Genomic DNA, 71329 nt, shown 5'->3' with positions numbered 1-71329 from the left:
AAGCTGTGATGAAATGTGTCCTAAACAACCCCTACCTGGTCTGTGGCACGGAATGGGGGAGCCAGCCCTGGCCACCAGCCCTGCTCCATGCCAGGGTCACTGTGAGCACCTCAGACACACGCAGCAATGAGATTTCAGTGTCACAAATGTCCTGAAATGAATGACGAATGTACCCCAAAGATGGAGAGGCTTGGCTAGTCCTAACCCTCAGGAGCAATTGATTTTGCTCAGACACCTTATTTCCTTTACAGAAGCCAAACACCTTCTTCTCTTCCTCACTACATCTATTTGAAAAAGCAATTTTGCAGTAACTCGAGACTTCAGGTGTATATCCTCCCTTAGGCTTCTCGTTGCAGGATCCCATTTGGCGCTTTGAAATTCTTCCTTCTCCTGCATCTTTGAGAAATAACACGGTGTGCGATGCCAGCGCCCTGGGGCTGCCAGAGGAGAGGTATGGCCAAGCAGCCTTCTGTCACCATCAGTGCTTGCTTTGATCATGGGGACTCACCTTGCTCGAGGGAAGAGGAATATCTCCCTGTGACCCCAAACTTCTTCATTCCTCAGCCTCCCCCAGCAGTAACCAACTGGAGAAGACGAGATGCTGCTAAAAAACCAAAGCACAAACAACTCCCACGAAGCAGCTGTTATAAGTGCCGATCTTCATAAAAGTAACCTCAGTGGTAAGTGACACTTTGCAGATGTAAATCATTTCTGGCTTTCAACGCGTCGCGTGAGAAACACCCTTGTGCTGACACAGAGTCGTGTGAGGGGATGTCACGGCAAGCTAGCAATGGATTTTTGCGGAAAAGCCACAAAGCTGTTGTCTTTATCACAGCAGGATGACAGTAAACAACTGTAAATAATGTATAGGAAACCTAATTTTAGTAGGCGGAGAAAAGAAATTACAATTCCAGCCTCAATTTAAATTGCTGGTAAGAGGATTTTTTCAGGGATTGCAGCTGAAGGTGCAGACATCTCACTGAACGTTAACAAATAGACTGAAGTTTATAATCAGCAACAGGAGAAAACATTGCAAAGGGTATCAGACCTTGGGATTTCTGGGAGTAAGACACTCACTGGCTGTTAAGGATTAGGATCAGATGTTGAGAGGCAGAAGTAGATTATCTCGAGTCTGCCCATGATGGAGCTCTTGGAGCATCTGGTATCCATCACCAGATGAAACGCAGGCGTCAGACTCAACAAGGGCTGGAGTGGAGTCACTCAGGCAGTTTTTAACACCTTTGCCTCTGCAGGGATGCCACTAACTATAGGTGAAAGGTGTGTAGCTCCTTAATATCTAAAGATCTAAAGAAGCAGATTTAAATTAAATTGGTACAAGTTCAGAAGGTGCTTGCTTTCAGATATTGCTTAGGAAGCATAGATAATGAAAAAGTGCTTTTCAATCTAGTTGTCTGATTTCTTTTTTTAAAAAAGAAGCCAAGGATATGAAATGTCTGTGAAAGGGAGCCAGCCTGAGAGTTGGGATTATTCCGATTTCTGAAGCAAACACAGAATGTCAACTGCCTCATATCTGTGGGCTACACAGATTCAATAACCTGAAAAATGATGGACTTTTTTCCCTCTCATTCATCGCTCCGTACAATACGTGGCAGATGTGCACTCGCGTCAATCTCAGCAGTAGCTTTCTTTAGCACAGCTGTTCACGGGGCCGGCAGCGGGCTCTGCCTCCTCCACCAGGAGCTCTGCTAGGGTCACCACGTTGCCCTGCCTGGAGCTCCAAGTGTAGAAGCAGAGCGCTACAGCTTCTGGTGCTGGGTGATCTCAGTCAGATTCAAATGGAAATAAGAGCCAACGCTCACTTAACCCAGCTGGAAAAACCACTTATGCCACTACAAAAGTAGGAAATAAGCAAGGGAATGACTCAGTCATAGCCATCCTACTGACACAGGGGCCAGCGCACACTAACAGACACTAATCCTACTCTTTTTCCCAGCCTACTATTTTTGTCCTTCAAAAGTTTTTTTCTGCCCTGATTCTTGTCACCTTCCAGCTCCTGTCTTTGCCATTCTCTTCTCACTGTCTGTCCTTCCCTAAATTCTTCTGCTTGCTGACCTGCCCTTTCTCATCCATAACTCTCTGTCTCAAGATACTTCAGCTCCCTCCGTCTGCCCCAGGAGAACTGAAAAGCGGGACATCATTTTTGTCCTTGCCCTCCATTTCAAGACTCATTTTTTTCTTTCACTGTACCTACCTCTAGTCACAACTGTGTTAAATATTCCTGAGATCCCTCATCCTCAGCCTCCTTAGGTGCAGGATCCAGTTTTGCTCTCATGCTTGCGGTGCTGAAGGCAGAGCTACACCAAACGCGCCAGCAGCTCGGTCAGCAAACCCCGCAGCACCCCAGGGAGAGCAAGGGAGGTGAGGACTCCAAAACGGGGTGCCACGTCCTCACACAGCGAGCAGGAGGTGGAAGCGGAAGTTGAGGTTTAATCCTAACCCTGACGCGGTCTCACTGCACAGAGCAAGTTCCTTGGATCTAAAATTAACCTCAGATCCTGCTGGACTATTGCAAGACTCAGTTAATAAATATTAGCGAAAGGCAGAGAGCCCTGGATGAAAACTGTAGTGGAGGTGTAGGCTGCCACGTTTCATTAATTTCTTATTATCTTATAAGGGCTTCACTGAAGCCTAGAGGACTGCATGAATAGTGCATGAATCTGAAAAGCTTTCTGTCAGCCTCACCTTCAACATGAAAATGTGACTTGTTGAAATCTGGACCTGATGGATACCTTTGCTGAAGGTGGACAACATGCGCCGGAGCTGACCCCATCCGTAGGGAGAGGGCTGGACTCGCATTTCGTTGAAGTCCAGCACAGTGTATATTAATCACAATTAAGAAGAAAACCCTTCGTGGCAGTGGAACAAGCATGCTAGAGTGATGCAGCAAAGTGATGGACTGTGCAGATAAAGCAGGAAGGGAGAAGGTGGCAGGAGAAAAAGGATGCTGCTTTTTAGAGAGCACTGACCCCAAGAGAAAGCATCCCCCGCCTGCACTCACCCACCTCGCTCCAGCACCAGCCAGAGCCCTCCAGTCCATGCCAGTGACTTTACATCGACTTTGGCACGCTCGGGATGAACTTGATGCAGTTTGCTTTCCCAGCCGACATTGAAATAACTTTGCAGCCAGCAACCCACAGACACCCTGTGCTCCATTTACCTCCCCCGAAAGAGAAAGACTGTGCAAAGCACTTTTCTCCATCCAAACATATCATGGAGATGCAGTAAGCATCTTTGCTTCCTAATTGAAATCATACATCACTTACTTAAGTGATACTAAATCAGACGCAAACACCACTGGCAATTCAAGCATTAATAACCTGTTCCCCGCTCCAGAGACAACAGGTCCTCTGCTTCCCACAAAGCCAACTCCAGCCGTGCTCCTGCCACCGTGCATTGCTGCTGCCGTGTACATCAGTCCACTGACACATCTTTGCTTCAGCTGTTATATTCATTTTAATTTTAGTGTCTCAGTGTAACAGGGAGGTCGCCTTTTGCAGTAATGGGACCATGTTGGACAACAAACAGCACCCATCCTTGTCATCCCCAACCATGTTTTGCCCCACGTCTCTACCTTGGCCGGCAATAGGTGCTGGGAGGTGGCTGCAGGTGAGCCACACCTCTGTGGGACCAGAGAGTGGGGCAATGGCACATCTCTGCTTGCTCTTCCCCAGGGCCAGGAGCCACAAGACCTCCTCCTGTCAGCCCCAGGGCAGAGCAGACCGAGGCCACCTCCATCCATTGTCTCCATTGTCCATTGTAGAGGCAAACCACAACCCACCCGCCACCCCTCACCCAGGGCGCAGAGCCATCCCAGCTCCCTGCACTCACAAACCTCAGCCCCGCAAGCCATGTGGCCTCTGAGGCAATTTTGACTTGCAGGAGCCAGTCAAAGGTATTTTTATCCTGGCCAGTGATGTGACCCACAGCCCTTGGAGGCAACAACTGCCTTAGGTTCATTGTTAAAAAAAAAAACCCAAAGATTTCCCAATTGAAATTTAACCTCACATGTGGCAAAAAATACTCTTTTGTGAGAATCAAAAATAAGCTGTAACTCAGCTTTTAATGTGCTGCTTTCATTCATCTCCTGGATCTCTCCTGTAATTATTCTCCCTCACCGCTGCTTTCGACAGGTACGAGTTCTTACACTGCACAAAAACGTGAAGAAAAGATCATCTCGGTCCCATAAGAAGCTTTTGCATCGCTTTCTCCAATAATTTGACTTCTTATACCCCAGCAACAAGGGAGCCCTGCACATGGTTGTGAAAGTAGCTGAGCTCATATGCTGCAAGTAATTAATGAAACAAACTTGTCCTCTTCCAAGAGGCCCGATCTCCTGCCTGGCCAGCTTGGACCTCAGCTGACATTGCTAGAGAAGCTGCCAGTGGGAAATGAAGGGTTAATATCATCAAGCTCTCTCCTCTCCCTCCCTGTCAAGATCAGCTAATAAAGATACCTATTTAGTTTCCTTGTCCTGTGTGGCTCTCTCTCCTCCGCTCAAGCCCCATGTCAATAATAAAACAGTTATTATGAATAAGCTCTGTCAATTAACTAATTTACAAGACTGTTGAAATGGCGTTAGAAGCCAGAACGTGATTTGCTCCTTACTGAACCCGCTCGCCTGTCCTGCCCCTATGCCAAAGGAAAATCCGCTGCCTAACTTCATCTCTGCTTCGGAAACAAGGTGGTTTTTCCCTTACTTTGATTTTCATTTCCCATTCAGCTATTAGAAGAAACTCATTCATCAAAGCTATAGGTTTTCCCTCTGAAAACCTTCAGCGTTTAAAAGCTTTTGACTGAAATATAATATATTAATGGAAGCCGTGATTGCACAGCCCTCTGCTGACCTTCCATAGGCTGAAATTGCTTATTTTGCTGAATTTATTTGCCACTCATTTATCAATCTAAATCTAAGGTGGTTTTAAAGGTCATAAACCAAACAGCCACTGAAATATGATTAAAGAATATGGAAATAAATTACAAACTCATAATGTTATCCCTTCCTGTGACTTAGTGGCAGAAGCTCAGATGAAGTATGGGAACTTGTTTAAGATCTTACGTATTTGGGGATTCATCTAGCTCCGGAGGGTTGCTCAGGCTCCGTTCATTCACAGTGAGCTGCTTTGTGCCTACTGAAAAGAGGATTATAGGAGGGAAACTCTGGGTCAGAAGCAGACTAAGAAAAGGCTTTAACTTTCCTTAGAGAGAAAAGTTTCCCTTGGTGACCAGATGGAGTTCATTAACAGGAGTTCACATTGTGCTCAGAACTTACTTGCCATTGAATAAGCAGCGCAGTCGTTACCACGCACAGTTCCTAGACTGCCTCCAAAATAATTAATGGAGTGTTAAACTACCTTAACACTGCAGGATTAGCACCAAACCTACCGAAGGTTATGGGAAAACCCAGCAAATCCTTATATTTTCTGTCTGGAGGACAGAAGTAAAGGTGAAGACACATGAGACATTCGCAGAGCGAATGTGGTTATTGTAAGATGATAGGGTTTGAAAACAGTTCAGTGGCGAACACCAGGGAGGAGAAGCTCATGCACGACTGAAGTAAGGGAGAAGCATCATCACCAAACTGCTTGAGGAGCATCAGAGGCAGCATCGAGTCTCAGACAGCGTTTATTTGGGAGCATCAGATACGAGCACAACTGCGGTGGTCACACTCCTCTCCAGCTGCCACCCAGCCGCTATCTATTGGGTGCTCCTACCACCAGCTATGGAAACCGAGGGGATCTGTGCCCAGGTCCTGCCCTGGCACAGGACAGGGCTTCTTCGGAGTCAACTAAGGAGGTCCTCAAGCCCACACACAGACAAAGCCAAAATCTCCCCTCTCCAAGATGTCTTAAAAGTAACTGGTGAATGATACCGTCTGTAAGAACAAGCTGCCTGCACAGAATTAGGCATTAATTCCTACATGTCATCGAAACAATTTTGACTTTATTACCAGAAGCTTCAGTGAAATGACTGTGCAGTCACCGGTGAATTTTAGTTCTTGATGAACCCGTAATTGCTTTGCCCAGCAGACTCCAGGAAGCACACACGCAAAAATCTGCTTCCCTGTAAAAACCAAACACCAGCTCCAGAAACACCATGCTGCCTTTGTTCAGTATCAATCGATTTCCCAGGGAATATTTTTCCACATAACAAAAACCAGACAGACCTCCAGGTATCCCTGGCAGGAGTATTGCCGGTAGTGCTAGCGAATGACGTAGCCCGAGGGGCAAAATACGCACAGCGCAGCTCCCGAACTGTAATCACTTCGAGCTGTTGGTTTTGGTGCTTTTTTTTCTCTAGTTTAAATTGATTAATGAATTATTAATAAAAGAGAGACGCACACAGTGGATAGACACTGTTTTATAAAGACCTCTTTAGAGACAACAGGATGAAGATAAAAATAAGCAAGGCAGTAAAAAGGCAAGATGAAAGCAAGCAGTGGCTTTGTAAGTATATTCTAGGTAACAATAAATGCAAGAGATGAACAGGAAGGCGAGCCGCTGCCTGACACAGCCCCTGCAAGGGGTGCAGATGGATTGGTGAAAAATATATAGGTACCCCATACGCCACTGCACCCAGAAGTATAACGTTGCACATCAGACCAGTAATATTAAATCTGTGCCTACATATAGTCTTTCAGATTGCTTTATCTCCAGATTTACTCCCAGGCAAAGAATCCAAAGATAAATTAGAGAGAGCAAAAGATGTCTTACAGCAATTAAAAAAACAACAGGGCTTGTGGCTGGGTTAAAAATCCAGCTCTTCTCCTCCTTTTCATTTAAACAGGCAGTTCTGCAAGAGCCAGCGCAGCTCCTGCTTGCCTTCAAAATCCCAAGCTTTGGGGAAGATTTCTGTTCCCCTGCAGCATCCCTGCAAGGTGATCCCTCTCCTCTGCCGATTCCCTGGTGCTTAGCAAGGAGTTGAGGTAACCCTTCAGCCTTTCCCATAGTCCGAACCTCTGCAAAGGATTTTCTTTGCTGTCTGTTGTCACTAAATTTGTAGGAATATCATCACTTCAAAGCATCTGTTATTGGAAAATGGGGTTGAAATATGTTAACAGTTCAAAGGTTGCAAGAAGAAAGGCTACATCCTCATGCAAGCATCTGCGCTGGCAGCCTTATAACACAAGAGTCATTTCTTCAGCAAACCAAGCTAAAAATATTACTTGGTCCGTGCTGTGACCTGTGCCACTCCTGTCAACTTTGAACCAGTTTTTAATTCTGTGCTCTGCAAATCCAAACTATACGGAAGCTGTCCTGGGCTTAAGGAATTGGAAGGGGACCAGATGTCAGGCAAGTGATTATACTGACACTGATCCAGAGTAACAGATCAGACCCAACAGTCAAAAGATATTTCAGCAATTTCTGCAATTAGCAACTGGTGTGCAACGCATTGAGAAAGTCTGCAGTTAAGGAGTGTTTTCCTATTAACACTCATTACCTGCAGAGTTTGACGCGTTTTCAGCTTAAAATGAACCGTAAAAAAATTATATTTTAAATAAGGGTCAAGAGAATGAATGAATTGGCGTAAACAGCATTTTATGGTTATCTATAAAAGAACTTCAGCAATAAAAAATAAGAGACTTCGAAGGAATCCACAGCCATTCTGAATTACATGATCACAAAATTATGTCTTGATTGACTCTTTGCCTTAATGCTTGCATTGGCTGGCACAGTTGGATCACAGAATTTCCTTTGAATATATTAACATTTATTAAAAAATGATCAATTTTGAAGTTATGAAATGCCTCTCTAATTCACCACGGTGCAATTTACTGCTGGGAGCCAACCCCTTTTCCAGACAGACACCCTGGGAGTTCATTCTGGCATGTCATTTCTTTCAAGAAAATTATTTGTTTGAGTGTTATAATAACGCTGCTGGGGGGTAACTGGGAGTTGGTGGAAGTTAGGCAGAAAGATCGTAGTGGCTCCAAGGACTGCACTGCTTCTGAACCCCAGCTCTATGATTAAAATTAGAAGACGTTATTCCACTGTGAAAGTTGCATGCAAGGAAGAAATCTGAAAGCAATAATTTAAAGTCATTTTTTAGACCCTTACGTGCAAGCGGTCAGAAGCTAGGGGTAATCCTGACCTCATAGACATACGTGGTGAAAACATCCAAAGTAAGGATGTGATCTTACAGCTAAGCACCTGTAACACTCATGAGTTGAACTGAACACGCACAAAGCACGCTGTGCCTCTGAGTCCTGTCCAGCTTCTCCAAAATAAAATAATAACCCCATCAGTGTCGACCATATCAGCCACCCGAACCTCCTCCCACCATCGAGAGGATGAAGAGTCAGAATCCCATCCAAGACACCACTGGATGAATTAACATCTTACTTAAGATGCATCTCACCAGCTAGCCCATGACAATGCAGGAACATCGATTCCTACCCCATGTGGCAGTGAAGGATGTGAATTAAGCATCGCCATCATGAGCTCTTCCCTCCACCACACGCACTTTGGGCAATAGCTTCCCTCCAGCACCAGAAGACTGGTTTGACTTCTTCAGACTCTGGTTTGAAGAAGCTGTGCCCAAAGCTCAGCCCAAGCCAGTGGTGTCCAACAGTGCTGCTGAACCCAGCTCTTCTCAGCCCAGACCCTGGACACAGGCAGGTAGCTCATCTGCAGAGATCTATGCCTCAAAATATGTGATTGAGGCTCAGCTAAGTGAACGATGACTGTTCGTCAAGATCCACATGGTACGTTTCTTTTGATCCATGCAAGACTGGAATTACAACAATTCATAAGGCTGCTGACTAAAGCTGCAGAGAAGGTGTTTATTTGACAATGCACCTGAAATAACAGCCACATCAATTAAATATACATCCTCAAAAAATACACGTTTCCAAGACAAAGTTCTATTCCACTGCTGAAATTTTCCAGGCTGCCAGGGATCGGATTGCCAAGATCTCAGTAGGAACTGAAAAAAATCAATTATTGACACTATGATCCTGTGCTTACAACAAAGCTGTTCACCTCGCTGGAGATCTGGCAGCCAGAGAAAGCACTCAATGGCTCCGTAAAACATCTGGATGGGGAGCTCTGCTCACAGCATCCTGTGTTCAGCAGTGACTGCCCCGCGAGGCGCTACGCAGCCCATACGGCCTGGGGAGGGATTGGGCAGGTATAAGGGAGACAATGCGAACCACGTGCTTTTGGTTTAATAACAGTAAGCTACTTACAACACATTTGGCTTCCGATTGTATCTATCCCAGCTGTCTCGTTAAACATTTTGTGTAAGTTTGGAGACTCAGTTTTAGTGTACGTTCCTGCTAATTGCCTCACTCCTCAGCTGTGCAGCAAAAAAACCTCCCTGAAATGCAGTTTTCCATTAGCACCAGACAGGGATTATCTAATTAGTCACAAAAATAAGATCTTCTTGTGACAACATTACACAGACAATTAAAACTAAAAAGCTACATCCAAGACGGACAACCTTTTTCTCAGCTAAGCTGCAGCTTTTGGCTTGGTTATTCCCCAGTCACACTGTTTCTTTTCCTCTGCCTCGCCTGAGTCATAACAAACCAATAAAACTGGACGTGCATCTAATTGAGTAACAAGATATTATTTACTCTTATCTTCAAGGATCAAAATAAGAAATTTCCCACTTTGCTTACTTATTAACAAAAGACTAACCTGAAGCCTTAAGGAGTTGCTAAGTGTTCATGTGGTGGGATACCATGCTATTTCTGCACCTTTTGGTTTAACCACATACTCACAGTGTGCAAACTGGCTGGAAGGCAGAGGAGGAGAGGGGATAGAGGCCTTTCCCGAGACGGGCTCCATATCTTGGCTGTTATTGCACAGGACAATAACTCAGGGAGGGAGGCGAGATGAGAAACAGGAAAAAAAAAGCCAAAAGAAGTTAAAAAAAAAAAGAAAAAAGGTGCATGAAGTCAGGAAGAAAGTAAAGGAAGAGAAAAGCAGCAGAAGTGTTTAAACTCTTAAGCTATTGTGCTACCAACCTAGGAACTGGTGTTAGAGTGCAAGCTTGCACAGGTGGAATTCCTATGGCAACACTCAATACGGGCAGCATGGCAGAGCAAGGTTGTGAAAGCCTGATAAAAACATTATTGGTACCAGCAAGGTAGGAACTTCCATCGGATCCTGGCATGTTACAAAGCCTTTCCTGGAGCAGAGCTGTGGGTGAAGGGATCACAAACACCAGCGACCATCACCATTGCCTGCATGACTTTCCCTTTGACCAAGCCTGGAAGTTAAATGCACGATCTTTCTTTCTATCCTAGCAAGCAATGAGCTTGGGTTGCAACAGAACATGCTTACTTAGTTTTACAAAGCGCTAGGTAATAGGAAGATCTCTGTTATTGCAAGCAGAAGCAGAATGAAGCAAGGAGATGATGAGAAAAGCTTTGATCATCTCCTTCACGCAGGGCATGATGTGGTCTGGGCAGGCATGTGCCGTGGAGGAGGTAGCAATCCTGTCCTGGGAGAGGGAGGGATGGTTTGGTGAGGTACGAGGGCATCCCTTCAAAGCTGGGAGTAAAAGGAGCAATTAGAAGCTGAAGAGTTATTTTCTAGCGTAACAGGGACAACTCAGAAGTGAATGAGAGAATTATTGAGTTGGACCACTAAGAAGCATCAGTGAGTCTGTAACTGCCTGACCGCAAAGCCTGAAATCCATGAGCGACCATTCTCAGACTCAGAGTGTTTGGGATTAGGCACAGCCTCTTCGTGTATTCGCTCACATTGTTGAGCTATAAATCTAATTTCACAGACCGCACTAACTCTTGGAAAGGAACTTGCCCATAATTTCTTTACACCAGCTTCTGTGCTGATCCATTTGCAACAGCTTTCGTTTTGTTTCCCAGGTTCACGAGATTCAGAGACTGGAGCCCAGGAAACACGTTAACTCAATTCAAATGGACCAATAAACATCTTCCTAGATAATGGATGGAAATCTTTTTCCATCGTGGAAATAAGATATCAGGACATGTCCACAGACGGGTCTGAGCATCAGGACTCCTTCAAATGAATATAATCAAAGAGTTCTCCTGGCTCACATCAAACTCACCCTTTCGCTGCATTTGATAATACTTGTTCTTTATGCACAGACAGGAGAAGGAGAATGAAAGGTTTCATCTCATTACTGACACTGATCACAGTCCAGGCACTAAATCCTGCCGAAGAGAACATGCATCAAAATATTCATAAATTGATTGCATGAGAAGAAACTATTATCAGTCTGAAATGTTGCCCTGTGACATTCAGGAGAAGAAGACCAGAGCATGCCCTTCAAGTTTTATGACTGAGACCAAAATTTTCCATTTCATTATGATCTTATTAATGTTACAAGATCAGGAGAAGAGTGTGGCAACAGGCATATGGTTATTATTATTATTATTATTATTTCAGCTATGTATCTATAACAAATCAGCTCTATTATGTCCCAGGGCTTTCTCTTTGGCTTTCCTAATCTCATTGCCACTACATAACCTCCAGCTGGCTTTAAATCCGTCTGCCATGTGCCACTTTCCTAATTAAGCCTCCTTGGCTTTTTATCAGCTTCATTTTTTAAGTATATAATTTACATTTGGTTCCCAGTGGCTATAATAAAATGTTCTAGTGAGTTGTTCTTGTTGTCTCGCCACAACATGAGGAAATCCCACATGATGTGATCTCTTCTTCTCTCTGCCTTGAGTTATGGGGGATGGTAAAAGCAGAGTTATCCTGCCTACATCAGAAGTTTCAGTACTTGAGACTTTCGTTGTAAACAGATAGGGGATTGGGGATTGTTGAGGCTTTCTGTCTGTTCAGGTTACGGATACTGGGCATTTTTCCTTTGGAACAAGGCACACGTTTCTCTTGGCTGCTACCCCACCGGAGCGACTTCTTGCCCCAAAGCACGGCCAAAACTTCGGACCTGTCCATGCCCAAATACTGGCACCAACATCTCCTAATTCCTGGACATGAGCAAGTGACTAATCCTTCTCCTTTGCATTCTCTCTGGGTTAAAAAGCAGCAACAACTCTCCTGGTATAAGACACTATTGGTGAGTTATATCTATTTTCCAGCAGTTGTGGGATGAGATTCATTCAGGAAATCCACCCACTTTCTACCTAGATCTCCGTGCTTCAGCTCTTCAGTTCAGCGCCACCACTGCCAAGCAGGGACTGGCCATGCTGGTTTCTTGCTGCCCTTCCAAAAAGCCAGAAATTTGGGAAGCAAACAAGGGAAGTTAAAGGACCCATGAACTGTGTCACCAAGGAGGAAGATGCTGTAATTTATTCTCTGTCCTCCTTGATGTGTTTCCTCTCAGGTGCAAGAAAAATGCCAACCTGAAGCCCTAGAGACTGCAGAACGGGTAAAATTACCTCAATAGCTACGTGCCTTCCCTGTATGATATTTTCAGGGCACTATTCCTAACAGACTCCTTGAAATCTCTGGCACATCTTGAGCAGAAAACCCACCATTTCACATGAGAAAGATGCTAAGACGTCAGACGTACAGGAGACGTTTGAAGACGTCATTTGTGCACCCTGGCTCCCCAGGTGAATGCTGCTGCTTTACAGAGTTATTCAGAAGATGTTTCTGAAGGTAGCGCACTCATGGTTTCCCATCACACTGCAAGCCTTGTCCAGCCCAGCTTTAGACCTGCGTGAGCACACGCTTGAGTCCTGCTCTTCAGGGAAAAGAAACAAACCAGTAAGATATGGTGCAGCTCTGAACTGGAACCAGCAGCAACCCAACAGTCTCTGTAGACAAATGCGTTCCTGAATAGTTCGGGATTTGGTTTTTTTCCCCCCTAGGATTTAATTTTTCATGGCCCTGAGAAGCTGTGCAGCCACTTACATACATGTCAAACACACGCAAGACAGCCGTGAGGACTTGCTCTGTGGCTGCAAAACCTCATGACAAATTCAACCATTTAAATGTTCCCTTGAGAGCTTCCTAATATTCAAATATCTGTCTAACACCTCGGGTTTGTTAAGTTTTCTGGTAGAGTGGCTTTCGAAACTCTATTACTATGTGCTGGGGTATGATTAAAGTGTTTGGCTTTCCATGGTAACACTACCCACCTATAATCTTGTTTCTTAGCAAGACCTGAGCCAACTGTACTAGTAATTTCCTTTAATAATAAGTCTTCAGGAATAACTCTGCCCTTTAAACCTGGAATCTGAGGCAACACGTGATTGACAGATATCACAGCTTTCAGCTAATTAAATATTCTGAATCTTCAGCCATGGGAGAGCTTTTAAAGGGAATAATTATAGGTGCCAGACTCCCTGTAGCAGTGGGCAGCGGAGCTGCTGTCCCTCTGTGCCGAGGGGGCTCGCCAGGCTCCCCCGCATCTAACTGGAGGTAAACGAAACTCCACCCTCAACTACACAAAGCAATTAAGCGTGCTGTGTTAATTAGTTACAGCAATGATGATCTTCGAGACAAGAAATGTGCAATTCCTTGTAAATGATGCTGCCACAGAAGCGTTAGTTTCCTTTTAAGATGCTGCTGCCTGGGTATAAATCAAAGGGGGCAACCACCCCAAAATACAAATTGCCATGCAAAGATCACCGCCAAAGGCAGGGGGAGTGAAGCGTGGCAATATTTTGCACAGACCAGACAGGCTGGTAACATTTGTGACAAAGTAACAGAGATGCACCCTGTCGTGTCATCCTAATTTTGGTTTTGATGCTGTGAATCACAGAATCACAGAATCACAGAATCACAGAATCACCAGGTTGGAAAGGACCCACTGGATCATCGAGTCCAACCATTCCTAACACTCCCTAAACCATGTCCCTAAGCACTTTATCCACCCATTCCTTAAACACCTCCAGGGAAGGCGACTCGACCACCTCCCTGGGCAGCTGTTCCAGTGCCCGATGACTCTTACTGTGAAAGCACAGAATCACTTGGTTGGAAAAGACCTTTGAGAGCGAGTCCAACCGTACCTGTCTACCACTAAACCGCATCCCTGAACAACTCATCAACCTGTATTTTAAATCCCTCCAGGGATGGGGCCACAACCACCTCCCTGAGCACCCGTTCCAGTGCCTGAGAACCCTTTTGGTAAAGGAATTTTTCCTGACATCCAAACTGAACCTCGTGTTCAGCGCATCACAGCTCTGAGCTGGGTTTGGGCCTTTGGAGAGTACTGTAAGAAAATCATTTGCGGGAAATTGTAGAACTGCAAAGGAAAGGCACATCGCCACTTTGCAGCTGTCAGAGAGGATGAACTCTTCAGCAGTTTGTCACAAGTTCAACCCCACTTCTCTGACCGCTGCTCTTCAGGGGACAGCCTGGACGGCAGCACAGGTATTTGAGCACCCGGCTCCAGCAGAGATGATTTGTTGTGATAAATCTCAACCAAATCAAGCGTTTTGCCAACAGCAGTTGGAAAGCATCCACGATTTTATTGCACGCACATCCTCCATATCCCATTGCCATTTTTCAGTAATAGATGTATTCATAGCTCATACCAGTTGCCTACCTCGGATTTAGATAGTGTTACAGCCAGAGAAGACACCTGTGTGAACTGGAAAACACGTACCTAATTTAACAGTCTCTCTCCTCTCTGTAATACCGGATAAGTCAGGTGTTATGCACCATTTTGCTGCAAAACATCTCATCTGCTCAGGGGCCCCCAGGTCAGCCGTAACCCAGGGTCTCCCAGGGCTCTCTAAATCTTTGGGCTCCCTAGAAAGAGAAACAAGCCAAAGGAAAAAAAAAGGGAAAAAAGGGCAAAAACCTGCATTCTCAGAAAAAAACCCCACAACATTTGCAAAAATAAACCCGTTCACTTGGCAATTGAGCCTTGGGAAAGTTTTAGCTGCTCTGCACAGAAGGAAGTGTTTACATCTTTTAGCCACAGGATGCAGGTGGTGATATTCCAGAGAAGATTACAAACAGATTGTAGGCATCTTGCAATTTTATTGCTGTGTTATTGTAAGTAGATCTAGGTACATGACAGCACAGCCGAGCCCAGATGGCCGTCATTAGGCACCAAAGTCAGAAATAACCCCTGAAGGCAGCAGCCCTGCCAGGATTGGGCTGTGGTCCCGGCCCTCGCACCCACCCAGGGACCACGCCAGGCTGCGTTACCCCCAGGGTGAAGATCCCACTGCTTAACGAGGATGCACCAGTCAGTTGCACGGACAAGGGAAGGCTTGTCGTTCGGTTTGGCATCAAGTAAAACACGTGTCACACCACGCTGTTAATAAACACACACATCACTGTCAGGGCTACTGCATAATTTATCACCGCAAATGCTGTCTCTCTCCAGAGTTTTCGTAATTCTCTTATCTTTATTTATAAAGCGTTAATCTGCCTTAAAAAAAAAGGAAAGAGAAAAGTTCACGTGTAAGCCCTAAAGCATAGTGGAAACTGTAACTGGAGAGGAAAGGATTCCACTGTATATACTTGCGACTCTCAAATCCCACATACTCCTGCAATTCCGAGTTTGATGGTGGTTATAGTGAGATGTGGGGTGGGAATCACCCCCCAAACTGCAGCACAGCACGGAACGAGCAGAAAAGGCTCTGCTGTTAGACCGCAACTGAGGCACGCTTTAGCTGGGGTTGCCTCAAGCCAAGTGTTACGTTCCCTACTCTTTGGGTCACTTTGCAGCATTAAAGCCTCAAAAGTCTCTTTGGGATTTTGAATTCGGTGAGGGAAGGGCTCTCATTTTCCTGTATGAAACCTGCAGACTTCCACATTCAACCGGAGTTATCAGGGTATTTATGGCAACTACAGCAACTTTGAAAACTGTTGGCTCTTGCACTTTTCTTTTGAGCTTAAAACTCTGCTCGAAGCCACAGGCTTTTGTGTAACTTCAATAGAGGAAAATACTGAAGCATTTGGCTTTTTCTTTAAGAGGTTTGATTGTAACAGGTGACACAGAATCATAGAATGGTTTGGGTTGGAAGGGAACTTAAAGCCCATCCAGTCCCACCCCCTGCCATGGGCAGGGACACCTCCCACTGGATCAGGGGCTCCAAGCCCCATCCAACCTGGCCTGGAACCCCTCCAGGGATGGGGCAGCCACCACTGCTCTGGGCAACCTGGGCCAGGGCCTCCCAACCCTCAAAGGAAAATATTTCTCTTTAAGATCTCATCCAAATCTCCCCTCTTTCAACTTAAAATCATTCCTCCTCATCCTGTCCCTGCACTCCCTGATCCAGAGCCCCTCCCCAGCTTTCCTGGAGCCCCTTTCAGCGCTGGAAGCTGCTCTAAGGTTTTCCTGCAGCCTTCTCTTCTCCAGGCTGAACAACCCCAACTCTCTCAGCCTGTCCTCATACAGGAGGTTCTCCAGCCCTTGGATCATCTTTGTGGCGTCCTCTGGACTCACTCCAACAGCTCCATGTCCCTCTGGTGCTGAGGACTCTACAACTTGACACAGGGCTCCAGGTGGGTCTCGCAGAGGAGAACAGAGGGGCGGAATGCCCTCCCTCACGCTGGTCCCACTGCTCTGGATGCAGCTCAGGACACGGTTGGTTTCTGGGTCGCAAGCACACATTGCCAGCTCATGTCGAGCTTCTTATCTACCAATTACATATATAATTTTTGTAGTCAAGACCTCTCTCTGGCCAGTGATTTCCACAACAAATGGTAAATGCTTGTATAGCATTTGTATTGCACTCAAATGCAAGAAATTGTGACATTTAAATATTTCCACCCAAAAGCAAAAAGACAGTCTTTAGCAGATCAGAAACGAAACAAGCAGATTGTATCCCCAGAGATAGGAGAATATGTTTGGAAAAGCTTTTAAGTATCTCAGAAACAAACGGTTATTTGAAAACCAACATGTCAGTCAGACGTTTCGACACGAACATGATGGTTCCATCAACACCCCTGTGGTAAATATTTCGAGAGAATCTTGTACTGAAATAGAAAAACTAGCTACTTGGTTTGAGTGCCTTCATTGCTGCTGGGTTCTGCGCAGCAAACTAAAGCTCAGCGTGATGGGGTTTGTCAAGCTGTGTATTCCTGGCGCTGGGAAGAACGCAGCCGGGCTTAGGAGGGTGGTGTCGGCTGGCGGAAGGTTTGCCGGTACAGCATAAGCGCTCTCAAACCCAGTTGCTTATTGGGTGCTCATGCAAGAGCCACCTGCCCATCTCCCGCCCTGGATGCTGATGTGGCTCCACCTTCCCAAGAGGATTCTCTGATTTGAAGGGGAACGCAGCCAGCCTGGGCCAACGAGGCATTTTGCTGCTTTGCAGCAAGCACCATGAATTGAAGAGAAAGGACTGTGGACTTTTAGAGAAGAAGTGTTCTCTCTTTCCTGCTTTCACAGTCACACCACAGCAGCTTCGCCCACGTCCCCAGTGGGGCACCATCCCTTCCCTCGCCTTCTGGAGGTGTCAGCAAAGCTGCAGCCACAAGCCTTGGTGATAGGGGAGGAAACCTCATTCTCCCTGCTCTCAAACCACGGCCAAGCAGCCAAACCACCGCCCGATTTACTGTATTTTCTTTTCTTTTTTTCACACAGACAGAATGTTTCCACTTTGCTCCTCGCCCTCAGTGGATCCTCCTGCAGAAACCGCTGACGTTAATCCCAGAAGTGATTCAGAGAGAGGGGGAAGAGCGCTGTAAACCCAAACAAGACTGAGACCATCTGGCAAAAAGCAGCAAAGCCTGTTAAAAGCCCACTTTGTCCTTCCTGCATCTCCAGCACAAGCTGTCAGTAGCATTTCAACAGGAACTGGTTTCATTTTCAGTGCTGCGCACAGTGCTCAGTTTAATATGGACTTTCTTTTCCCTCTTCATTATTGTTTGTTTTATTGTACCAAAGCTGGTGGGATTGCTTACAAAGTAAGGTATAATCCAAATGAGTAATTGCATCAGAGCCTGGACCATCATCTCTAAAGCCTCAGGTCTCAATTACCTAAGCATCTGCTTGCGATTCAGTGTAGAGAGGGAATTAAACAACACTCAATGCAACAAGAAACTGGACAGAAATATGTAGACTCGTTCAATCTTGCTGTGTTCATGGCACTGAACCCTTCCTGCAGTAGTCACTCACACGCGTGTCCCACCTTTAGAACAGAGCCTGTCTCAGGTAGGTTGTTGGTACCACAGCTAGATCAGCAGGGAGCTTTGGTAGGACCCTTATCATTCCCACCATTAATATCAGCACCTGAGAAGCTTTCCATTACCTTTGAATTATAGAATGGGACCCACAAGGATCAGAGTCCAAGTCCGTGCTCCTCACTACCCAAAACATCACTGAACTTACAGCGAGGAAGAAGCACTGCGTCACTCCTGCGTCCACCACTGCAGGGAAACTAGAGAAGCCTAAATTAGCTACAGCGCTTTTATTAAATGAATAATAGAAATTCATTAAGTTCAGTCCAAAACTTCGACGGATATTCAGCTTACGCAGAGTAGATTCCAATATTTAAGGCAAGCACTAGAATAACCCTGAGTCACCACCCAATATCACTCTGGTGCTGAACCACCGCTTCTTAAACACTGTGTTATCTCCAAACGACCCCAAAGTCTTACTGGCATATTTTTAATCAGAAACCATCTCTGATGGTATCTCCACCTCTGGATCCTGCTTTATGTTCTAGGACTGGCATGTTGCAGAGAAATAAATTGGGAAGTCAGCCGGGAGGTGTGGTGGGTGCCATGATGATGGCTTTCTGTTTCTTCTAATAGTTCCTATTAACCTTTGTTAGGAACGTGTTCACGACTGCACCAATTCAGTGAGTGGTTTAAGTTTTATATTCGGTTTTGGGGTTTGCATGAAGCATAAGGAGGAGTGGTATTAAGGACTGATGTGCTTGAGAGATACATCAGAGTCCTCTGAACATTAGCAGAGCTCTGCTCTCAGCACTCCCTGTTAGGACTTACAATTGATTTTAAGAGAAGTTAACGGCTGCTGCAAACGTGACAATGAACCCCCAGGGCAGGGTTGGCTTCCATCGCTCTGGAACTGGAGTTTTTGAGGATGAGGGATAGGAGACCCTCTCTGTCTCTCAGGTGTTGTACATTGAATAAATCATCTGTGCATCTGCTGCAGCCGTGTGAAGGGTTTGCACCGTCTTTGATGGCTCAATAGTCATTGGAGGACCCATATGGAGCATGCCAAGGTTTGAAGAGGAAAGACAGGCACACGGATACTGTAGAAGATGTACGATTCCCACAGTGATGCTCACTGCTCTGGGATCACATTCAGCCCTGGGCACTGCGTTTCCTTTAGGACTGGGGAAAGGAAAGAGGCCTCTGAGATCACCCAAGACCAAGCAGCTGTTGGATAGCTGAGGAATTTTTACACCTCCCTCAAATAAGAAGCGTTTCTTCCCTGTTCTGAGTCTCTCCCACCTCTTCTAAGACGCTTTCTTGCCCATCGTCACAGCTCCACAGGCATTAGCAATTCCCATATGATGACTGCACACGTGTGTAATTGGAAGGAGAAATGGCTAAGCAAGTAATTAGGCAAGCAAACTATTTACAGATATAAAATAACCACTTTCCAGACACCAGGTTCAACAAAGAAATGGGTATAAGCAGCACGCATGTAATTAATCTATTAACTGGGGTTTCGGTGATGTATTTCTAAACCTGCATTTACTCAAGCACGTAGCAACCATTTGTACATTGCTCTGCAAAAGGTTAGATGCTGTCAGGTAAAATTCATCATATTATAATCCCATAATTAGAAACATTGGGGTTTTTTTTATATATTTCTGTTGCCATGTAGTAACATTCGGGTGTCTTTGCTTTCCAGTGTTTTCTTCTTGCACAATAATAGAAAAGTGTTGGGTGGAGGAAACAGATTGATTTTCTCCAGAGTTAGAGGACATTCTGCCATTTCAAAGTTAGAGGTGGTTTTGCTGAGCCCCACGAGAGCAAAGACTATTCTTATTCATATAAACATTCTATTACAGCTCAGATGGATTAATACATAAGAGTTTAAGATGTTAGAGCCCCACATTTTTCAGGAAAATAAACCAAAAAGGGTCTGGGGATGCGGTGTAAGAAGATAGAATCACATAGGTTGGAAAAGACCTTTAAGATTATTAAATCAAACATGCAAAAGGAAAAAAAAAACTTATTTTTTTTAGGGATTTTTAGTTTTAAAGAATAGAAACAAGTAAGTAAACAGCTGTCAGCATCTCCATGGCCCCCATGCAGAACCACAGGGGACCCAGTGTGGGTCCACACTTTGTCCTTAACCCCGAGGCTCCTCCCGGCTGCGCAGAGCCACACTGCCCCCTGCTGGCTGCTTCTCCGGGAGCGGAGCAGCCTTAGGGAAAAACAGGGGAAAATAACATATTTCAATACCTGAACTGCTGATTGCTTTTCTTCCGGGTATTACGTAGAGAAAAAGTTGTCCTCAGAGACAATGTTGTCAGAGCACCATCAAGGTAAGCCTGATTGCCAGTTAAAATACCTTCCTCTGCTCCACCACCGGGTTCTTTCTGGAGTACAGCTTCCATTTAGCGCTATATCTGCTCTCCCACCCGCGGAATCCCAGGCAGGGAGCTGGCAGTGCTCTGGGCAGGGGCCATGGGATGGTGCAGGATGTCTTGTTCCCACAGCCACCACCCACCCAGCAGCAGAACATCTCTCATTTGGACTGTGATACCCATAATATTCACACCGAAATGAGAAAGGACAAGTGTAGGGCTTTTCTGGGGTGGGGAGATAAAGAAACCACCGGGTCCTTTGTCCTGGCTTTCTCTTAAGAATCCCCTCCTGCAAATCAGTCCACGCGGACTAAGGATGCTGTAGAAAGACCGGTCTGGTCTCTGAGGCTCAGTGCACCAACGTGTGCGTCCACAGGTCACTCAAGGCACCCTCGCACTTCCCAGCTTCACCTCCCCACACACGGCTCACCATCCTGGAACCTCTGACTTGGATGGGCAGAAAACCTCCCGAGTCACCAGAACTCCCCCAAACCCATCACCCCACCATACAGCCGCTAAGAGAGCGCCAACAATGAGAGGCGGGCGAGCGCACCCAACCTCTTGCGATTTCTTCATCTCCAGAGCGAGGAATCAGGCATGGACCTGACAAAAGGAGCAAGTCTGGACTGGATAAGATCACATCCAAGGTGACTGCACTTTCAGCTGTGACACGGTGCAGAAGAGCCTGTCCCACGGGTTTCATCCATGAGCAGCTGGAGCGTGCGGTACGGAGGAATGCAGAGCTGCTCCAGGGCCTTCCACCACTTAGAGCCAGGATGATGTTGGGACTCTCAAATATTTACATCTTGCTACTCTCTGGAAGAATCAATTTCATTTGGCTCCAGCAGGAGAGTTGATCCCAGACAGGCACATCTGCACAGCCCATTGGCTGACAGTCATTCCTGCTGCTGAACATGCAAGCAAGTTTTTTTGGTCAAGGCTAACCACCAACCAAAGACCTCATCACAAACCACACGGCCACGTGAAAGCACCTGAGATGCCACCACCTCCCCCAGAGTCACCGTGCTGCTGTATGTGAGCAGACCACAGCCAACGCTGGATGAAGTTACACATCTCAATTTAAACTAAACATCAAACAAAGAGCCCAAAAGGAGGTTGCCGCTCAAACTGCCCCACTACTGCTAAGACAACACGTGTCACGGAGCCCTTCTGTCATTTTATGGTGTGATCCAGCTCAACTCCCCCATATACAGATGGATCAAGGACCCTTTTCCTTCTCTAGGGAGCAGCCATTCAAATGCAAACATAACGTCACTGCTTGGGAGACCATGGCTTAATTTCTGCACAATTCCACTATGCCCTTTACTTTCACCTTCCTTCCCTTCCTCAAACAGCCCGGAATACAATTCTCCTTTCCTGAACATCTGGCCTTCCAGCTGTTGGGATTCACAGTCAGCACGTATTAGACTAAATTAAATTAAAACCTATTCTGTATTAACTGGTAGAATCTGTCAGCTAATACTGAAAGGACAATGTTTAGACATTGCAGACAGCTTGGCCCTTTGTAGAGGATAATCAGCTGCTCTTTACCCCAGTGACTGCAGCTCAAGAAGTCACCCTGCTACAATTTGATTTGGAAAATTAACACAACTATTAAGAATAAGCATGAGTTAACTTGAAAAGCAAGTCATCATGGCTTGTTGTAATGCAAAAACTATGCTACTTGTGAAAGTTTTATTCAATGTACCCCACTAACAGAGGGGGGACAGTTATGTGAAGAGCATAACCATAAGCATTTTCCCCTCTGAGAGCCAGTGAGTAAATGCAGGGACAAAAAGAACCTCTGTCAGTCATCACACGACGCCAATAGATGAAAGGCAGAAAGGTGCTATCCAAAATACACAACCCAATCCCACTGCTTTGCATAACGAGGATCAGCTTTGTGACCAACAAACACAAGAGCCCCCTAATTCACATAATCTGAATGGGAAATCTTTCAGCATCTTTGGTACATCCGTGACCCTGGAGTTCAGTTCTTCCCCCCCAACCCCCTCAGCTTCCTTAAACGGCTCAATCGCATCCATTTCAACATTGTGCACAGGGCAGTGCAAAGGGACTGACTCTGGTGTCACTTGATCTTTAATGAAACCTCAACGAACGCACCTCAGTAAGAGTAACACGACCTTCATATTTTCGTTTAATAAAGATAGGAAATTGCCAAGATTAGTGATTTCAGTGTAATAACTTAACAAGGCAATAGACCTTGTAATTAAAAATAAGTTTAAGGAGGCTGCTAAATGATTTTGATAATGATTTAAGGACCAATTACAGAAAAGATGTCATCCTTCCCTTTCTAATTAGCTATGTTGGAAACAGCGAAACTGAGGTGTGGTATTAACCAGTTTTTGTTACAATGAGGACATTCGTACGCTCTGTATCAGAGAAGTTTAAGGAAAGGCAGTACAGGGACTCCTCTTCAAAGGGCACTTCATTGTAAAAGCAGTGTAAGAATGATGTTATTAGTTCTGCAGCTTTGTGGGGACTTGGATATACAGCCTTGAAGATTACTGCTCTATCAGCCTCACATGAGGATTTAGCACTCCCGTAAAGCTACTCAGCCTTATAGGAGCACAAAACGCAGCTTCGGTTGGGATTTGGGGCAGGAGAGGGAAGCCGCCTGGCCACGCGGGTGCTGTGGCATTAGGAGACCACGCGCCCATCACCTCTGCGACGGGGCAGCACCACCCCTTAATGCCCCCAGAGTCCGCTCAGGGATTTCCTTCCAAGAAAACAACCACAAAACCAACCCAAACCAAAAGGAACCTCAAACCCTCAGGCCAGGCTGGCCTCTCAGCAGCAAAAAAACCAACTTCCCGTGCAGACTGCAGTGACCAGTCACTCGCTTGGAGTCTGCAAGGTAAAATGCTCTTGTCTCAACATGGTTTACAAAATAGCTTAGTAACGGCTTTGCCATAAACCAAATTAGCAATTTGCTGCTACCAAGGGGGGAATGTTCCCATCTCCATCCTAAAGATTCCCTTCAGTTGCCTTGAGCCAGCGCTGGCACCGGTCTGGCTGCACGGTGAGCCAGCTCCGTGCCCCAAAATGACTGAAAATCATCCCAAGTTAAAGAAAGAGGAATTGTTTTGCTGGGTTAGCAACTTGCTTACTCACCAGAGCAGGGGAGCGTGGCGTGGCGAGGGGGAGCAACAGGCGCCAGGTGCTCTCAGTCACCTCAGTGCCCGCAGGACCCCCACCTGCAGCCCTCACCTCCTGACGGCAGCTCAGGTGGAACAGCTCTGCCTGGAGGACCTGCTCCTTCCCTCTCCGAGCACCAACAGCTGCTGGATCACACCGCCCTGCCCAGCCCAGCCCTCAACACCACTGCTGCCTCCAGATTTCAGCAGAAAATCGAGGCTCACGCGAGTACCTGCTGACAGCCACGTTTCTCTTCGCACAGCACGCCGGTTTGTCACAGACAATACAAGGTAATAAAATCTCACCCACTGTAGCTCAGTGCACGTTTCCTAAACTCACCATGGCTTGGCAAATCCTTGACCAATGCTTTGCCCACTTTGCCCTGCGGCTGTGCTCTCCCTGCTTGGAAACTAAGCCAATCCTTCCCAAGCCTGAGTTACTCCTGTAAGAGCATCCTTCATCTCCCCCTAATATTAATAATAGTCTGCGTTAGAGCCACAGAAAGAACCCTTTTCCCTTTCAATTATCCTCATAGCATTTAAATTTATTTAAGAGAGATGACATTTTTCATCTCCGCATTGGAAATTAATTTCCCGTAACTCAACCCACCCGCTCAGATAAACCTTTCTCTTTTCACCCTGTGTACAACTGAGTAGCAGCCAAGGACAGTTGACTCAGGTGAATAATATGCTCTGGAGCTAAATGAAAATTAAACTATAAATATTTTAAAATATCTGATTTCCTGGATAGTAAAAGTGAAATGTACCATTTGTTTAAACTATCCTATTCATTATTTCTTTCCTCATTTCATAAACCCCAGTCACTAACGAGACCCTACATAAATAGAGCTTCAACTTTCATCTTGAGAAGTTTAATCAGAAAGCTCTTCAAGAATGTTTTATTCCTTTTATCAGAAAAGTGATGGAAGTCATAATTCACCTTAATGTGAGAAAGTTTCCTTTCTTCAGTAAAGAAATTCATCAAGGCATTTCTTGTTGGTATGATCTGACATAAATCTGCTTGCCTTTTCCTCTATTTGATCTCAGCACTTCATGAATTTTTGATTGTCTGCTTTTAATTTTCCACAAGCAAATTCAATTAGAGAAATTAAAAAACAGTAGTTCAATCCCGCTTACCTCATCAGCAAATGGCCCTTTTATTGCCCAACAGACGAGATACACTGCACTCTCCTGGTGCTGCTGGAGCCCTTAGGAAACTGGATGGCGAGAAACCTTTCCCTCTTTATTGGCACTATTAGAAACAGCGCATTGACTGCCCAAGTCAATTCAGTGAGGCCCTTTCCCTGCTCATGCAACAGTCCAAGGCTATCGCAAAAGGATTTCCTTAAAACAAAGGCACCGAAGTCACTGCGTGTGTTTCAAATTTTTGTCTGTACAAGGGTGCAGTTCCTTTTTTAAAGTACCATGACAGAATGACACACAAGTGTGCTGCAAAAGAAATTCCACACGGTCCTCAGCCAGGATGGAGGTGACAGGTTACTGTTCTCTAACTTTGTTTCCTGTATTCATATAATCATAGAATGGGTTGGGTTGGAAGGGACCTCAAAGCCCACCCAGTTCCACCCCTGCCATGGGCAGGGACACCTCCCACTGGATCAGGGGCTCCAAGGCCCATCCAACCTGGTCTGGAACCCCTCCGGGGATGGAGCAGCCACCACTGCTCTGGGCAACCTGGGCCAGGGCCTCCCCACCCTCAGAGTGAAGAATTTCTTCTCAATGTCTAATGCAAATCTTCCCCCTTCCGATTTAAAGCCACCCCCCTCATCCTATCACTCCCTGACCTTGTATAAAGGCCCTCCCTGGCATTCTTGTAGCCCCCTTCAGGTACTGGAAGGCCACTATAAGGTCTCCCCAGAGCCTTCTCTTCTCTCAGCTGAACAACTCAACTCCCTCAGGCCGTGACACACAGCTAACAGCAAGATAAAAATACACAAGCTTATTATTGTCATTTATTTTAAAAATCTTATTCAAAATATTAAGTGATACAAGTCCAAATATGGTAAAAACTACTGCAAGAAAAGAGTTTGGGGATATTTTGTTTGTGCTTTACTTCTTGTGGTTATGAAAAGAACGCGTTTAACAGTAAGGTTCAATTGGTAAGACAGTATCGTGCCTTCGGACTCCTCATGCCAACTGCTGTAAAGTTGCTTTTTCAAAACATTACAGAATTACTTGAATAACAAGTCATTAATCATGGGGTTCTGATCCACCATTATTTACATATTTATGAAAACTAAATCACGAACAGAATGTACAGAAAACTAAGATTTTTATAATTTACAACTCATGAAAACATAAATAATGGAAGTACAAAAGATAAGGTAAAAAAGTACTGTACCAGTAACTTGATTTACATTAATGCCTAAGTGTTTGTCAAAATCAGAGCGTGCCGTCCACAGACTGGCAGCCCCACAAACCATTCCCTTCACCTGCCTGTTACTCGGATCAGAATAACAACAAAAGCAATTATTCTTACATTTTAAGGCCTCTCCCATTTAGAGCAAACCATATAACTGTTTCCCAAATGTCTTAAAAATCAACGAAAAGCTGTGCTGTATTGAAAGCCTGTCAACTACCTATGTTTTAGTAAGATTATTCAACAAGGCTTGTTTTCCATTCATTAATTAAAAAAGATAATAAAATAGCCATAAATACCATTAGAGAAAAAAAATGGACAGTCAAGAAGCTGCCACACCTTCCCAAGGATCTCAAACATTTTAAAGAAATATATGGTATATTATTTCTGAAATAAGATGGTTGATACGTAATTCTTTTTAAATTCTTTACTGCAAGAAGACAGACAGAAATTAAGAAATCACCATGGCAGCCATTCTGCCTAAAATAGAACCAAGTTATGCAACAAGAAAACAGAACCAAAAACCCCACAAGAAAGATTTGGAGCATCAGGATTTAAGCACAGAAGGAATTACATTTTAAGTTTGCAATATAGTGGGATTTATGAGCTGCATAAGTGATTAGCAAAGAGATCGTTAATTTGATTTAGTGATGCCAAAGTAATTAATTTACCAGACCTAAAATATTTTATGCTTATTTTTTGTATTACCGCTATTAAGCCTGCTCCAGACAGAAGGGATGATGCTTAATGAATGGAAAGAGCACTAATTATTAAACTCTGTATCTTTATACTGATATAAAACCTGACCAAAGTAGCGAACGGATGTATCATGCCCTTGATATTGCATGAGATTTAATCTCAAACCACCCAGGTCAAAGAGAGTACATCTCATTTCAGTACAAGCAGCATATTTAGAATACCTGAATATCATTACATGACTAGGCAGGCAAAGAGTGTTAAGTTCAGCAAACTCAAATCACAGTGCTTTCAAAATACATAGTCATTAGTTATTTTCAGGGAAGGCATTGCTTCGTTAACGTTCTGATCTAAACGATGATACTCTACTGTCCTGGAGCACAGGCCATCCCTCCATCTTCGGCTCTGGACCAATAAGAAGATCTGAAAGAAAAAGCAGACAGTTCACATAATGCTACGAAGAAACATTTTGGGTTTAACAATTCGTTAATCAATCACCTTCCCTCAGTTTGGCTAAGGTCTCATTTATAGAACTCACAGTATTACACTGCCAGTGTCCATTACTGAACTAATTGCTTACTGATGTTATCAATTAATTGTTTTTCTAATCTAAAATGCTCAATTCAAGTTTATTTTCATTGTGTGGATAAAAAAGAAAGTAATGATCTGCATATTAGTATAACAAGCCTAAGTGGTCAAAGTTCATTCTGCAAAAAGCTAAGTTCCTCTTAGGAAAAAAAGTGTACAAGCAATGCAACTTCATTTTAAATGCTAAAGCTGCTTCTCACAACCTTTCACAGCATACCCACCTTCCTCTTATTGTGATAGGTGACATAAACAACAGCTACTAAGAAGGCAACCACAACCAGATGAAAAAAGAAATGGCTGTCTTCTTCTTCTTCTTCCAACCCTGTGACAGAAACACCTTTTATCTTCTCATCCAGGGACTTGATCTCCTCATTGTAATTACTAATAGTGTCAGAGTCGTCATCTTCTGGTATCTCTACATCTGAGTTGTATCTGGAGTTTGATGTCATTTCGTAAGTACCATACTCATCTCCTCCATCTGTCTCTATGGTTTCTTTTATGACAGGTGGTGAACTATTTAGTGTGTCTTTCAAATCAGTTAAAAGATCTTCTTCCTCTATTTTAGTATCTTCAGAAGCATCAACATCCATCTGAGATACAGGACTAGCAGTCACCACACGAGAGGAAACATCCGGCGGAGAATCACCTTTTGCTGCAGATGGTTTCACTGCCGTCACTGAATCCATTTCAGCTGTTGTTGGGAATGCTGCTTTTTTTGTTGGGGTTATGCTCTGCAAGTCAGCTGTCAAATTCTGGGATCCATTTAGCGTTTCATTCTCACTTCTAGAAATATTCTTTTGAAGCAACACGCCTTTCACAGAATCTGAGGAAAGGATGAAAAACAGTCAAAACTAAGCACAAAGCACTAACTTCTCCTGCGATACTTCAGCTAGAAATGGAAATAATTGCAAGGCATTTACTGTATAGGCAAGAAAGCATGTGATGAACAGGGCATATTTCACACTGCAGACATCTTAGAATTCATATGTAGAACAAGACACACCTGTACTTCAGCAGCTTTGAAAGAGAAGTCTTGAGTTGGACAGGAATTAAAGCTTGGAAGCACATGCTTACTAGATTAGTATGCTAAAGTGTCCCTGAAAAATTTAGCACGCACATTTTCCAGAGTTAGAACTTGAGAGACGTGGCCTCTCCTCCAGTAGAATCATACGTGTTTAGTACTTCTCTATCATCACACTCTTGCCCCCACAGAGTTTGCTGAGGTCTCCAGAGGAGGAATTTCCCTCTAAACCTTTCCTGCTGTTAAACGTTCTTGATCTTTCACCACTGCATGTTTTGCAAGCCAAAAATGAGAACACATTGCAACGTCTCCTTCAGTCAGGACATGAGGTCCCAGCATTTCTTCCCAGGTCCTTATTTTCACTGAATTTGTAGAAAAAGAAAAATATTTCTTTACGCTAATTTGAACGAAATGACTGAACCACAGGTTAAAGAGCAAAGCTGAAGAACAATCTTACTTCATGGCCTCCTGTATAAAAGCCTTATGTCAACAACAAATTATTATAATGAAGAAAGTCAGCAAGAGGGCTACATAACAGTGCACCCTTAGGCAAACTCATAATCTCTCTAATGGCAGGATGGCTTTGCAGAACTACATTAAAAACAAGGTGAGCATTAAAACTATGTGCTGGGCCCATCACCCTCTTTTCTATCCATAGGAAGGTAAAAAACTGTATAGAGGGAGTTTAAAAATATCCAATATTTCTTTAATCCTAAAAACAAAAGCAGAGAGCAAACTATTGAGCAACCTGATCCTGTGGAAGGTGCCCTGCCCATGACAGGGGTGCTGGAACCGTATGATCTTTAAGGTCCCTTCTAACCCAAACCACTTCCAGATTCAGGTCAGGAAGCACCTTAAAAATGAAGAATACAATTTAGACTTTCAGCACACATCACAGTTTAAACAGTGGAGCTGCACTTGCCTTCTATTTTGGCATTCCAAAGTATTTTTTAATTTTTTACTTTAAAAAGCTAACAGTGCTTTCATTAAGCACTCCCAAGCAGCCCCTGGGTTCACTGGAAAGTTACAGACTCTAGAAACCAAGCATTCAACCAACTGCTTGTGTCAAATTACTCATAATTAAAATATTGTACAGAGGACGTTGAATCAAGTCATTCACGAAACACCCATATTTACAGAGGATCAGTTACAACAGGCTTTGCCTTGTTTACACGGTACACTTTCCTGGCATGAATTACTCTTTAACCAACCATAAAACAGAGACTTAACTAATCCCATATGAACTAGACATTATGGTGTCTCTCTGCTCAAGTTTGAAGTCAACTACTTTACATTTAACACACTTACTGCTGAAAAAATTACTAGCTTGAGTTATCATAGCCAGATTAACTTGTCTAGTTCTTGCACAGAACAAGCTTAGGGAATTCTTATCTCCTCTCAGGAATCAAGCTAATTGTATACATGGAGATACTGAGGAAAGGCAGCAGCAAGAGGGTTTCTTTCATGGGTGAAGTAGGTAGACCTTACTACTACCCTTACTAAACAGACAGGTATTAGAAAGTAATAGCTAAATTATTTCAAATAAAATCAAGTTTATTTTTCCTATAAAACTACACTGCATGTATCCTTACAGTTAAAATTATTCCTAAATTCACTTCAACCTGAAAGTTCCAGAAGGACATAGCCTTAAATACGGTGGATTCCCACCAGCAAATGCTGCAGCTTCACAGTGAGAAAGAATAACTTCCTCTCATTGCTAAAAGAAATTGTTTGTTTTAATAGGAGTAGCAAGCTTAGCAACTACACCACAATTGGTTTATGATATCTATGCAAAACTATTTGGCATTATGAATGGTAGTTGTGCTGTTTACAGTTACACAACACTGTCAGATGACATCAGATGAAGTGCCTGGACTCCAGAGAGGCCTCAGCTTCAGGACTGGATGTTAATGCTTTATCATGGTGACAGAACTAGCAACACCAGCCTCTCAGTAAACAGAGAAACATCTGACAGGATCAAAATCCGCTTCTGGGAAAACTTACTTTTGAGGAATGTTATGGGGGCACAATTTCATATATTGCGTACATATTTAATTATTCTCTTATTAGTAGTATTACTAGTAGTTTCATTAAAGCCGTAATTTTAGTTTCCAACCCACAAGTCTTTTTCTCTTGTTTCCCTTTCCCTGAGGATAGGAGTAAAGGGAGTTGGGAGCCCAAATGCTCAGCTTTAGCTGCTGAAACTGTCTGGGTCAGGGCTAAACCTTAACAAGGAAGCAAGCTGTTCTATTTATGGAATTAAAAACTCTTGCTCTCTTACAGGTTCCACTGGAAGAGGCTACCCAGGGAGGTGGCTGAGTCACCACCCCTGGAGGTATTTAAGGCAGATAGATGATTTGCTCAGTGATTCTATGATTCCAGGTTTCTGCCCTGCACTCTAACCCTATCCCTTCATTACTGCGCACCCATGAGATGAGGTGAGGGGCAATGCAGATACTGACTAGGAGGCAAGAAAGGAGCTCTCAGCTCCAAACACCTGCTTTCCTTCTGTAATTTCCTTTCTCTTTGCTGCCTAACCAATACCCCATCCAAACCACAGGAACCTGCTGCTTCTGAAACATCTGAATATGAGCCAACAGTGGCCCAGGTGGCCACCAGCACCTTGGTCTGTATCAGAAACAGCGTGGCCAGCAGAAGCAGGGAAAGGATCATGCCTCTGTCCTCAGCATTGATAAGGCAGCACCTTGAATCCTGGGTTCAGTTTTGGATCCCTCACTCCAAGAACACTGAGGGGCTGGAGCACATCCAGAGAGCGGAATGGAGCTGGGGAAGGGGCTGCAAAACAAGGGTTAGGAGAGGCAGACGAGGGACCTGGGGTTGTTCAGCCTGGAGAAAAGGAGGCTGAAAGGATAAGGGACCTCACCCCTGCCTACAGCTGTCTGAAAGGAAGTTGTGGTGAGGTGGGTGCTGGTCTGTTCTCCCAAGTGATGGGTGATAGGACGAGAGGGAATTGCTTCCGGCTGCACCAGGGGAGATTTATATTGGATATTAGGAAAAAAACTATTCACTGAAAAGGGTTATTGGGCACTAGTGTCCCCATTCCTGGAGGTGTTTAAAAGACGGGCAGACGAGGTGCTCACGGATGTGGTTTAGCAATGGTCAGGGACGCTGGACTCGATCTCAAACGTCTTTTCCGACGGAGCGATTCCACGATTCTACCTATTTCTTACGAGCAGTTGGTTACAGCGATTTCGTAGGCTGAGGAGAAGCGGGACAACGCCAAGGGGCTCCACTGGGACTCGGCTCGCAGAGTAACACCGGGTTACGGGAGGGGTCAGAGCCCCTCAGGCCCGGAGGCACTGAACCGAGCGCGGTGAGAGCCCGGCCCCCACGACAACCGCCGCCCCCCACCGCCTCGGCCGCCGCTCACCGCCCGTGTCCGCGCTGGGGGCCGCCACGGCCGCGCCGCAGAGCAGCAGGAGGCAGAGAGCGCCGACGCGTACAGCTCTGCCACCGGCCGCCGCCATCTTACCGGGCACCGCGGCGACGTGGCGGCGGCTCCGCCTCCCGCGGGGCGCGTGGCGCATGCGCGACGGAGGGGCGCGAGGGGAGAGCGGGAGGAGCATAGGACGCATGCGTGGGGGGGGCGGGAGCCGCATGCGTAAAGGAGGGGAGAGGGGGCGTATACAGCGCATGCGCGAGGAGGGGCCACTGAGGGGCAGCGGGGTGGGAGGTGGATAAAGCCCATGCGCGGAAGCCGGACACGGCGCATGCGCGCGAAGGGAGAGGACGCGGCGCATGCGCGACAAGCGGACCCGGCGCGTGAGGGAGTGCAGGGGGCGTGCGAGGAGGGAAGGAGGCGAGACCGGGCAGCAAATAACGGTCATTCTCTTTCCTGCAGTGCCCTCCAGACAAAAGTAGGGCTGTGGGATGCTTGTCATAGAATCATGGAATGGTATGGGCTGGAAGGGACCTATTTTTGTTTGTGTGGTACAAAACACGCACTGAGATGTTGCCAGTCCGCTCTAGAGCCAAGAATTCATATTGTTTTCACAATGAAGATAAAGACAAAGTAAAAGGTGACATTGCAATATTTTATTCAAGTCGGGTTTTGGGTTTTTATCCATTTTTAGTAGTGTCAAGTACAGCATTTTGGGGTCTAAGTTCCACACAAAATGGAAGACTCTCTAAAAATGTACCCATTTAATTCCTAAAAAAAAGTGGTAAGAAAACAAAAGTCCATTTTAAGTTTAGTGACGCAACTGTGTGATCGCAGTTACAAAGACTCTTCCCTGATTATGGCCCTGTCTTCCAAGCTCTCCGGTCAGTGCAAGGGAAAAGAACCACAACACGGGACAGGTAGTATTGGCTGAGTCACATCAAACCTCCTCTGCAATGGACTTACACAAAGTGGACAACCTAAAGCATTCTGGAGACAGCTGTAGGTGGGAGATAACCAGAACAGACAAACCATTCATGAAATACCTATCTAAAAATATTTTTTTAAAAAAAAAAAAATCCCTTTTTCAGACAAGTTTGCACATTCCGTTGTGAACTGAAACCTTAAAGTGTCGGAACATTTTGCTTATGGAATTAACAGTACAACACAGTGGTCTGCAATTCAGTTTTTAAACCACTTTAGGATATTCCTTGTGCAATCAGTACATTAGGAAAGGTAATCAGTACCTTCCTACTTACTACCATGTGGCAGCTGACAGATGTGATGGGCAGCAACACTCAAAAAAAAAAAAGCCTGGAATTAGGATTTTTTTAATGCTTTTGTCTCCATTTCTTTAACAACATCATTTTTAAAGCTTAACTGTCTTTAACCAGCACTAGCAGGACTGATACTTAGCAATACTTGCATCCCAGACATAAAACATTGAAAGGTACACTATATTCTGAAGGTAGCTATGCTGTATTTTCAGATTAGCCATTGTAGAATCACTCCTTATGCTTCAAATTCCAGTCCTAGACCAAGTTTGTGACCCCCTGCGTTGACATTCTTGCCATCCAACAAAGCTGACAATGTCAGTTTGATACCTGCGAAACAGAAAAGTGAGAGGAAAGACAACTGTTAACGCTTGGAATGGGGTTTACGTTCAGTAAGTGCAGTGTCTGCGCCGCTGCTTTAATTTATCAGGTGGCTGGGCTGACGTGATTTGGCAGCTACCCTTGTAAGGACTGAGCATTTTAGAACAATTAAACGATTTGCAGATATGAATCTTTCTGAATTATGAAAGTTATAATAAACCATGGTGATGGATTCTGCTTTTTATCACTCCAAGTAATTAAAGCTCTGAGTCAGTTCACTGCTGCTGGTCTACTGATTAATCTAATTTTAGAGTCCAGTATTATGAAAAATTGAGACCTTGATACATACCCACCTTCCTAAACCACTTTTAAATCAAGGTATGAAAAGGCCCAAGCCCTGTCTGCAGTAATATCTCATGTCAATCTGCTTCGTATTCTGGCAGCAGATTTATTAGACTACATTAAAACCAATTTCACAGCAGTAAGGTTGTCCTCTTCTTGGACCAGGGGACCTTGAGAATGTCACATTTTCAAGCAAAATAAACTCAGTAACAAGAAGCCTCTGAAAGTACTAAAAATGCATTTCCTTATCTTTGAAACACCCAATTGGAGATACATTTTGCATCAACGTAAGAGTGGATGGTGGTCTCTTAACAATCCTGCTTCTGACAGTCTTTCAAAATTAACAGAGCACTCCTTGGAAAAGTTCATTATTGGGTTGCCAAGATCATCATCAATGTTACAAAACTATTCACATTTTGTCACCAAAAACCTCTTCGATATTTCCAGATTAAAATATCATTTATGTCTGTATTTCTTCTGCATGGACCTACCTGGCTTTAAAGTCTGAGTGTATCCCAATCCGATCAGACTGGAGTTGTTCACTTTAGCCTTGAAGGGAAAAAATAATCGTATGTAAATAATCTGGTATCTTTCTTCAAAGTCTTTCCTACTTCAAAATTAAATAACCCCTTCTAAGCAGGCAAAGGATTTAATCTTCTAAATTATAAATAAACCCCAACCTAGAGTTAATTTTGCCTCAAAATTAAAATCTCAAAACAGTGCCCAATAATTCAATAAAACAGTCTGTGTTGCTGTTAAGGAAAATCCAATAGTTGTGGCTCTCGTGCTGCCAAACCCAAGACAAGAAGATCTATGTGCCAACTGTACAGAACTGCATCAAACCCGTACATTATTGATGTAAAGGTTACTCCACATTTCTGTGACAAGACCCTGCTTTAAATGCCTATGAATGTACAAGCAGAGCACTCACAGAGAAAGAGGCATCTGGGTCAATCTGATACTTGGTGGCTATTCCAAAGCGAGTGTTGCTATTACCGGCCGTCCAAGCAAGATTCACGGCAGTTTCCAGTTTATCGTTCACCTTCTGGTAAATGGAGCCTCCAAACTCTGTTCCGTCATTCCTGGAAGGAATGCATTAGTCTAGTGTTAAACTGCACCCCAAAACTATCACCATTTTTTCCCCGGTAAGATCTGTATTTGCAGAACATTCACTTATACCTTATTTAATAGTCCTTTAACAACTAAGATAGAGATATTAGGCCAGATTGGTTACAAAATTGTTTTTTTAATGCTTATATCCAGTAATGGTTACTATATTTCAACAAACAACTTATGAATCTGAAGAAAAGGCATGACTAACTTATCAACACCAGACTGATGATGACAGCTTCCTATTTCCCCCTCCCCCTAGATGGAAGTCTTTGTAGTAAAGAGACTTCTTTTTCTCTGTATATCTCTCAAGTAACTATTTTCTCAGAAATACATATCCCTACTGCCCTGAAAGGGCTGTAGCCCCAGCACCGAGCCCGAGCCATCACCCTAACACTGCCTTGTCAGCATGCTTTTACCAGACACAGATGAACCATATCAAAAGAGAAGACACCAATTTTATGTCCAAACAAATACAATTTGCAATAGTCCTTATGGTACATCTGTACTTCAGACACCTCTCCACTAGAAACAGAAATGAAACAGAGAGGGCTGGCCAACAGCTGAATGCTGACAGCCTTCTACTGCTGCTACTGAGAAGCACAACTTCCAAACACTTACACCAATGTCACACAGGGAATAAAGTGTGGTAAATAAAATGCAAAACGTTAGAGCATGCAGATGATAAAAAGAGCAAGACATCTAAAAGCTTTGTACTCCTTGTAAGCCAGTGAGCATCTGAATTTCCATTCCTGCTCATTTTCTTAAACAGGGATAAAAACATATTGCACAAAATGGGCTTCACCCCACAGGAAGACCTCTGCAAATAAAATACACATGATTATTTCTGAAATAATCTGATTCCAATTATTGGAGTATTCCAAACCTTAAGAATAAGGGTGCATTAAGAATCTCTCCACTTTTGCCCCTTTGGCCTGATGTTCTTCATAGCAGTTGCACAAACACTAGTGATGCCTATTTAAAAATTCAAGCAATAGCAGCAGCCTTTTTTAAGTGTTAGAGCAATTCTTCCAGAAAAAACACTACAATACTTACTTCAGATAAGACTGAAGCTCACATAACTGCATGTGCTTGGCTCTCAAGAAAAGGAGGGATTAAAAAGGACTGAGGAGAGCTGGTTATACAGGCAGATTTTGTGCAAGGTTCCCACACAGCTCTGTCTTGACCTGCAACATTAGGGGGGGGCTGGTCTGAGCTATGCTTAAAAAACGAGGAAAGTCATATTTAAAACTAGATATTATCCAGCCCTACCTCCTTTCAGTTATTATTTATTATTAAAAAAAATACAAAAAAAGTCAAGCCTCCTTTAAATTCTAACAGTAACAACAGCACTTTTCAGATACAGATAAAAACCATTATGCCTCCATGGAAATTAATATACTGAGGCACCATTAAGGAAAGGAACTTGTTAAAGTCCCCAGCTGGCCAGTGAAATGGCCACGAACAAAACACGATGCTTCAAGCCCCACCTACTGAAATTATCAGCTCTGTCCTGACATCCCTGTGAGACACTGAACGGAGCAGATATAACAACGGAGCAGCTGGTGGTGAGAGTTCCACACACAACTGTTTCTGGGATTATATAAAAACCCTGCCACGTTTCAAAGCTGAAAGGCATCAAATATCTAACTAATCTATTAATATAAACAAATAATTTTTCTACTCATATCACATGTTTATGGTTTTGCCTGTCAATCAGTAGAGTATGAATGTTAAATAAACAAACCGTGTGTCCTGAAGATGATTTATCATTCACATACAGTAACAGCAACCTGAAAAACAGACCCTCAGGAAGCCAGGAAACAGTACAGTGCTGCTTTTATAAAGTTATTTTGTGCTGTTGCTTTAATTAACAGTAATAATAATTACAGTATTTCATAGCAAAAGGCAATAATATAATGTTTTGAATGGCTACTGTATAACCAAGTTGAAAGTCATTGTGCTGGAAGGAATAACTCGTAACTACTGAGCGGAGGGGGACCCTGCATATTGTTTTGATGAAAGTTTCCCACCCACAGTTTTGTGCTTTGGCAATCCTTCAAATGTACTGGCTGGGCCGAGAAGGCTCAATTGTTCTGCAACGCAGTGTGAGCTTCCTAAACCAGACCTCTGCAAAACAGCATGACGCAGAACAGAAAGCCTTTGAAGACACAGCCCCAGGAAGGCAGAACAGTTGTTCAGCCCCCAAACAGGAACAGCCCGCAATAGCTCTGCTATGTGCAAAATATCCAATTACCCAAGGGAATGACAAAGGGGGGGGGCTGGGGGAATGGATTAGGGATTGCCTAATCTTAAAGAACTGGCTTCCCCCAAAGGCATAAATTGCTTTTTTTTAAGAGGAACAGGAGATAGAAAAATGAAGGTTTTCATGGAATTTGGTCCTGGTTTCCCACTGTTCATGCATTCAGAAGGACAAATGCTTGTGTAAATAGATTATTAGGAGTTATAACACTAAACCGAACTTTTACGCCATATCCCTTCCAGCACTAAAACAAACCCAGTCCCTATCTCTTCCATTCATTCCCTTTTGCCTGTTCTTGTTCATCCTCTGATTAACTCTTTCCTCTAGAGATCAAACCACCTTTTTGTTCGATTTTCGTATGTGCAAAAAGAAGGCATTACTTTTATTTCAGCTTTCACAAAGAGTATTTTTATAACCCACTTATATTATTATTCTGTAATAGCTTCTAATAATCCTTGTCTGTTAGAAAGATAGACACTGAATGCTTGGATGCTCAGCGAGTTCCAGTTCCACCCATCATCCATGTAACTCAAACAAAAATTAATACAGCTAAAAAAATGCAGATTCATAAGTAAAGAAGCAATTCCAAATCCACTATTCTCTCTCACTACTGCTGAAACTCCATCTCTTTCATTGTTCTTGCAAGCACCAAAATCCTTTCAAATTCCTTTTTAATACCCGTCTGCCAATACTTACACATTAGTATGAAGCTGGAATTCATCAGTCTTATAGCCAACAGCAAAGTTGCTCTGGGTTATTCTAGACTTCGCTGTCTCAAAAGTCATTTGGTAACCTGCCAGCCACCCCTCGTAGCCAACCACCAGGGCTCCACGTATTGAAGGACCAGCAATATCAAAATCCATGTCGCAGCCAATGTTGATGTGTTCCCGTTTGTACCCTGTCTTAACTTTAGCACTCTTTTTCCTAGAGAGAAAAGAAAGAATCTCATATCTTTGAAAACATATGCTTGAACGTAGCAATTCAATCAATGCAGTTACTTTAACTCAGACTGAGACTTCCTGAAGACAAAGTTTATATACCTGCAGAGCCACATGATCTCTCATCTTCCTACCTTTCGCATCTACAAAACCCTAATTCAGCCACAGTGCGTTATTTGCAATCAAGCAATAAAATGTGGTGTGGTGCCCCACTAGGCACTTCTGGGATGGGTTCTGAGAAGCAGCAGCACAATAAGCCAGACAGGAGATGACAAAAAACAAATCCTCATCTCCAACTACTTTGATGGTGTTGGAATTTTGGTAGCTGCAGGGAAAGAATGGAAACTGTTCTGTTTTCATAGAATAGTAGAATGGCTTGGGTTGGAAAGGACATTAAAGATCATCCAATTCCAACCCCCCTGCCATGGGCAGGGACACCAAAGGAAAAGGAAGTCAATAGCAGTTGTCCTGTCTCAACGAACAATTTTTAGACAATCCCAGGTAATTTCATTTACTGTGACAGACCTCATGAAATCGCTCCTTTGTCTCCAGCCTCCTGAGGGAAAGTCTCCACTGCTAAGGAAGCAGGCTGGTTCAGTGGCTCCAACACCCTGTGTTGGCTGCTTTATGAAGTTTAATGGTTACAGCCATGGTAAAGGCTGACAGGTTAATGCAGAAATAAACTTTCCTGAGTTTATTTTTATACCACTGGCCAGAAGAGTGTTTTCTCCTGTGTCCTGAGGTCAGTTTACATGAAGGGTGCAGAGCCTCACAAGGCAAGAGTTATGTCTAATATTTCAGCTATTCTATTTTCTCTTTTTACCTTACAAACATCTTCTGTCTTTGACCAAATCTTTTACTGAAATCCTTCTAGAAAAGGCAGGCTAATCTAAAATTTCAAATCAACCTTTCTCTTCAGCTAACAAAAACAGTCTCCAATAACTGTTTCCATGCTGTATCATAGACTGACGTAGAGATTGCTGTCTTTATTCTTATTTTGGCCTCAGGAATTTCTTGTGTTTTGCAGAATCAGAAATAAAGAGTAGAAGTGCCAAAAGCACTCAGCATTAGCTCATCTGCAGCTTCTGTAAAAGCCAGCAGTATCTCTCTCACCAACGTCAACAGGGACAGAGGCAAGCTAACATAAAATCATAGAACCACCAGGTTGGAAAAGACCTTTGAGATCATTATGCCCAACCGTACCTGTCCACTACTAAATCATTCCTTGTTGAAAGACTCAGGACAGCCACTAAGTAGTCAGGAAAGGAGAGGTGACTCCTATTTAGACATGATGCATCCCTGTCAACCTAAACCAGGTTACACCAGGACTGACTCTCCCCCTGTTTATTCAAGTTATAACAGTCCTCTCACAAGACCTGTAACCTGGCATTCCCATACAAGGGTTTTTCTTAAGTATTTCTTAACTGGTAGGAAATCTAATTTAGAATTAGGAGTGGACTGGGAGCAGTTGCCCATGCTAGACCTAGAAGACAGGGTGAAACCTTCACTGGGACTACAGCCCCAGCAGCCTGCAGTGCAGCGCTCTGCTCTGGGAAGCTAAATGTGCAGAATATTTGGACTCACTGGCAGCACTGCTTGCAAAAAGATAATCAGGGGAAAAAAATAAACCAACATCTAGCCCTACAGCTGCTGCTTAATCCCACTGGCCCACATAAAGCACGGCATCCAATCGCTGTGTCAGGAATACTCATCCACCACTGAGGCACGCTGCGGCCAGCAAGAATTCAGATGATAAATTCAGCTCGGGAGAAGAGCCCAATTACTCTGTCGACCTATTAGAGCCACGGCCAACTGGCTCCCGGAGCTTGTTAAGCTTTGCATTGCAGCTGACTCGTTTAGCACTTTTATTCAGACGGTATCTCATCCTCTGACATGGCCAGAAATATGCAACAAGAGCACAAACAAAACCTTTTCTGCCTATAATTTTCAAGTTACTGTATTTGAAAGTTTGCTTGCAATAGCTTAACAATCCCCTTTTAATCCCAAGGTATAAATGAGATATACATGATATCATCATACATAGGCTGATTATTAACTGTCTTGATATCTTAGGACAGAAGGAGTAAAGAAGCAAGACAGTATTCTGAAAAACTAAAACAAAAAATGCCTTTTGTCACTTAAACTTACTCACTTCTTACCCAGTGTTAGGAGAGAAGGAGGAGTCAAACGTCAGCTTCAGGCCACGTGCAAGCTGAACAGAAAAGAAATTCACTGGTTGGATTATAACTAGAGATTGTCATAAGGGAATTTGTAAAGAGCATCTTTTGAGCCAAAAATTACCTGATCTTCAAGAGTAATCTCAGTGCCTAGCGTGTTGTCGGTGTTCCACTTTTCTGTGAACATCAATCCATATTCCACCCATTTGTATTTTGTTTCCAAACTACCACTAACTTTGCTCGTTTCTGAGTTTGCTGAACCTGAGCTTGTAAATTCCTAAAAGGAAAAAAAATTATACATATATACACATATAATAAATACATATTCACAAATCTATATATATTTGCACATAGGCAAGTACTTATACTTGTAGAGCACATCAGTCATTATAATTTGGGATATTATTCAACACTACAGAGTTCTCAGAAAACTTAACATGTTTGCTAGTCATTAATACCAACCATTCTTTCCCCACATAAAATTCAGTGCCCAAGAGAAAAAGCATTGCATGCTAAGGGGTCAAATACGAGACAGAAAGGTGGATAACTCCTGCCAGTAGCATATCACAGACTAAGGTGCTGGTCTCTACATGGGATATCTGCGAATCAGCACTCAAGGCTGCAAAGGATTCATAAAGATACTCTAAATATTGGCTCCAACCCCCTGTGACACTGCAACTACACTTGTTTGGTGACTGGGAAGAAAAAAGAGCATGTAGCACACTCAGAACCCAACATATTTCTGCGCTTTCACTCCAGTATCATAGAATTATGGAATGGTTTGGTTGGAAAAGAACTTTGAGATCGAGTCCAACCATACCTGTCCACTGCTAAACGACTACCAGTAAAGCAGGAGGGAGCCACTGGCATGTTCTCCAAGCACAGACCATGGGGATGGCCTAAAATAGCAACTGGCGTTCCATACCAGGCAATTACCACGAGTGCAAAGGAGCCTTTCACTGCATCTTCTACTCTCATTTCTGCACAAGCTCTTATATTATACAAAAATTATAAATGCAAAGTAACTGGCAAGGTTATAATATATCTGAAAAATTATAAGAAGAGAGGACGAAATAGGTATTTACTTTGAAAAAGAGACATATAGTAAACACAAGAACACTGCAAAGTTTTGGATTTCAATGTCTTTCCAAACTCACCAGTCCATTTTCAGATTTTGTTTTCAAATCAAGTTTTATTAACCCGAAACCTAGAAGATGAGTAAAAAATATGAATTATGTACATGTTAGCTTGAAAAGCATTTCCGATTTATTTCTTAGAACCCCCTTCTAAATTGCCTTAAAGAAATAAAGCAAGGGCACAGGTGTGAAACCATGCATTTTTACAAAGCAGGTTATGCAGCTGATACTCACTTCAGACAGCACTGACTGATTAATCCTACTGACCTCAGCAAAATAACTGGGACCAAAACAGGTAATAATGTCTTTATTCATACCGAGCAGCATTTTGTTCATAAGCAAAATGACATCAATGATCCTATTCATGATACAAGGGAACAGTCAAAATACAACACACCATTTTCTTTCAAAACAGTCCTGGGGGGAATAGGAAGAATTCTGTCAAAAGTTACTCACTCTCCCTTTCTGGACAGCAAGGGAAATGTGAATTCTCTGGATTCCAATGGAAATTATTGGAATATTTATCAGTGGAAAGTAATAAAATCCTAACAGTTTCAAGAATCAAGTAGACAGCAGAAGACCAAACTTATGGCTTTATTTACCATATCCCTTGGTGAAAACATCTCTGGCAGATTTGCCCAGATCAGCATAAGCAGGTGGAACAGCCATTTTCTGGAAAATAAACAAAAATAAAACCCAAAAGGGGAAAACACAGTGTTGAGAAACTTACTTAATTCATTTATGCAACAAGAAATTTAAGCCCATTTCAGCCCGTTTTATTTTCTGTCCACTACCCATCTGTTAAATACAGTCTGAGGAGAGCGTGATCTGACTCTGCCCATTTGCCAACAAGGGTGAGAAACGGGTTGCAGAACAAATATATAATAAAAAAATATGCCTTTCCAAAGAGTAAACTGTTATTCTCTTATCAGCATAACTGCATGAATGAGCAACTTCTTTTCTTAGAACCATTTCCCAGAAACATTTCTCTAGCTTCTTGCGACAGAGCTATGTATTCTGATGAAAGCAGTAGGGCCCCAAGCCATGAGGAAATCTAACCACGACAAGCATCATAGCATCGCAGAATGGTTTGGGCTGCAAGATACCTTAAAATCCATCCAGTTCCATCGCCTGCCATGGGCAGGGACACCTCCCACCGGACCAGGCTGCCCAAAGCCCCATCCAAGGGTGAGTGATCATCTTTGTAGCAAATGGACAACATTTATGCAAAATCGACAAACGGTCATTTTTCAGCTTCAGTTTTCTTTGACTTTGCTACTGCTGTTAATGACCTACAATGTCTCCTTAGACATCAACCTTTAAGCGTTGCTCTATTCAGCCACTGGGAAAAAATTAGCTTGCTGAGAAAAATTAAGAGCGAAAGGATGGTGCACAGTGAAGGCAGACAGGCAGGAGGGCAGCCACAATCCCGCCTCCACGGCCAAGTGCAGATTAGAGCTCTCTGCAAGGTGTGGGGGGAGGCAGCAGCCCAATGGGTGGACACGGCGGGGGCAGCTTTCTCCACCACGTTTGGTCCGTAGGGATGCCCATGCTCCCATGTAGATTCTCACTTTCCCATCTCCAGCAAGCCCCGACTATTCTTAGTTCAATAGCCTCCAGTAAGAAGTTTAATGCATCCCATCTTCTCTGCCACTGAGAAAACTATCCCATTGTATACAGAGGAAAAAAATATGATCCCAAGAGGAATAAACCAAGCAAATCTGCTTTCTTATACAAGCGAAGTAATTTGTTCTAGGGAAGCAAGTCAAACAATCCAAAATGGTGTGCACCTTTATATACGAGATCTCATTCTTTTTAAAAAGCAAAGGAGATAAATCATACTTACAAAGCTGTTCCTCTCAATACCAGATGTTGCACTAGAATTCCATATTCCCAAAATTGTTTGGGTTATGCAAAAGTAAGAAGCAGGTTATTACATAAGCATGCAAATGCTTAAAAAATTGCCTGCCAATCCTTACTCCGGACTGCTCAACGTTAGCAGGAAACTATCCCTTTAAACCGCAAACAAAACAGCTGGCTCTCAACACGCAGGATGCTCTTAATCGCCTTTCTGGCTGCACACTCAGATGCAGTTCTCTGGGCAGGCACGAATATCACATAGGGCGCTTCAGCAGGCACTCAGTGCCTCGAGCGCTCCATCCAACAAGTTGTTGCCTGTTAAAGCAGGATAGTGCTATTGCATAAATGAAGAATCCTTATCCTAGGGGGAACAAAAGAGATCCAGTGGCTAAATAAAAGCAAACACTCTTCTCGGAACACAAACAAAGTAGGATACAAGGGCACATAGTCAGAGGGAGCTTCAGTTGTGGAGACTACTTGGATGCACCAAGAGGTCCTGTCAGGTACAGTTCACTACTAAGTTGCAGCCTTAAACATGTAAGCAGCTAAACAGTTACAATTATATATATATTCCATGTTCCAAAGCAGTTTATGCTGCTTATATTAGACCTAAATGTCTCTATTTGTTGAGCAAACATGCAAGCAGGGATTTAATGTTTACAAGCACCGCTCGCTACAGGAGAAACCATTTTAACAGGTGATCAGATGTGGTTCTGGAAACACAGAAACAGCCTCTAAAAAAACCCAAAACAACAACAAAAAAACACCCACACAAACCCCACACTAAGAATTAACTGATTTCTCCAAGTAATTGCCCTGCTCCTTACTAAAGTCAGTAGAAGCAGAGTAGAGTGACCAGCTTGGAGATTGCACCCGACAGTCAGAGCCAAGACAGCATTCCAGAGATGGAGGGGAGGATTCACCGAGGGCTGCATGTGTTCAGGAAATGCTTCTTCCCTGCCAGGGCAGCCCCGTCTCATGAGAACCCTCTGACGGGTATTTCCATTTAGCATCATCAAAAATTAAAAATCCCTGCATTTGGAAACAGACCCGCATTGCTTTGAGAGATGATGCCCTGCTCTGCCAAGTGCATTTTGGTATCTAGCAGCTAGATTTAATCCAAACAGTCCCCTTGAGCGACTTCAGAAAAATCAAAATATTTCCTTGAAAACTAAATGTTGTATCCTTCTGGGTTGGATTTTTTAGGTTAAGTTTTTCCCTCATCCAAGCCCACGAAGCCAAGTTTGATATTTGTGTCTCTCCCCAGGTCGTGGCCGTGCTCGTTGGGTGGATGAGCCGAGCCAGGCTGCTCCGCTGCTGCAGGCTGGGCCGTGGCTATAGGACAGTGCGAGACGCGAGATCTCCACTTAGGCAATTACTATAATTAAGGGACAATACTGAAAGCCAAATCCCTGCCGGTTGTAAGGCAAATCATGTCATGCACACAGAGCAAAGGTGTTTAAAATTGCTGAGTGTGGAAAGCACTACAAGCCAGCTCCATGGTGGTTGACCTTGCTGCTGTCAGCAAGAACAAAAGTAATTATTTTTGTTTGCACACGCTGATCAGAAGCCTCTTGTTTAACAGATGGAAAACAGAACTGATTACATCCTGTGTTAGTGCAGGTTGTAAGACAAGCACGCTTAATGGGGATTCAAACTCTTAAAGGATCAAGGAATGGCCGTGGCCGAGTGCCCTTGCTTTTCACCAGTGGGATCCCAGCACATTAACTCAGATTAGGGTAGGGCTGAAACGAATTCGTTACTTTTATCCTTGTCCAACTGTGCAAATAGCTCAGAATGAGTGCACACCTCAACGCCCGCACAACACAGGACAGGTAGAATATATAGAACGTGTTCCAAGTAGGAAAACAGTTTTATTTCCTTGAGTAGGAAATACTGTAGCACAAATCATGATGAAAAAAACCCAAACTGAGGAGTTAGCTCCAAGTGCTGCTGTGAGCACCACCATCGCCAATGCCTGATTTCCTACTGCCATGGGGTGAAAACAAGGAGCTTCTTTTGGAGCTGCAGGACCCAGAGCCAGCCCTAGTGGAGATTTCATTAAAGACAAAGCACTTCCAAGCACGTCAAATTTGAACATTTTCCAGTGTCACAGATGGCAGAGTTTTCACCCTACAATGCCATTCTTAGCAATTAAATCAAAATCAGCCCAATAGACAGCAAAATCCCAGGATGCCTTGGCAAATGTAAGGACTGGCTGCAACCAAAGGAAAACCCATCTCTCCCTGATAACTCTCTTACATCCCTAAGTTCAAGTTCCCCTACACAGACTTATCAACTTTATGATATTTACATGAGGGGAAGGAGCACTCTAAAAATTTAAGAAGAGTAAAATTCCTATGAAGACAATAGGAGTCTATTGTTTTCGAGGCTAAGAAAATAAAAAGGTTGGATTTAACCTTACTCTAGCCACGTGTTTTCCTAATAAATTTGAACTCGTGTAGCATTTCTTGATGATAACAGTAGTTCTGAACATTTCAGCTCCCAATCTCCACCAGAAGTACCTCTGAAAAAATAAGAACTGCAGAACTGCCACACAAAAGCTACCAAGGACACGTCCCACTGGTGTGTGAGCTGGGAGGGACAGCCAGCACCACACTGAGATCAGTTCCAGTCTGTCCACACGAGGGAAAAAGCGCACAAGGGTCTCCTGCCTCAAGATAAAAAGCCCTGATTAATTAACTTCTCATTTATAACCTTCGTTAAAGGAAAAATTATTCCTTGGTATGAAGCAACTTTTCAGCATCTCTCTGGATGCCCAGCCTATGCAGTGTCATTTCCCAGCCATTGTATGTTGTATCAACGAAATGACCACAGAGAACAGTGCTTTTTGCTCTCAGACAAAACAAGACCCAGCTCTCTCCGTGTGCCACGCAAAGCTGGCTGAAGCCACCAGCTCCACACAGCCCTGGTGGCCCTGTCCCACTGTCCAACGTCCCAGGCTGCCACATGAGCACAGCGCTGGCTCCACTGTTTTTTACGATGCAGATCTCAAATCCATTCAAGTCAAGCCTACAGTCTGCTTTGAATCAGATTCAGAATCCTAATTCCGCAGAGATTTAAAAGGACATTTAACCATATACAGGCAAATATTCCCACTAAGGTCAAACACAGCACATTCATGAGTCTTTTAAGGAGCCAGTATAAGCCAATAAATACTCTGCATTATGGGACACAATCCTTAACAATGCTTTTCGCCCCAACTTGCTGCGATGCCGATGTCAGATAATCCATGAACCATTATGACTCAGAATTTAAGACATTCAAATCCACATTTTCTTTCACGCAGGTGGTAGTAAACCCAAGCAACATCCCGCTGACACTCGCAGGATCACAGCCTTCCTCCCGCAGCTTTGCTTTTGAGCTATATACAGGACGGAGCAGGTTTATTTGAAGATTGGTATCTCTGTAGCCCAATAAACACAGGAGCATAGAGGAGATAAACCTCTTAAAAGCAAATGTATTATTATTTAGTCTACACCAATATTTATGGAATTAAAGAAAGAGTAAGCCTGCTGTTAATTGCATGGGTATAAATTAAGAACAATAATCTTGTACAGTACCCCCCTATTAAACTATCGCATGTAAGTATCAATTAAACAAAGTTTAGTATCAATTTAACAAAGTTTAATTTATATTAAAGAATATTGCAGCCTGCTGTAGCTACTGTAGTTACTAAAACTGCAAAGGAAGAACAAAGAACCACATACCCTGCACATTAAATTAAACATTCAGGTTAACAATCTCTTTCTTCCAAATCTCTGCAGAGAAAGAGCTGAGCCGCGCTGCTGTCCCACCCTGAGCCACACATGCAGCGCAGGGGTAGAGGTGGCTCAGGAAGGGACAGGTCCCTTGCCCCAACCCAGCGCCACAGCAGAACACCCAGCGCTCAATGGGAATGACTAATTAAAACAGCGTTTTGTCTTCCAGCACAATTTGACAGCTTGCTCCCCTCCCAAAGAGGAGCCTCCACTACACCTGAGCTCAGGCTATAGAGCTGGCAGATGGATTTTCCTCTACCTGCAGCGGATGCCAAGCCCACAAGGGCCTGTGCGGTGCCTCCTGCCTGCATCCCACCGAGCGCCAGCACTGGGGACATCGCTCCTGCGGCTATGGCAACCGACAGCAACATCCCACGCACCATCACACCCTCACGCACGACCCGGAACACGGGCAGGAAGAAAAGGTGCAGACTGTGGATCAGCATAAAGCTTCAATGAAGAGTGGTGGGGGGAGGGATTATTCTGGAATGACTTTTCTATAGTGAAAAAGCCCTTTTTCAGAGAAATTCTTATAAAATTTCATCAACGAAATCCCATGAGACAGGTGATTATTCAACCATCCACTGCACCGAACAAAACAAACCGAAACACGCTTCTGATCCTCCTCAGATTGTCTGAGAAATGAGATGGGAACTGTTTTAGCCAGTATCACTATAAATATTTCCCAGAGCCGCAACCCTGCATCGGTCAGCGAGGATGAGTCAGCGCCACTTCAATTCCAGAAAATTTTGTTACTGTCTTTTTTTTTTTAACAAATGTCGAAAGACTGAGTCTTTCACCCTCCAGCAAGAGTTATTCCTAGCGAGGGCTGTGGCAAGGCAGAATGGAAGCAACTGCACTGCTGCTGCACGTTGCTCCCGGTCTGGTTCCAGAAGGGAAAACCGAGTCCTCGAAATCTCTAAACCACCATTATTCTCCTCAAGAAAAGAGCTACGTTTTGAAAATAAGCAGAATAAAAATAAATAAAAAATCAGTTTGGCTGCATGGGGTGAGGTTTAGGTTTTTGGTGCACGTCATGGTGAATTTGCTAATCTGCAAAGAAATATCCCAGAGTGCCGATGGAGGGGATGTCGGGTGCTGAACCCGGGCAGGTGTGGCCACTCGCCACCATAGACCTTTGCTCGCCAGGAACGCAAAAAGCAATCCTGACTTGCGGAAGGATTTGCTGGGAAACCTACACGCACCTCCATGTCCCGGTGACCTTCAAATCCCAGTCACGAGGCCTGTGAACAGACTGATGCACGCTTGGCTGCACTGGCACAGCCGACGGCATCACACGAGGTGTCGGGGATGTGGGTGCAAGGCAGCACCCATGACACTGCGTTGTGCCACGCCACCACCTTAACCCATGTCACTGTATTGTCCTGTGCCATCACCTTATCCCATGCCACTGCTTTATCTTGTGCCACCGCTTTATCCCATGCCACTGCCTTGTCCTGTGCCACCATCTTATCCCGTGCCAACACCTTCTTCCATGCCAGCCCTTTATCCCGTGCCACTACCTCATCCCGTATCACCACCCTGTCCCATGGCACTGCCTTATTCCACGCTGCTGTCTCATCCTGTGCCACGGCTTTGTCCCATGCCAGTGCCTTGTCCCGTGCCACCACTGTCCTATTCCACCACTTCATCCCACGCTACCTCCTTGCCCCGCGCCACCGCTTTATCCCATGTCACCACCTTGCCAGCACCACTGCCCGTACCACTGCCTTGTCCCACGCTGCTGCTTTATCCCGTACCAACACCTTATCTCGTGTCACCGCCTTATCCCGTGCCCGCGGATTATCCTGTGCCACCACACTGTCCTGTACCACTGCTTTATCCCACGCCCCCACCTTATCCCGTGCCACTGCCCTATCCCACAGCACTTTATCCCGCGCCACCTCCTTATGCCGTGCCACCGTCTCGACCCGTGCCACCGCTTCACCCCGCGCCACCTCACCCCGCGCCCGGCCGTTCCCCGAGGCCGCCGCTCCGCCGGTGCCCCCCCGGCCCCTCTCCCGCCGCGGCCCCACCTGGCCCCGCCTCGGCCTCTGCGGCGGCGGCGCTGCCCCGGCCCGGCGCTCCCGGCAATGCGGCGGCGGCGGCTGCGCGGGGCGGGCCGGGGGCGGGGCGGCTGCGGCACCGGGAGCCGACGGGAGCCGAGCGGGATCGCAGCGGCACTGGGAGCCAACCGGGACCCGACCGGCGCTGGGAACGGGGAACAGGGACCCAGCCGGGACATTACCGGCACTGGGAACGGGGAACAGGGACCCAACCGGGACATTACCGGCACTGGGAACAGGGACCCAACTGGGACTGGGACCCATCCAGCACCGGGACCCCACAAGTACCAGGCACCCCTTCCCAGGTGTCACCGAGACCCCCGTGGCACTGAAACCCCAGTGACACCAGGCACCCCACTAGTACCAGGACCCCACTGGCACCGGACACCCTTCCTTGACCCTCTCTGGGACCCCACCAGCACCGATCTCCCTTCCTAAAGTGGCACCAGGACCCCAGTGGCACTGGGCGCCCCATTAGTACCAGGCACCTCCATCCCAGTGGCACCCAGACCCACCGGGACCCCAAGTGGCACTGAAACCCCAGTGCTACCAGGAGCCCACCAGCACCAAGCAGCCCTCCCCAGTGACACAGGGACTCCACCACCACCGGGCACAGCACTGGTACCGGGCACCTCTCCCCAGGTGGCACCGGGCATCCCTCCTTGGGCAGCACTATTACCCTCCTGGCACCAGGCACCTCTCCCTGGGCAGCACTGGGATGCCACCCAGTGCCACAGGCACCTCTCCCTGGTGATACCAACTCCACACTGACATGAAGGTCACTCTGCCACCAAGACAGGAACCAACAGAAACAAGAGGTCTCTTTCCCATTTGGAGGGTCACAGTCATTGTCCTGATCCAGCTTCCAAGGCAACCAGTGAGCACCATGGCCATAACCAGAGCGTTGGGTTGAAATCGGGGTGAAGCGCTGGCTCTGGGCAGCCTCACAGCTCTCTCACTTCCAGCAGCTCACGCCTTCCTTCTTCCTCCGTGCTCTGGGGCTTGTTGGAGCCAGCCGTGGGATGACTTTCTTGCTGGTCCATGGAAAAACCTAGCCCGACAAAACCAACCAGGCAGCTTTCTGCTAGGGTGCACCGAAGCCCATCACCCTGGAGTCAGAGTGCACGGGAAGAGAAGGGGCTGCTGGGGCGGAGGCAGGACCTGCGCGGGGAGCTGGGCCGCAGCAGGGTGGGAGAGCCTCTATGGGGCCTTTGGCCCAAGCAGTGTTTCCTCAACCCACCGAAGCGGGTGCAGCCCTGCTGCGAAGGTAAATAGCTCAACAAGCGTGATTCCCAGCTCGCTGCCTGCCCGCTTTGCTCCCTCCTCTGGCATCGGCCCCAGTGCTGCTCCATCTCAAATGTAGTTTTTTATTACCTCCAGGCATAAAAAATTTTCATTACCTGCAGGCGTGCAGAGCTGGCAGCCTGTTCCCTGCGGCCTCTCTCTAGCTCAGGAGGTTTTTATACGGCAAAGGCCTTGTGGCGCGGTCATGGATGGGATGCAGGCAGAGCTCCCTCGCAGCTGGTGTGTGACACGGCCAGAACCACAGGGCCAGCCTCCCGCCTGCCCGTTCCTGTTGCAGGGACTGCTGGAGGACACAGGCAGATGGTTCGCGTGATGTCCCCTCTGCTGTGGGCACAGGGGAATGTTTGGCCGGCACCTGCAGCATCAATAAGAAAGCAACAGTCAAGCTCTCACCACGTTATTTTGAAAATCCACCTTGCACGCATGCTATTCACCCTGCTTTTCACTTCTTTGGTTTTCCCTGGTGTTTTGTTTCCTTGTTCTGGGCTTTCATCTCCACAGACTCTGCCTGAGCCTTTCCCTTTCCCCAGCAAGACCAAGAAGAAGCCCTCCAGGTGCCCTGCCCCCCATGTAGCCCTCCTGGCTGCACGGGTACATTCAGGGTTCTCTGGGTCTCCTTGGGGCCATCAAGGATTGAGATTAATCATAGAATCATACAATGGTTTGAACTGGAAGGGACCATGAAGGTCATCTAGTCCAAACCCCCTGCAGTGAGCAGGGACATCTTCAGTTCAATCAGGTACTTTTCACAGGCTGCCTCTGCAGCAGGGGCTGAGGGGATGCCACAGGTGGGCCAAGAACGAGCAGAGGGAAATGATGTTTATCCGTGCGGAGACAATTTTTCATTGCTTTCTGGAACATGCATCTACCAAAAGATGGCAGCAAACCTCCTCTCATGGAGCTGGGCATTTCCCTCTGCACTGCTCGGCTCTACTTTTCATACAGGCTATGAGCTGTAGATTATCCTGGCGAGCACCAGGTGAACTGAAGAATTACACTAAATGTTCTCAAGGGAGAAAAATCTGTGCTTGTGGCTTTGGTTTAAATTCTAGAGACTCCTTCAACAGTATGAGAAATCACCAAAATGCTCTAAATATCAGCTCCCTCTTTTATTTTGGCAGCCGATGGTTTCTCTTAATACTACATCTTAATTTACATTATCAAGTGAAAATGGAACAAAAGGGAACCCATAATAATAGATTTGACAAATAATAATGCCACAAATAGTCCAGATACAAGGTGAGTCTAAACGTCGCTTGCCTTCACAAGCTCTAGGTCTCGAGGACTCGGAGAGACTTGTTTAACAACATTTTGATGGAAAATCTGGACTGACCCACCCTTTGTTATATAAAGCTGTATGTCAGCGGAGGGATTATTTTTAAGCTCTGCCCTGTATCACTAATGGATGTAGCCATGATCCTAGTTTTGATACGGTTTGATACAGAATGAACTTGGATTGAGTCAAACTCCGTGGAAACTGCAGGTACCAACGACATCGGGTTACAACAATGGGGCTGGGCTCCTCGCCCTGCTTTGTCCCATGCTCCTGACAAGGCACAGCTTGACACTCAGTTTGTTCAGCAGAGAGAAGGTGGGAGGCATGGGAGGCTCAGCCCTTCCTTCAAGGAATGCTTCTGATTCAATCCCTTCATAAAATGGGATCAGTAAATATGATGTCCATTAAGCACATCTACATAGCTAAACTGTGCAAAACTGTTGGTTTTCCCTCTGCCTCCCAAAAGAGTTGAGCTGCCTAAAATGAAGCTGTGAGAAAAAAATAACCCTGCTGCTCATTTGCAGCTTGTGAATTTTACATGAATAGCTAGATCTAATTCAACTGCAGCTCCATTCATATCACAGATCAGTCTGAATAGCTGAAAAACTCATTAGCCATAGATCCAAGATGTATTTGCTCAGTAGAGTTTGATTTGGCTCTCTTTAATAACAAAAATGTTTTCAGCTTGTTAACTTGCAAGGAATTAATTCATAATCCATCAAGAACACGCTGATGGAATGATAAAATAAGCGAGGATGCCTTGCTATTCAGTATCAGCGTCTAAACACATCTTCATGCCTCTTGCACTTGTGAACTCAAACCAGGTTTCGTTGCTCAGAGGGAAGCCCTTACTGCCTGCTGTTCCCATGTCAGAGGATGGGTTGTTTCCTCTGCAGAAAATACTACATCGGGGATGCTTACACAGCTCCAGTGCTCCGTGGGGCAGCTGTATCATAATCAACAATTTCTACCGTGACACGTGTAAACAGTCTGCTTCTGGTCTCCAAGAATGAGCATAAGCACCCAGTTGCCACCATCAGCAGAGCCACGTGTCTGTGGGCATCAGCACTGGTTCGGAGGGGGTTGCAGGGTTTTACCCCTCCCCTGAGCAGCAGGAGTGCTGCCGGGTGGGAGTCCAGGAGCTGTGGGCAGGCACCACCAGCCCACGCACTGCTCACTGCTTGAGCTGCAGCTGACCCTGGACGTGCAGTGCATCCTCATCCCCACCCCTGCTCCTCCCTGGGTGCTTAACCCTCTTCTGCCTGCACACATCACTGCTCCCTCCTTCTCCATTCCCTCAAGATGAGCCAAATCTCTTTAAAACTCTTTTAACCCATTATTTTCACAAAACAGAATATAGACCAACTAACCATGCCAGTCATCCTTGAGGATCCATCACAAGAAGCCAGGACACCGACCACATAAACCAGCGAGCCCAGAGAAGGGCCATACAGATTTTTAAGGAAGAAGGCCAAAAAGCAGAAAGCAAAAGGGGAAAACAATAGAAGCTAAACTCCTCCAGCTTCTTTTGATCTCAGAGAACAACGAAGAAGTTGACCTGATGTTATTAGGCCCCTCGCTCACTCTCTTCAGGTTGTGTTTTTATTTCCTGTAACCAGCAATGATCAAAGCCAAGAGCCTCTCCGTCACTGTATATTTTCCTTTTCACTCTGAACAAAAGTTGTGAAGGCTGCAACACTTTCTCTCACGCCTGTCCTGGACGAGTAGCCTGCTTCAAACAGGGTTTTTTTTTACAGGAGCACAAGCTCCCGTGGTCATCTTCACACGGTGGAGGCAAACGTGCACCTCCCTGGGCAGGAGAGGGGGGGAAGGCAATGCTCACCCTCTGCCTTGGGTGCGGACTGTCAAAACAGATGTCACGGCTTTTATAATTTGAATTGTTTGGGGAGAGTTGAGAGTTTAGTATGTCAGCAGGGCTGGCAGGAGTTATTGGCAGAGCATGGATGATATCAGCAACCACAGGGAAGCAGTGAGTGACCCAGAGGCAAAGTTGCAAAGAGCTGTGACTGCAGGTACCAAATAGATCTTCAGAGAAGAAAAGCAGAAAGAAACTGAAACCACAGCCCACCCGTCATACTTTTTTCCTGCATATATTGAAGGACACAGCAGCCCTCTTCTCTTCTCAGGAAAAAGAAAAATTGAAACCAAAGTTTTCACAAGCCACAATGTTTCCTAAATTTACACGATTATCTTGTCTTGAAAGCAATATTAGAGAAGCAGTGGAGATATGATGTATAAGATAAATAGGTGATAAGTACATGCCAAACATTATTTGTAAGCTGTTTAAATTCAGGAAGCATTGGTATTAATTTGGCAGATACATCTTCCGCATTGTGGTTACAGAGCTGTAGAAACAATTATTAGCAATGATGTATAACACTTCTTTTCCTTGTCCAGGAGCAGACTGTGCCGAATGGAACTGGAACAAACCTATTCATCAAAGAAGGCAGTGGGGATGGCAGAAACTGGCCTCTGGATGAGAGATTTTTTCTGGCCACCAAGCACAGCTTGCACATCTCTGCTGGGTGTTCCTGGGCAAAGGCTTAGCCAGAACAAGAAGATAACCAGTATTTCACATGGTTGGAGAGAAACCAGCCCTTGCATGGTGGATTAGCTCGGTATCAAAAGTGCGATCATAGCTCATCCTCATTGCATTTCCCAGGGAGCTGCAGTGATGGATGGGAGATTCAGGGAAGGAAGATGCTGCCAGGGCTCACCGCTGAGAGCCACCGCCGGCGCAGCAGCGGGTTCCGTAGCCTCGCAACACGTCCAAGGAAAATTCACCTTAGCAAACAAGAACTGCTGGAACTAAGGATGCTTGTTTTTGTTGTCTACCCAAATGAGGTTTAAGCGCTAGAATACTGCTGGAAGCAAACAAGACCTTGGCAGCAAAATATTCATATTGGATTGATATTTGCCAAAAAAATGAGAGTGGTTCAGCTCCATTTAAGTGATTATTTAATCAAGTCATATTTAGGCTGCCCGGCTGAGTAGTCCTGCCAATGCAGACAAAATATAACATTGTTTTTTTTAAAATAAAACAAAACCAAACCAAGAACATCTGTTCATCAGCTGCAGCGTTTACTTTACAGTGGAAACAGATGCACGAGATCAAATCTGAACGTGGCTGGGTTACATGTGCGCATCCCCAGGCTTAAACGCAGCTGTAGTTTCAGTACCCAATACAATAGGGCACATCAGTCTAGACTACAGCTCTTTAAATTCCTTCAGGTAAAACTGAGTATATAAACAAGACCTCCTCTAAGTGCTGTGACAAATTGTTGCTGTATTGCCAAGCGGATACAACTGTGATCAGCACTGAAGGAGATGATGGAAACAGCCACTGGACTTGGACAGTCGAATGGTTCAACCTGTTTAGTGTAATAAATAGCATTCATTGAATTGTTGGATGTCCTAAGTAAGATAGGCACACCCATACAGAAAGGAGAACACAGGATCTCTATTGGAGGGTATGTTATTTCACATACAGCTTTTCCATTTGAACTACTTCCCATGGCAGAAAGTGGCAGCTGTGGTTCAGCACAGAACAGCCCACACTAACGAGCTGCATTTTTCAGTTTCCTTCCCACACAACACCGTAGAGAAGCAAAGCACCCATGGAGAGGACCAGAGGGGTCCAGAGAGTCCTTCACACCTCCGTGTGGATTTAGACCCAACCGTTATTCAGGAATGGCCAGAGAGTTCTTGTTTCAATTCCACAACACACAGGTTTTACTCTTTGAAAAACTCAAACTGTTCGGGCTGACCAACAGCCGATTGGCAGGAATAGTAGGGATGTAATATCAGAAATTCGAGAGGAAGGATTGCAGGTCAGGAGCCTGAAAGAGAAAAGACCTTTCACAGCCCTTTGAGCAAGTTCTGGCAACAGATTAAAGCTGGGCACCAAGTGCACTTGCAATCCCATCCGTTGCAGGAATGAGAGGACTGCGTTAGCACAAGACAAATTGCTGTTTGCCATTGGAACTGGGAGCTGCTTTGGAAAAAGAGGTTTAGGGTTTTTTTTCCTGGAGATGAAAGGAGATGGCTCAGCTGTGAAGGACTATTCCTCAGAGGGCACAGGTCCTGCTGTCGGGGGAGCAGGCTGTGCCACGCTGCTGAGACAGTCTGTCACCACATCTGCCCCAGGCTCCTCAGAAAGAGCCTCTTTATGGTCCTTACTTCACACTTGCCAGCCACGGATCTCATGCAAAGTGCTGGCGGGGAGCTCTACTTTCCAGCCTGCTTTACATTTATACTAATACCTAAAAAATAAAGATTTATTCCTAAAGAAATATTTCCTAGAGCTGGTGACAGGCATTGCTAGTTGCCTTGAGGTCTCCCGCTGAACCTCCCCACAAGGCTCAGTGGGGTGACTCGAGCCAAGAATCCTTAAAATCTCTGGTTTGGTGTTTATACAAAAATAGAAGCAGGTGCAGGGGAGCAAGTGCTGCAAAATGATGATGCAAAAGATTTTGCAAATTAAGTCCATGTGGCAGAGGTGAGGAGGGCTTCCCTTCCACAACGGAAGAAGGATCAGAACAGAACCTCCGCCTATTGACTCAGACGCAGGTGAGAAAATAGCTCAGATGCTTCACTGCACTACACTGATCTCAGAGCAGCTTTTCATGGATCCCAGTGGGGTTTGGCGCAGACAGCATTTCCCAAGTGCCAGCCAAAGCATTACCCGCCGTCTGGCACTTCTGCCGAGGCTGGGAGCAGCCCCTGGCCCGGGGATGCTGGCCTCGAGAGCTCGGCAGAGATTTGTTTTCCTTTCTGCGTCCAGCCAGGATGAAGTCCAGCAAGCTGGACAGTAATAGCAGCTTGCAAAGCATCCTGTAAGGATGTAGGTTTCTTCTTTTAGAAGAAATTCTGCTCTTTGATCAGCTCCACCATAGAGAAGGAAAAGGGAATTTTCCTTCCAGCCCCGAGTCACAGTGTAGAAACACAGTTAAATTATTACAAAAGAGTAAGGCAAAAGTTGACAATAAATTGCCCTCAGACTCCATTCACACAAATGCACGTACTCATCAGCCTTTTTGTTTCCCTGATTATAATCAGTGCTACCAATTTCTACTCTCTTTTGGTCAAAGTGTTTTATTTCTGCCTGTCCAAAAGTCTTTTTGATCTTTGCTCTTAAACTTTGATTGAAAGTTTTAGTGAAGGAAATTCCTCCACGAGCTCAACACTTGGCATGCCAAGCCTTGGCCAAGGCACCTAATAAAGAGAATCATTCCTCTTGGAGGATGTGACGAAGGTCCCATTAAGCAGCAGATGTTAACGCCTTCCCAGGGCCGGTTTAGGAGCACGTTTGACACTTGGTTTCAGCTGCTTTCAGGCCATAACTTAGACGCACGTCACCCCTGCAGTGACAGCAGGAGACAGACGTCCCAGAGAAGCAGCACCAGCTGCTCCAGGCCATGTGGTGGGACAGCCACCACCACGCCGTCCCCTGCCAGCACAGACCATCGGAATGCCGTTACTCTGCATTTTTAGATTTGATTGCCAGTATTTTTGCAAGTGGTTATTATACAACGACAGAATTCATGAAATACAATAAAAGGCAAACATTTATACAAAGACAATTTATCAAATATGCCAAAAAAGCAGTCTTCATAAGGATAAAAATGTTTGTTTTATTCATTATGTGGTATTTATTAGGTTCATATTTAGTCCTCGCAAAAGACAGCAGAGTAAGAGCTCTGTTTTAGCCCACCCCTGGGATGGAGAGGAGGCACAGGGAGCTGGCAGAGCCACACTGGGTAGCAGGTCAGTATTCGATAGGACAAGTTCGGGTACGTTGCACGTATCCTGCTGGCAGAAGGAGCCACAGAAGTATAAATAATACTGTTAAGGGAAAAACCCTCACTGCCTGGCTTGTCCTGTGCTAGTCAGACACAAACAGCTCACACGTGCCATCTAGTGATGCAGATATTTCATAGACCAGGAGTTCTCCAAGCAGGACCAGAAATATTCAGAAAGGTCTGAGGGCTCCTAGCCAAGAGGATGGCCACCAGCAAGGCTGCGCGGTCAGCCCTGTCTGACAGCCCCCGGCTACCAATGCACCTCCCCATCTATGGGCTTAGGAGTGTTTATGAACCCACACTCCAAGAAAGAAGCCCAAACCAAATTTCCCAAATGTAATAGCAAGGCTCGTGTCCAAACCCTTACGCTCTTTCATGCACATGTACAAAAAATATGCCCAACAAAAGGAGAAACTAAATAGTACAGAAGCCACAATGCTTAAATCTGAGGAAAAAACCCAAGATTTTTAGAAATACGCTAATCAAAGATGTTCTGGGTCCATTATCCAGGGGCAGAGCATACACGCAGCTCAAAGCCTTGGGGTTGCATCGGATTTATAAGGTTGAAGTCACAAAGAAAGCAGAGGGATGGAAGACAATGGGATTGCAATTTTAATTACTGGAAGTGGGTTTGAAGGGCACAGACTAAAGGAGGATGTGGGAATAACCAATAAAGAAAAAATGGAAATGTCTTGTGCCAATACACTCACTGCAGTGTTTGTCACTCAGGTGCAGAACGAGTTGAGCAGCTTCCCGTCCAGGCTGGGGAGGAGATGGACAGGGAGGCACCGTGGAGCCAACAGCCTCTCCGGAGCTGATGGGCTTGAGACCATTTTACACAAGGGGTGGAGAACCACAGCACTCGTTAAGTGCTGGTGAAGAAGCACTTCCTCAAGAGCTTATTAAAAATCAATGGGAGCAGCATGCTCCAGAGCAGCTAACAGCAGAAAAAAAGAAGCCAAGAAGGTCAGGGCAGAAGAGAGAGCCCAGGTCAGCCCAGGAGAGCCGGCTCCGATGCGTTTTGGGGTGGATATAGAGGGGTGTGAACTCGGCTGCCATCCCAGGAGGTTTGCTCAGTCCCATTCCCATGGTTCTGCCACTCGGAGCGGTAAAGCTGTGTCAGCGTTGCAGAGTGCCAGCCGTACCGTGCCAAGGCCACAGGAACCAGGCTGCAGCCCAGGGCTCCTCTAAATCCCAGAAAACTCACTGAAGCTGTGACACCAGCTCTTTGTCTGTGTCAGTCTGTCCAAATAAGTTTCCCTATTTACCCATAACCTTTCTGTCTTTCATGCTCCCATTTACCTTCCTTTATTGCAGGATATTTTCATCCATCGTGGAGGCAATTACACCTTGTGTAGGATTGTTGTAGCCCACCTAGGATTCCAGAAAATACCTTCTCAAAGCACAAAGACAAAGGGAAAAGTGGATCAACATTTTCCTTCCCAAAGACTTTCCCTGCAGGCAGTACTCAACTTTTGCCTAAGGAGGAAGGCTGCTCTCTCCCACACCTTCAGTCACCTGGAGGGGTTGGCTCTCAGGGATGCAACCCAGAGCTTTTCCTTTGGCTGTTTTAAATTCTGCAGTTTGCTGAGACCCTCCATAGGACGTAGAAGATGCCTCCAGATTCTTCCTGAACCATTTAATCCCCTGCTTTTTCAGTAAAAGCATTTTTTTTCAGTAAAACATGAATAGTTTGACTCACTTTCAACCCCCAAACAATTGCCCTTTTCCCTGAAACAACTGAAGATGTTATCTCTCATTTCCCTATACACCTACTCTCTTATTTAAGTTTATCCCTGAAAGCCCTGAATTCTTGCTCGCTTTTTATGGCCTGCAGCTTTTCTTTTCAACATTAAGAGCATTGTTTCTGGCAAAACATTAAGGTGTTCATGACTTGCCAACCTGAAAGCCATAAATACCCCATTTGCATTCATATTTTGATAGTCCCTCCATCTCTGCTGTGATGGTGCCTCTCCCCTCTCTGAAAAGTCTGGGTGTCTCCATCCTCTTGGCCCAGGTTGGGTTCCTTCACCCAGGCTGGGGTCACACCTTTCCTCTTTCCATCTGAGATTACTCCAGCTGTGAAAGTCGTCTACTTGCTGCAGCAACAGGGGACACTGCTTGGCTTGGACTTCTGGAGCTTTGTCCTCGGCTGCCTCAGGTGTCTTCTCTTGCAAAAAAATCTCATCTCCTGGTGGAGAACTTGGAGTCCCTATAAAACTACAAGTTTGGGGAGGTTTTGGCAGGCTGCTCACAAACTCAGAGATAGTTTCTCTTTCATTTTATGCATTTTGATGAAATTACGCTGCTCGTTTCCAGCCATGGCTGATGTTCCTCAAACAGCCGCTCTGCGGGGTACCTTCACCATCACTCCCTGAGCTAACCGCAAGGTTTTAAACGCATCAACTGAATAACAACCAAGCATGGCCTGACTAGCTCTATATCCACAAACCCATCCCCAACTTGTTCATTGCTTGAACCTCTTCGACTACAGGCCACATTTCTATAGAGATTTAGCTACAACAGAGCTGTTGCCTGTTCTCTTTTTCCTCCATTGAGATCAGACCTGTCCTCTACAGCTCCAGCAAACTCCTCACCACAGTAGAGACAAAAAACTTAGTCTACTTTTATTGCCAAGTTATAGAAAATGCTTCAAAGTAGTCAAAAGCAGATCCCCACTGGAGTGTGACATGGGATGAAATTAGAATGACTCCCAGAACCCACGATTACCAGCTGATAATAAAATCTGGTGGTATAAAAGTAAGTCTTGTCCTCTTTTAAATCAAATTCAGGACTTCAGCAAGATTTGAACTATGAAGCGCAGAAATGTGATTAAAAGCAGACATAAAAATAAAATGAGCAAAGCCCTCAAAAAATGTGACCCAGCATAATATATCCTGCCGATTAACAGCTTCTTCTGCTCTGGGGAGGAAACATCTCTTGGGTTTAGCTTTCCTGCATCCCTTGGGGAGATTGGTTGTCGTAGGTCTCCTTCCATGAATTCTTGGTAGATGAGTTAAAGAAATTAATTCATTCCCATTTTAGGAGCAGTGAGATTTGCTCTGCCAGCTGCCCACGTTTGATACGTATCCATGTGGCTGCTCTGAGTTCAACCTCATAATTCAGAGATGACAAGTTAGAAATTCCCCAGAGTAAAACTCACATTCGTCACACTTTCAAAGCCATGGATGGTATTTCCCAGGTTGAAAACTCATCCTTGCTTGAGCCTGCGGTGTGTGGGGGAACCAGGGAGGTGAAAGACTAAACTCACTTTTCTTCTTTCTTACTATTACTGTGCAAAAGGCACCTTATGAGACTGCTTTTGGAGATGAGCGCTGGCACCAGCCTTCATGCCCCAGCCTTCCTGGGAGGTATATTGTTCACAGGCTCTCACAGATCGTCTGCAGTCTTGCTGTGAATATGTGCAGTGCACGTACGTTACATTTGAACCCCAAAGTGGAAACGGGCTGTGAACTTTCCCAGCACAAATCACACACAAGGCATCAACATTCTTTTTTGAAGCCAAGTTTGACCTAATTCAGACCTTCCTTTCAGTCCCTTTGGCCTAAATAAGCTTCTGTGGAGCAGCTCCACGATTCAGAGGTTGCCCTGTTCCTCCCATCCCACCATCTTCTCTGACCAGCTCAAAGCCTCAAGTCGCGGGGCTGGTTCTGCTGTGTCTCCTGCCCTGACCTTTCACACATCTGCCCACGCTCAGCAGTCTCCAGGCCAGAGACAATGTCATCAGCACAGCCCAGGAGGAGACCAAGCAGCTGAAGGGCTGGCAAGAACCCCACAAAAATGCCCCCCAAACCTCTACAAGCCATACGACCAGCAGAGCATCAAAGGGAAGGCACAGAGCACTGCTCTGTATGGAGCCTCACAGACCCAAGTAAGTCACAGGAGAAATAACAGAAGAGTTTTCCCATCTCAAAAGAATAATCCTGTCCTCTTTATGTGGGCAAGGCACGCACAGTGGAGGCGGCTATTGCAGAATGTCACAAGGTGCCCCCATACTGCCTGGCAGCACCGTGGAGTGTCACTCATTTGCTTGCCTCTTTCTTTTTTTATTTAATTTTCCTCTAATGGGAGCAAAGTGAATTCCATACCAACAGCTGAAGAGCACACAGCTACTGTTAACGCTGGTAGAAACCAATCTTGTGGTTCTTTGAACCTGGCATCTTCCTGAAGCACTTGACCTACATCTTCCTCCTACTCTTCCTTTTGCTTCTGTATATTCAAATTAACTACTTAAAGAAGTTCTCTTTTTCTGTGCTTAAAACAATCTTTAATGATATAGAGAAAATCCTGCCGGATCAATCATGTTTTCAGTCTGTGACATCTACCACACACCTTATTAATACAACAAATCCCCTTCTCCCTTTAAACTCGCTCATGAATTGCCGAGGAACTTTTATACTACCTTAGACTGGAGATTTTAAGTGAAACTTAAATGGCACATGGTTTTTGCAGGCGGTAGCAGCTAATGAGCAGTTGATCTAGAGATATGAGATATTTAAGCAAAGCTGGACACAACTACAGCCTTTACAGACATGGGACTGTGTATCAGGCTGCAGCTGCTTCACCTGACTCAAAGCACGTGAGCCAACAGGAAGATGACAAGAGCTCCTTTTTTACCACCTTTCATCCCCTTGATCTCTTGCCAGCCTGCATCTCTATCTCGCATCAGTCAGAGTGCTCCCGGGTGTGGGTATCTGGGCTTGAACTGAAACCAGACCTTCCAAATCCATTGCAAATAACTGCTGTTAGAGGAAACGCTTCCACTGAGTTTCATGCCGAGACCGGCACTGCCACGGTCTGCTCGTGGTACTCAGCACATGTTGGCCAGCCAGGACCTAGTCGCTGCACCGCTTTCTTGTCTGCATCCTGTTGCACTTTCCTGATCCATTATGTGCTTCGCAATAAGTGTCATACTATGAGCTGGTAGCTCTCGACTTCTGGCAAGACATTTACCTTATTTCTACTGCCAGCACCTACCAGCAAGGCGCTTACAAGAACCAAGTGGTTGAGTTCCTCAGCGTGGTACAGTCTCAGACAGGAAGAGCTACAGAGTGAAAGACCAGCCACTACTACAGAGGGACACGCTTCATTTTGAACTTTGCAGCATTCATCAATGTGAGAAGAACCCCATTTCATCAGGTCTCAGCCCAGCCAAGGCTCCACGGTTCCTGCTTAAGGGTGGCACCAAGTACCAACCCACCATCACCTCCTGGGCAGCTCCTTTGCCCCTCAGTCCCAGATATGCACACGACAGCGTGGGAGATAGAAAGCTTTGCAGCTCCAGGTAATAGACGTGAGCATCTGACAGCCCCCCACCCTGAGAAGCAGCAGCATGGGATGCTGGCTGTTGGGATCACCTGCCACTGTTGCTGTTGTCAACAGCTGGACAGCAGTAAAACAGGCAGTTGCACCGTTGTGAAACCTATTTCCCACATGCATTTGGCACAGCGAGAAACCTTCCACAATCTCCTACGGCAGGAGTCTGCTGGTGTTGCGACTGTGATCTATCCAATGCTGCTTAGTCTGTAACAAGTGGTTTGCATTAATAGCGTGCACGGCCTTAAATATCCATGTTTTAGATGCATTTGGACTAATTAGCAAAATTCATGTCGGAAAGTGCAAGTTCCTGCTACTCTTCCTGTTCCGCTATGAATATGAGATAAGAAGTTAAAGTGCAGCCTTTCAGAGGTGATCAGCACTTAAATACCTTGGCAGCCTGGCCCTGGGCAGTTAGCTCGAGGTGGTGCAGCATCCATGTCAGAGCTGAGACCCTCTCAGCTTTCACAAATACTGTTTTTCTCGCAGATATTAACCACCTATGCCCTCAACAGCAGCCACATTTGCTGATACACAGAGAGGTAACCTTAGCGGGGAGCAGAACAAGGTCACAGAGTCTAAGAAAATCAGATTTAATCTTCTGAACACACCTGAGAAGCGCAACCCATTTCCATTATCAGAGCAGTCTTACCCAGAGCTCAGTCAGGGCCAGGGGAAGGTGCTTGGAACAAGAAGAGTCTGATGTTTTTAGGTGTTGCCACAAGATGGAAACACATGATACCACAAAAGCCATGAAGTGCCCTTATGTACGATGGAAGAACTATTCCCATGAGAAGACCGTAGGTGTGTTTATTGCTTAGCCCAGGCATGTCTTCTAGGTCAAGCAGTGGGTGTCGTTCCCTGTCCAGTAAAGGTATCCTGCAGTCACACCAGCCTTTAACTGCGGACACGGCGATTCTGCCTATCCCATCGACTGACCGCCTATGAAGTGAAAGCTTTAGCAAGAGCACAGGGTGAAACTTTTGGACCCTACTCTCGCATGCAGAGGAGAATCTGCACAGCTCTGTTTTCATAGGCAGAAGTAGGAGGCTGGATTTCGCCAAGCAAGCACTTTGCTACTCCAAGAGCGTTCTCATGGGATGTGTCACGGTCACGTTAGTTTAAACACACAGGACAGTGCAAGGGATGCGTTACACAGATATTGTGATGACCTCCTTCATGTTTGGGATCTTGGAGAGGAGAGCAAAGCTACCTACTATTTCCTAAAGAAAAAAATGTAGAGGATCATTTTATTTCCATATTTAAATATTTGCTTTCAGGAAAGATGCATTTGGAAACGCAGGCTCCTACAGAATAGTTTTCAAACTGTGCAGTTTGCCCCATTTGTGAAAGGGCTTTGGATCTGTTTTAGCTTTCTTCTGTGCATCTCAAACGCCTTGCCAGAACCTGAGAGCTCTTCCACTGACACTGGCGTAGAATGAGCAACCCCTGGTGGGTTCTTCCAGATCCCCAGTCATTTGTGGTGGTCACTCATTCAGTGACCACATGGCTAGCTTGATCCTCACCTGTGTGTTCATTAAAGCTTGTAACTATAGCTCAATGCTGGGTAAGGCACAGGAGCAGAGAGATTACTGACTTTTTAAGACACTTTCCTTATGAGAGATTCTTTCACTGATATCCGTAAAAGTTATATTCAGGTAATTCTCAATGAGACCTCTATAAATTCCCCGATTACTTGCTCTTTACTGACTTTCTCACTGCCAATAATTATGGTGGTTTGCCTGTCTCCCAGCAGAACCCTTCTTACTTTTCTAATTAAAATTCCTCTGTGGCCATCATCTAAGAACTCGCAATCCAAAAAAACTCAAGCCATTGCACAAACCAGATCCAGCTCATACCTAATGCAAGCCCATTGCGATGGAGTCAACAGTTACACCCAAAACCGAAGAACCAAAGCCTGTGAAGAGCTCCTAGGCGCCTCCGACCTGCCCATCTCCCACTGAGGTTGCTCTCTAACCAAACCTCTCTGAGATTTGTAGTTATGTAGGGTTCAAGTGATAAACCTGGGCTTTAAAGATCTCATTTCCTAAGGCCCATTCTGATATTTCATCTGCATTTTGCTTCTCCCCGCTCTCACCTGCAGCTCCACGCTCTTGCACTAATGAATGGTGCCATCCTCAATGCTGAACCCCTTCAGCACCACAAGCCATGACCACCTTAAGCATCGCTTGGCTAAGCTTGCCATGGCGGTTTAACCTTTCTTCTCCAACACCCCAAATAGTTTTGCCCTTCTCACAACTCTTATAATTAGCTAAGGAAACACCCCAAACCCCAGTGATGCCCAAACCTGAACACAACCACTAGATGAGGAATATGTAACATCATGTGGTACTGGGTAATACCGTGAAAATGCCCATTTGTCTGGATAACCGAGATTCATTCCAAAATCATGCCTAACATGGAAACTAACACACCACTCCAATGCCAATTATTAGCTTCAAAGACAGCAGCACAGACTAATGCTGTAGACAGATAATATCAGACACCCCTGTATTAAAGCAAACACAAATTATTTAATTCCATTTCAGATTCACCTGGAAAATTCTGGCTCTCCAGTTTATTGTGCTGGTCCCCATGTGTTCTCCCACCCTACCTCCATCCCAGATGTCACTTCTGGCGATTTGCTAACCAGGGCTAGCAGCACCGTGCCTTGGCTAACAGGCGAGCCCATCCCCACAGCATATTCTAAAGCCGTTACTGGCTCTATTAAGCTCAAAATAAAACCCAAGTTACAATGGGGTTCTCATCTGATCGGTATTACTGAGCATCAAAGGAGTTTAATGTGATTTTGGCTGCCGGTAAAATTGCAAGATCTCTTCCAATGCATTCGGTTTTTAACAAGGGATTTTCTTTTTCAGTTTAGTAGCAACTCAGTAGCTCTCAGGAAGTTTTAACTAGCTTGTTTCATCCAATAACATGTTCCAACGCGTGCTGGTTGCATGGTGGACGACAGGCAGTCTGTACTGACTAATCCACGTGGGTCCTGCTGGAGAAACCACTCGGGTCAATGGGAATTGTCCAAACTGAAGCCAGCTGTTTGTGCAAGCTTTTACATCAGCTTGTTTAATTCCGAGGATTAACTGCCATTCACTCTACCTAGTGTCAGGAGATCTGCTCTTCCCACAGCTCCTTGGGCTTCTGGAACTTTCTGTTCTGTGAAGAAAACAGCCACAGAGCCACCTCCAGCCTCGTTGTGTCCCACACCGATTTACAGAGGATGAGGAGGAGCAGATAGACCCTGCTGGAATCCTACACCACCCAGATTGTGTGGAAACGCAAGGAATGAGTATAGTGCAGTTAAAAGCAAATATCTGCATAATGCATATTTACCTTTAGTTGCCAAGAACAAATTCCATGAATGTTTTTATGTGCCTTTTCCAAGGTTTCTGGCTCAAGTTCTTTACAAAGTGACTCGAAGTCTTTCAGCACAATCTTGTGCATCTGGTTTTGTTCATTAAACAGTTTGTTTCCTCGTATGATAAAAACAAATCTGGCAGCTGACATATCTGTGCAGAGCGAGAGCAGCACTGAGCCATCATCAAAGTTATTGCAGTTTGAAGCTACATCTAGACTTGACAAAATATTCCAGAGTTTTCCTTCTCAGGTAAGAGTTCTACGTGACAGCAGCCATCACGGTGCCTCCAGCATCCGAGATCTGAGAGGAGAGGGCAAACTCACAGGCAACTCCAACACAGGGGCAGGAACTCCACAAACTCACTCACCAGCCGTGGAGCTCCTCACTGCCAGAGCACGGGCTGCAAGAAACCCTTCTGTGAGGGGGGTGAAAGCAGTACAGAGCTATAAAAACATTACAAGGCTTTATTTAAAGTGCTGCAAAACCGTGGAGTCTTGTTTATATTCTCTCCTGACGCATCCTGTAGAGTTCTATTGGACTGAGTGAACCTTATTCACATGACGGTTGTAAAGCCAGAAGAATCTTTGCAGTCACATTAAATTGTACAACTCCCTCCAGTACTCGGATGTCAGAGGGACTCTCAGGGTTTGAACAATTCATTAGGAGTGGCCAAAGTCTCCGGGTACCTCTCTTGACAAGATACAAACCTTTAGCTATTAGGGCTCTGTCCCCGTGCCCTCTGCTCCCTTGGGGTGAAATTCCCTGTCAGAGTCGGCACAAGGTCTGCGCTTCACTTCTATCCTCCTTAAGTGGTGAAAAGCAAAAGGTATTGCTCAGGACTTTTGCAAAGCAGCAAATATCACTCTGACAAATAAAACCCACCAATTGCTAAGACATGCCCAGTGCATCGCCCAGACAGCCCGTGGAACAACCAGTGACTATTTCCCCTCTTCCTCCAACCTGTGAATTGCTGTTTCCATCTCTAACCTAAATTGCCTGCCAGCAGTTTCACAGCCATTTGAGCTGGCTTAATCCAAGTATTTTGGCCGGAATTTTTAGAGGACCCTCAAGGAATTACTCAGCCATATCCTTCCTTCTAGGAGGGATGCGCAAGAGGAATATTTCCATTATGAGAAACTCACTCGATTAAGTCCCCGTGAAATGCTGAGCCTGAATATATAAATCCACCACTGGGAATAGTCACCGAGACAGCAAATCATAACCCTATATTTCAGGATAAGAGCAAAATGCACATTTTCAGCTCATCAGGCTGAGCTTCATACCAGATGCTGAAACCTAGAAATATCTACTCCTAAAGAGGGAAAAGAAGCACATCATCAGCTAATGCATCCAGTGGGGAACAACATGGAACAACGGTCCAAAGGCATCCATAAAGTGTTCAGATTGCACAGGGGCATATTCTTCACTAGCAGATAGTGTGGAATAAGGAATACCTGGCAGAAAACTGACAGGACCCAAATTGAATTCCTGCCTGTGACTCCTCCCGGAGGCAGAGAGGAGAGGAGGATGTGGGTCTGCAAAGCAAGGGGGAAAACATCTCCTGGCTGTGGCAGTGCACCAGGCATGGCTGCAGCTCTGCCGGCTCCTTCCTTGGAGCAAGAACAAGAGCCAGGAGCGAGCTGCCCGTTTTCAGACACGCTTGGATGTCCAGCACAGACATGCCCGAGCCCTGCCCCAGCGCAGGACCACGCATCACCAATCCAAACCCGGTCTTGCAGCAGCCCAGGTGAGGAACCCAGCCAGGACTGCTGCAGCCCAAGCAGCCCACTTGGTTTCCTCCCTGCCTTCTTTTTTAATTTCCTAGTAAATTGCTGGGAAGCCTTCTTTAAAAGGGATCAAGTCCATGCAGATTATTTTTAAACAAACTTGGCAAAAAGCTGGACTGCAGCTTAATTGATGAGCAGGGATTTGGTCAGCATGAAAATCCTATCTGCAAGCGCTGGGAAACAATGGTTACTCTTCCCGTTTCACAAGCACTGCAGCAAGAAAACTCTCTGTAATACAACAAGGTAGAAGTTTTGGCTGATTTTCCTTTTTTTTTTTTCTTTATGCCTTTGATATTGGGTTTTTTTCTGCTTCGTCCCAAGTGACCCTCAGGGCATCACCACACACATTGTTATAGATGATCCAAACTGAAAAGTCATATTTTCACGACCCAGTCACAGAGTGCAGCCCCTTGCACTGCCAATGACCAGCCAAAAGCAGGTCACGACAAAATGCATTTCTTAGTGTATCTTTTGACAGAAAGGTTTGTTCCATGAACCCCAAAGCACCTTCGTGGATCTCAGCAGAGGTTGCCCAATTTTTGTTTTCACATCATAAAATTCTGCCTATTATTTTTAAAAGAGAAAATAAGCCAAATTAGAGGAATGAGAAAGGAGGAACCCAAGGACTGACACACATGAGTTTGACCCACGCTGTCAGAACTTGCATTTAATGGGTTGAGGTCCATTACCCATTTGTGCAAGTCCTAACCGAGCCCTTTGTGCTCCAGCTCTCCACAAGATGTACCACGGCGCTGTGGTAATGTCAACTGAAACCAAGCCAAAGCCCCAAACTTCCTTTCACAAAAGGATATAAAAACAGATTCTACAGAACACCTGTGTAAGAGACTATACTCCCTTCGCTTTACTTCTCTCGTGGGGAGGGAAGGCGAAATTTAAGTCATTGTTTCTCTATAGGAGAATTCAAATCACACTGGGGAGAAGAATCAGAAGCTTGGAAGCAAGTATCAGAGTAGGTGTCCAATTCATCTTTTGAACGAAGTCAGCAGAAAAGGTAAATGGATTTTTCCCAATGCACTAAACATGGTTTATTATGCTGGGCGTAGAGGATTGCTACAGAGAGAGATCAAAGCCTGACGCATCATACAGAGACATGAACCGAAGGTTTACTACGCCTGCCCTGAGATGCAAAACCAAGTTCCTGTGGTCAGTGGAGACCTCATGACCTCTCACAAAAGTTGACCACAGCATCCTGGTCAAAGACCAATAAGTTAATTACATTTTGGCTTTAAGCATCCTCTGCTGTGTGAGCAGATTAAGAGTATCTCTCCTGGTGGGTCCAGAGAGCCTCACCAACGCTTGTTGACACTTGGCTTTCCATGGGAACAGTGCAAGGGGTAGGTATCTGATCTCAGCTGATGAGGAGTTATTTAGGTATTGAAGGCAATCTGTAGTAGATTAGGTCCTTTTAGGAACAAAGTGGTTGAGGATTAGTACTCCTGGACTACTTGGTGAACATGATTTCCCCTTCCATGCCCAGATACCTACAGCACTGAGGACTGAACCTGTAAATAAATTGAAATCCTTCACTTGCTGCCGCTTAACCAGGACTGATACTTTAATTGCCAATACCCTCAAATTAGGTTTCCTCAATACAGTCACTTTCTTTTTTAAAGTATGTCAATAAAGGGAAAATAAACAGCGAATTCTTCCTTTGAAGCTGAGATTTCAAGGCGCATAAATACGAGAGAGCAATCGATGTTATTGAGACACACGTTCCTCCCAAATACCTTGGCAACTTAATAAAAAAAGCCCCTCCTCTGTTTTCAAGGTCCATGTGCACACTCTGCCCGAGCACAAGTCCCATCCCTCCCCAAGACAATGCGCAGCGCCTTCCCCGGGGCAGGAAAGCAGAACGGGAGGTGACCCCAGTGGAGCTGACGGCTTTACTACTGATTTCCGTGGGGCTGTAACTCCACCTAAAGCACTGCAAAGCCTCAGCAGGGACAGCACAATGCAAAGTAAATTGAAGGCAAAAATAGTCCTGTATTTGCACATATACCCCTCTGGCTGAAGAGAAACCCTACGTATATCCTGGGGAAAAGAACCGGTATTTAGTTATTTGGGTCATTCCTAAGACCAACTCCTAACTACTCATCCAACTCTGGCTCCAGAGAGACACCGATAACGCTCCCACATGGATGATGTTCACATTTACCTTCCCCAGTAACAATTTTATTAGTTTCTTTCCTTCTCCCCTCACCATTAAAAATAGGTCAATGCCAGAAACTCACGGCTGCTCCACGAGGTGTGTGCTACTACAATCACGTTTAATAAAACAACACAAATCTCAGGTTCCACTGCTCTGTCCTATAAATCATATACACAGTATAGCATAAAATTCATAATAGCTCTTATAACTTTGTTCAAATTTTGACCTGAACTCATACAGCGCTTTCAGTAGTTTCTATCTAATTATCATAGAAGAAGCTCATAGGTATCTCAAGGATTCTTCCCATCTCCTATCTCCCTGTGCTTCATTAGCTCCAAACTTAAGCCAGGAGTAATAATAAATGTTAAACAATTAAATAAAAAAAAAACCCCAAAAAACAACAAACCTCCCGACAGTCAGCTTAATTGGTCTAAAAGCACCCATTTTCATTTTCTGTTCTTTGCGAGGGTTATGCTCGTGTTTTTTCAGATGTGGTTACCTTCGTTTTTCTTAGAACAGCTCCCCGTGTGCTCTCCCTCCCCGGCTCACAGGGCTCTCGCTGACTGGAGAGGAGGATGGATAGGAGAAGGGAGCTTTTAAATTCAAAAGTAGGAAATGGAGAAACCACATGAAGTCCTCAGCACTGGGAATGAGAAGGGAGCAGTGGCATTACTTGAGGTCACAAGGTTGATTTAGCTGCACCAGGGCAGCACGCAAACCCCTTGATATCTTTTCGTGCAGGGATGAGGTTCTCCACAACGGAATGGCCCAACCGCAGCACCTTTTGCCTTCCTATAGGAGAGACCTTTCTTCTCTCAGCCACACAGACAGACATTGACAGTAAGAAGTTAGAGTTAAGCCCAAGTGCCATTCCACTTTGGAAGGTCTCCTAGACCAAACTGCGCACCCAAGGATGCTCAGCCAGAGCTGCCGCAGAGCCAGGGGGGCTGTGGGGGTCCCACAGGGGGGATCTCTGCAGAAGACAAGGCTATCAGCTACACGAAACACGTTGGAGAGTCCAGTTTTGCCCTTTTCCTCACTACTTTTATGACTCCTTCCCCTCTAAAGAGAAGAAGGGAGCACCCTGAAAGCAATTTGGCTCCCTGGGGCTTTGCACCGTGTCTGTGGGAAAGGCAGAGCAAACTGGATTAACTAGACAAGGCTTTGCTCTTCCAGCAGAGCCGATTGCCTTGTTCCTTGTTGATGCACACTCTGTGGGCCACCAGTGACTCACAACCAAAGAAAACTCAAACCAAAGCTGCACATGGGGAAGAAACGCCTAAAACATGCATTATTATGTAAAGTGAGTGGGATCTATAGCACTGAAAACCATTTCTGAGAAACCCACAATA

The 71329-nt window shown here is 45.2% G+C and overlaps 2 protein-coding genes across 5 annotated transcripts; both read right to left on the bottom strand.

The window, feature by feature from the left end:
* Positions 1–25515: 25515 nt before the first annotated feature.
* On the bottom strand, positions 25516–31819 carry C14H5orf15 (chromosome 14 C5orf15 homolog). Of its 2 annotated transcripts, none has more exons than XM_054079941.1 (3): positions 31729–31819; positions 27436–28037; positions 25516–27049 (listed from the first exon to the last, which is right to left on the bottom strand). In XM_054079941.1, the coding sequence occupies exons 1-3, from the start codon at positions 31781–31783 to the stop codon at positions 26918–26920; spliced, it is 789 nt and encodes a 262-aa protein (XP_053935916.1). In that variant the 5' UTR covers positions 31784–31819; the 3' UTR covers positions 25516–26917. The 2 variants fall into 2 exon arrangements, with proteins under 2 accessions (XP_053935916.1, XP_053935915.1); XM_054079940.1 differs by having other exon boundaries at positions 25517–27049; positions 31627–31784.
* Positions 31820–32276: 457 nt separating this feature from the next.
* Positions 32277–48960, bottom strand: VDAC1 (voltage dependent anion channel 1). Of its 3 annotated transcripts, none has more exons than XM_054079605.1 (9): positions 48875–48960; positions 41799–41868; positions 41218–41267; positions 40185–40337; positions 40043–40095; positions 37642–37869; positions 34504–34654; positions 34064–34121; positions 32277–33239 (listed from the first exon to the last, which is right to left on the bottom strand). In XM_054079605.1, exons 2-9 carry the CDS (start codon positions 41863–41865, stop codon positions 33148–33150), a joined length of 852 nt encoding a protein of 283 aa, XP_053935580.1. In that variant the 5' UTR covers positions 41866–41868; positions 48875–48960; the 3' UTR covers positions 32277–33147. The 3 variants fall into 3 exon arrangements, with proteins under 3 accessions (XP_053935580.1, XP_053935581.1, XP_053935582.1); XM_054079606.1 differs by lacking the exon at positions 48875–48960 and adding an exon at positions 48802–48870; XM_054079607.1 differs by lacking the exon at positions 48875–48960 and adding an exon at positions 43043–43763.
* Positions 48961–71329: the final 22369 nt, after the last annotated feature.

The sequence above is a fragment of the Cuculus canorus genome, chromosome 14 (assembly GCF_017976375.1).
Source record: "Cuculus canorus isolate bCucCan1 chromosome 14, bCucCan1.pri, whole genome shotgun sequence".
NCBI classification, from domain to species: domain Eukaryota; kingdom Metazoa; phylum Chordata; class Aves; order Cuculiformes; family Cuculidae; genus Cuculus; species Cuculus canorus.
Note: the sequence above shows the minus strand (reverse complement) of the source record. Positions and strands in the feature narration are given on the sequence as shown.

What these genes read in the sequence shown, in the direction of transcription:
- VDAC1 (XM_054079605.1), bottom strand. Translation starts at nt 41,865, where the DNA reads ATGGCTGTTCCACCTGCTTATGCTGATCTGGGCAAATCTGCCAGAGAT. An exon ending in TCCTTCTCTCCTAACACTGG is followed by an intron (nt 37,870 to 40,042) that starts GTAAGAAGTGAG and finishes TTTTCTCTCTAG; the next exon opens with GAAAAAGAGTGCTAAAGTTA. An exon ending in ACCCAGATGCCTCTTTCTCT is followed by an intron (nt 34,122 to 34,503) that starts GTGAGTGCTCTG and finishes TTTCCCTTCAAG; the next exon opens with GCTAAAGTGAACAACTCCAG.
- C14H5orf15 (XM_054079940.1), bottom strand. Translation starts at nt 31,783, where the DNA reads ATGCGCCACGCGCCCCGCGGGAGGCGGAGCCGCCGCCACGTCGCCGCG. An exon ending in CCCCAGCGCGGACACGGGCG is followed by an intron (nt 28,038 to 31,626) that starts GTGAGCGGCGGC and finishes TCCTTTCCTCAG; the next exon opens with ATTCTGTGAAAGGCGTGTTG. An exon ending in CCTATCACAATAAGAGGAAG is followed by an intron (nt 27,050 to 27,435) that starts GTGGGTATGCTG and finishes TTTTTCTTTCAG; the next exon opens with ATCTTCTTATTGGTCCAGAG.